Genomic DNA, 72,089 nt, shown 5'->3' with positions numbered 1-72,089 from the left:
TCGGGTCAAAGGGCTATAAAGGAAATTCTCATTTCTTCCAAGCTAAGCAAACTTAGATTTCTCTCTCTCTCTCTCTCTCTCTCTCTCTCTCTCTCTCTCTCTCTCTCTCTCTAAACCTCTCCCTACTCCTTCTCTCTAGAATTCTTCGCCAATCGTTGACGGAATCGGAAAATGGAAGCTACCACGAGGATCATGGAAGGATTCTCTACAACTTCTACGAATTGAAATCTCATTTCGAAGATTTTTGGGTTTCGGCCTAAAATCGAGGTAAGGCTCAGTTTTCAATTCTGATCGGTAGATTTGTAGGTAACTATCTTGTGAACATATTTTGTACTGTGATTTGTAGGTTTTGGAACTCGGTTCGCTGTTTAGGGACCTTGGAGTTCGAGATTTGCTTACGGGGTTAAGGTAAAGGGAACTATGTTTATATTAGTTATTTTTGAAATCGGACTCGGTGGAACTGTGGTCCACAGTCTTGTGTGTGTTTCGACTACTCATTTGGGGGGATCTAACGGGGAAAACTATGGGTTTTTCATTATTGCAGTTTTGGGAAAAAGAGGGCAACAGGCTGAATCCCGGGTTTTGTTGAAAACCGAGTATATGTGTGATTTATACTGTAATATTGAGATGGTCGTGCCTTGACTTTGTTTAAACTATATTTTTTTGGAAAACCATGATTTAGATTACCAAATGAGTGTGGTTTGTTTGGTTATATGAGCATGCATGTGTGTGTGATATGTTGAAATGCTAGTAGGAATGCGGTTCCGAAATTGTCCTAGGTACTAAGACTGTCCGGATCTATATCCGAGGGCGTGTTATCACCAACCATGTAGGCAAGAGTGTCCGACTCTATATCCGAGGGCGTGAGCCTATTCCGTTAGATCAGGCCAAAGGGTGTGGATCCACCAATTTAGCACCGGTACGATGCCATAGGAGTCGGGGACTAGTCATGTGCCGGTGGCGCCGTGTTCGCGGGTTGGCTACGGGCCAATGTCGTATGTCGCTGGCTGGCTTCAGGCCGAAGAGTGTGGCGACACTGAGGATTACTGATCATGTGTATGTAGTGTGACGGAGCTGCGTATAAATGGCCGCCGTATGTGTGCGTGTATGCACTTTGTAAATTAGTACTGGAATGCATTTAACTTGCGTGTATGTTGTATCATGATAACACTCAAATTCCACACACCGATATAACCTGTGTTCTTCCTTATTGAGAGGTGTCTCACCCCTACTGTACGTACATTTTTATAGGTCCTTTGGGTAACCGGAACTAGCATCCTGGTGTAGGGAGCGTAGTGGCCGGTGTACTGCGTTAGCGCTTGGGTAAGTGCTAGGATTGTAGTTTTGTTGGGTTGCCACTTTTAGTTTTATTTGGGCACCCAGTTTGTACGTTTAGTTAGAGCCATATCTGTTCTTGTATAGACTCTGGTATGGTACTGCATATGTTGATATAGAATGACTTTTTTCGTTGTGTATATGATTATGATTGGATGTGTTTAGGGTGCCTGGGAACCCCACGGGGTCGGACCCTCATCCTTTGTACTAGATCTGTGATGATTTGTATGATACATGGATAGATTAGATTATATTTTCACCCTCGGGTCCCATTTCCGGGTTCGGGGTGTGATAACTTGGTATCAGAGCTAACTAGGTTACTAGATCTTGTAGACTTGGTTAGGCTTAGTTATGAGTACATACCAGAGTATAGGATGTGGATCTGGGTAGAGTTAGTTAAGGGTTGTTCGGTTGCTAGACCGGGAATTGTCGACGGTATTTTATGTTTTTCCTGGGATGACGATTCCAGTAAAAGCAGGGCAGATCTTTGATGACTTTCGTGTCGGTGCTATAGGACAAACCTAGACCTGGCAGGAAGTAGTTAACATGATTAGTGTAGATCATTGTGTTAACTGTATGTGTTATAGGGATACTGATAGATTCCTATTGTGTTGCATAATGGAGCCCAAGGATAATAATCTGTGAAGTGGCTCCGAGGAGACTGCGAGTGATGAGTCTTCTTCTGTGCCTCGGGGTTTGACGAGGCAGGTATTGCGGGAGATCGGGCGGAGTGTGAGGAGACGCGAGCGTTGTCCTACTGATGCGGGGTGCACCATTGAGAGGTTCACACGCATACATCCTCTGACGTTCTCTGGAGGACCAGACCCGACGACAGCAGAGGACTGGATGAAGAAGACTAAGAGGATTATGGGAGCCTTGCATGGAACGGATAGGCAGCGAGTCCTCTATGCTACTTTCCAACTGTCTGGGGAGGCGAGTCGATGGTGGACTGCGGTGAGTCTACTGGAAAAGCAGAGAGCCGGTCTAGAGGAGATGACGTGGAGCCAATTCAAGGAGGTGTTCTTTGACAGATACTTCCCGGCTTCCGTACGAGATGCGAAGGCATATGAGTTTTCTGCGCTGACTCAAGAGAGTTTGACGGTGTAGGGGTATGCGGCTCGATACATAAATCTGTCCCGCTTTGCACCATGTATGATCTCGAGCGAGTATGAGAAGACTCAGAGGTTCGAGAAGGGTTTGAGGAAGGATATCCGTAAACTAATGGGTATGCTTCAGATCCTCGAGTTCTTGGTGTTGGTGGATAAAGCCATGGTGATCGAGACTGGTATCTGAGAGGACGAGGTGGATTAGGAATCGAGGAAGAGGAAGGTACCTTCTGGTTCTCAGACAGGATCTCATCAGGGATCGTGGAAGAAGAAGAGCAAGGGCTCGGGTTACCGTTAGAATACCGAGCGCTAGGACTTTCAGATGAGCCAGACCAGTGGTCGTTGTACCAGATGTCACAGGTGGCACGAGGGAGAGTGCCGGTCATTTGGGGGTAGTTACTACAATTGTGGCCAGCCAGGCCACATGTCTCGCAATTGTCGAGCATCGAGGCAAGACGTGCCTGCAGTTAGTAGGGACCGAGGGAGTAATCAAATACCTCGGGGAACCGCTCAGACGATTACAGCTCTATTCAGAGTATATTCTCTTACTCCAGTGGACGCTGAGCATGCAAGTAACGTGGTGACAAGTACCTTATTATTGCTTTCGAAAAAGCTTCTGTTTTGTTTGATTCGGATGCAACCCATTCCTTTGTGTCTATGAATTTTATGGGACGGTGTGGGGTTGAGACCTGAGACATGAATGAGGTGTTATCTGTTACTACGCCATCTGGGAGTGTATCTTTCTATAGGAAGATGTTGATAGACTGCCCAATGAAAATTCAGGGAAAGCTATTACCGGTGAATCTTGTGGTATACGACATGTTAGGGTTCGACATCATTCTGGGAATGAACTGGTTGTTCTCCAATTATGCCGTGATCGACTGTCGTAGAAAAGTGGTAGTTTTCAGACCTCCTGGGGAGCTGGAGTACGAGTTCATGGGATCGTGTGTGTGTTCAGCGCCACAGATTCTATCGGCACTACAGGCGAGGAGGCTACTCTTGGACTGATGTCAGGGGTATCTAGCTTGTATGAAGGAACCGCCGCGGGATGAGTTGAAACTCGAGGATATTCGGGTAGTCAGCGAATTCCCGGATGTGTTTCCAGATGATTTACCCGGTTTACCTCTAAATCGTGAGGCGGAGTTTACGACAGAGTTGCTACCCGGTAAGGCACCAATCTCTAAAGCTCCGTACCGGATGGCTCCAGGAGAACTTTCGGGAGTTGAAGGAGCAGTTCCAGGAATTACTGGACAGGGGATTCATTCGACCTAGTGTTTCGCCCTAGGGAGCTCCGGTACTGTTTGTGAAGAAGAAGGACGGGTCGATGCGAATGTGCATTGATTACCGAAATTAATAAGGTAACTGTGAAGAATCGTTATTCTTTACCTCGTATAGATGATCTCTTTGACCAGTTCTAGGGGACACGGGTCTTTTTGAAGATCGATTTACGGTCAGGATATCATCAGGTGAGGGTTAAAGTAGAGGATGTAGCGAAAACTGCTTTCCGAACTAGATATGGCCACTACGAGTTCTTAGTCATGCCTTTTGGGTTGACAAATGCACCAGCGGTGTTCATGGATCTGATGAATAGGATTTTCCATGGGTACCTAGATCAATTCGTAGTGGTATTCATTTATGACATTCTGGTATACTTGAGGAGTACGGAAGAGCACGTTGAACATTTGAGGTTAGTATTACAGATTTTGCGGGAGAAGAGGTTGTATGCTAAATTGAAGAAGTGTGAATTCTGGTTGAGTCAGATTGCATTCCTAGGCCATGTGGTTACTAGGGATGGTATATCAGTTGATCCTAGCAAGATTGAAGCAGTGGTTGACTGGGTAAGGCCGAAGAATGTACAGGAGGTTTGGAGTTTTCTAGGACTAACGGGTTACTATCGTCAGTTCGTAGAGGGTTTCTCTAAACTGTTTGGACCTCTAACACGTTTGACCAGGAAAGGAGTACAGTTTGAGTGGATTAGTGATTGCGAGCAGTGCTTTCAGGAGTTGAAGCACTGACTAGTTACTGCTCCAGTGTTGACCATTCCTTCAAGGGATGGTGGGTTTATGATTTATAGCAACGCGTCTTTAAAAGGCCTGGAATGTGTGCTTATGCAGCAGGGTAAGGTAGTGGCGTATGCTTCTCAGCAATTGAAAGAATATGAGAAGAACTACCCTACGCATGATTTGGAGTTGGCTGCTGTTGTGTATGCGCTGAAGATCTGGCGATACTATTTGTACAGGGTGCAGTGTGAGATCTTCACTGACCATAAGAACCTTAGGTATTTCTTCACGCAGAATGAGTTCGGGGCGTGACAAGTCACCAGTTTCTTGCTGGTAGTTCGTATATGGGTTCAATTGTATGAATGAGTTTGTGAATGAGAGATGGCAAATTTCGAGTACGAAATTTTTGTAAGGAGGGGAGATTGTAAGAACCCGAACCGTGATAACTGGGTTAAATATTTAAAAAGAGGGACATTTTAGTAAACGAGCAGATTTCGTCGACGAAGCTAGAATTCATTGACGAAGCCTTTTTTCTTCTCATTGATGAAATTCAGATACTCGTCGACGAGGAGAAGCCGAGGAGTCTCGGAAAAATCAGCGATCTCGGATTCGTCGACGAGGCCATAGATTCGTTGACAAAGTTTGTGATAGATTCATCAACGAGAACACCATTTCGTCGATGAATTCGCCCGGGTCAAAGGGCCATAAAAGGAAATTTACATTACTTCTTCATTAAGTAACTTAGAAAATCTCTCTCTCTCTCTCTCTCTAAACCTCTCCTTACTCTCTCTCTCTCTCTCTCTCTCTCTCTAGATTTCTTCACCGATCGTTTACGGAATCGGAAATATGAAGTTACCATGAGGATCGTGGAAGGATTCTCTACAATTTCTGCGGATCGAAATCTCGTTTTGGATTTTTCAAGTTTAGGCGAAAAATCAAGGTAAGGCTCGGTTTTCAATTCTGATTCGGTAGTTTTGTAGGTAACGGTCTTTTGAACATATTTTGTGCTGTGATTTGCAGGTTTTGGAACTCGGTTCGCTGTTTAGGGGCCTTGGAGTTTGGGATTTGGTTTAAGGTAAGAGGAAACTGTGTTATATTAGTTATTTTTGAAATCGGACTCGGTGAAACTGTGGTTCACGGTCCTGTGTGTGTTTTGGTTACTCATTTGGGGGGATCTAACAGGGAAAATTATGGGTTATTCATTATTATAGTTTTGGGAAAAGGGGGTGACGGGCTGCATCCCGGGTTTTGTTGAAAACTGTGGGTATATGTTGATTTATACTGTGATATTGGGATGACCATGCCTTGACTTTGTTTAAACTGTATTTGTTTGGAAAACCATGATTTAGATTACCAAATGGGTGTGGTTTGTTTGGTTATATGAGCATGCATATGTTGTATCTTTTTGAAATAGGAACAGGGTTCCAAATTGTTCCAGGTTTGAAAATCTGGCTTTTGCCGAAGAGTGCGCAACACCACTAGATGGGCCGGCTTTCGAGCCGAAGGGTGTGCGAACACTATATCTGCACCGGTTCAATGCTGATGCTATGCCAGGTTACCGGGGGCACCGGCGTTTTTCGAAGGGTGTGAAATACCTCAGATCACCTGTGTTTGCCGAAGGGTGTGAAATATCACCAGACAGTTCGGCTTCGAGCCGAAGGGTGTGAAATACCACCAGATCACCAGTTTTTACCAAAGGGTGTGAAATACCACCAGACAATCCGACTTCGAGCCGAAGGGTGTGACGACACCAGATTATATTGCTTGGTTTGTGAAAATACTGGAACTTTTTTTATTGTTTTAACTATTGATCAATGCATGTAGTTTATCATGATAACACTCAAATGCCACACACCGATATAACCTGTGTTCTTCCTTACTGAGAGGTGTCTCACCCCTGCTGTACTTACATTTCTACAGGTCCTCTGGGTAACCGGAACTAGTGTATTGGAGTAGGGAGCGTAGTGGCCGGTGTATGGCATTTAACGCTAGGTAAGTGCTAGGACTGTAATTTTGGTGGGTTGCCATTTTGGGATGTGTTGGGCACCCGTTTGTACATTTTGATAGAGCATTGTGTCTGCTCTTGTTAGACTCTGGTATGGTACTGTATATGTTTATTTAGAATGATTTTTTCGCTGCATATATGATTGTGTTTGGATGTGTTTAGGGTGTTTGGGAACCCCATGGGGTCAGACCCTCATCCTTTGTATTGTATCTGTGATGATTTGTATGATATAGGGACATGTTAGGTTACATTTTCACCCTTGGGTCCCATTTCGGGGTTCGGGGCATGACAGGCATTCTTGCCAAGCAACTCTACATTGGCATTCTTTCCGAACTACTCTACATGGGCATTCTTGCCTAGCAGCTCTACATAGGCATTCTTGCCGAGCTACCGAGCTGCTTTTCATGGCCATTCTTGCTGAGCTACTCTTCATGGGCATTCTTGTCGAGTTGCCGAGCATCTCCTTATGGGCATTATTGCTGAGATGTTGAGCTGCTCTTTATGGGCATTCTTCCTGAGCTACTCTTCATGAGCCTTCTTATTGAGCTGATCTATATTGGAATTCTTGCCAAGCTGCTCTACATGGGCATTCTTGCTGAGCTGCTCTAAATAGGCAGTATTCTAGCCTCACAAGCTTTGCTCGTTAGTTGGGCCGATTTTGCCTAATGAGTTGTGCTCATTTGTTGGGCAGCCTTTTGGCCTCAGAAGTTTTGCTCGTTAGTTGGGTTGATTTTATCTAATGAGTTGTGCTCATTTGTTGAGTAGCCTTCTGGCCTCACGAACTTTGCTTGTTAGTTGGGCCGATTTTGCTTAATGAGTTGTGCTCATTTGTTGGGCAGCCTTCTTGCCTCACGAGCTTTGCTTTTCAGTTGGGCCGTTGTTGTAGATTTTCGAGGTCCTCCTTGACTACATCTGCAAGGAATAAAAATCTCTTATTACTTGTGCCATACCTGGGGAATTTGAGATTTCTTGGGATTCATGGTGTAGAGACCCCGAAAAATATTAGCCATTAAATAATAAGAGAGAGGAAAATAGGTGGAAGGAAAAGGAATTTCGAAAATGGAATTAAGCTGGATTCGTTGATGAACCCACTGGTCTCGTCGATGAACTCGTCGAGCACCACGTGTCTCGTCGATGAAAAAATAACGAGAGGGGTTATAGCAGAGCCTGAAGTTCATCGACAAGGGTTACTCGTTTGTCGACAAACTCCCTTCTTGGACTCGTCGACGAGGTGACGTATCTTGTCGATAAGGCCACACTTTATAAATATGTCAAACTCGGGTTTTCAGCGAGAAACTGCATGCAAAACTGTCTCTCTCTCACTCTCTTTTTCTCTTTCTTTCTCTCTCTCTCTCTCTCTCTATAGAATTTGTCCCTCTCTCATTCTCTTTAGAATTCAGGCTCTGATTCTAGTCGGTTTGACAATCGGAAGCCGCCACGTTACTCTTGGGAGGATTCTATACAATACTATTGGATCAGAATTTTGATTTGGAGTATTTAGGCACCATCCCAAAATTTGGGTAAGTTGGTTATTTTAAGTTTTATAAGTTATTGGGTATTTCTGGACCGAGGGGAATGTGTTGGAAGGTGTTATACTAGTATATGTTGATTTGTTGGGAAATGTGAATTTCAGGGTGTTGAGCTGGGAACACACAGGAGTAGATTTGGTAAGGTTTGTTGGCTTCTCAGTAAGCCAAGTAAAGGGATAAATTAAGTCAACATTTTCATGAAATTATCTATAGATATACAACATTTATTTTCAGAAATTATATATGTATAGTACAATACTTGAAAGTAGTGTTGTTGAATAGGAAAATAGATTCACTATACTTTACCAAGAAATATGATTTTCAAATTAGATTTTATGTTTAGATCATTATTCATATTTGTGTGGCATGAGTATAAATTTCCATGAAAATTATGTTATTTTAGAATATTATGATTTTCCAGAATAAACATGTTATGACAGTTTTCAGAAAAACTATAAAAACTGTACAGAAACTATGGTTTTGAATAATATGTTAAACAGTGTAGAAAATTTATGTTTAGTATGATATGATATGGCCGACGTAGATGTCGTGATTTATATGTTATGATATGGTTGGCATAGATGCCGTGATTTATATGCAATGTTATGGCCGACGTAGATGCTGTGATCTATATCTTATGATATGGCCAGTGTAGATGTTGTGATTTTCAATCAGCGTAGATGCCGTAATTATATACGCTATGTTAGATCCATGAAAATATGATCATGTTAGATATTACTCAGAAATACGAAACAACTATGTATCAGTAATATGAAATGTACTATATGTTATCAAAACTAGGATGGTTTAGTTTAGTCTTTCAGAGCACGGTACCGTAGCTATATATATAAGTTCAAGATTATGTTAGCGCTACCACACATCTTAGATAGAGTGTGGGAGATGGTATTCGATGTGGTTTTAGTGTAGTGCAGGTGTTCCCCTAGCAGTCCGGACCAGGTGGGACACGCCCATCGTACTTACAGACTTATGTTTGACTTAGCGTGGTCGGCCAACCATTGCTAGGTTCTGCGAACTACGAAGGATCAAGAGAGAGAAAGAATTCGTTGGTCCTAAAGAGAGAGAGAGAGAGAAAGCTTCTGGGTTTTCTTAGCCCTTAAGCAACTAAGAAGGATATTTATAGGACCTTTGACCGAGTCAAACTCGTCGATGAGGTGGTGCCTTCGTCGACAAGCTAGCCACGCAGTTTGTCGACGAAGCCATACCTTCGTTGACGAGCCCGCCTGGATATTTTCTTTGGCTCGCTTGGTATTCCCTCGTCGATGACGCTCTGAATTTCATCGATAAGGTACTGAAGGAACTTCGTCGACGAACCTTCTGCCTTCGTCGATGAACCCTACTGCAATACCCCTTTTTCTTATTTATTTTCCTTATTTACGGGTTCAGGTCTCTACAATCTCCCTTCCATATAAAAATTTCGTCCTTGAAATTTATTAACTGTTACTAAGCACCATTTTATCTTATAACTCCACTCTACTGAAGAGTCGGCAGCCACTCATAAAGCGGCTCTGACCCAAGTTTATTACATAACCTCACATATGACGGAGGAATACCATAGTTACAAAATAACGCTTTGAGAACATACAATATACATACAACACACACCAACATATATACACCCTCTTACCTGACTAACTTAACCATCACTAAACAACTGAGGATACTTTTGATGTATCTTAGTTTCTAATTCCCATGAAGCTTCTTCCACTGCATGGTTATGTCATAATACCGTTACTAACAATATCTCCTTAGTCCGTAATTGTTGGACCTTTCAATCTAATACTTGCACTGGTACCTCCTCATACGATAAAGTATCACTGATCTCTATAGGTTCGTAACTCAGTACGTGTGATGGATCTGACACATACTTCCTCAACACTGACATGTGAAACACGTCATGGACTCTAGATAGTGCTGGGGGTAAAGCCACTCGATAAGCAAGGAACCTATCCTTTCCAGGATCTCGAAAGGCCCGATATACCAAGGACTTAGCTTCCCCTTCTTTCCGAACCTCATCACCCCTTTCATTGGAGCGATCCTTATAAACATCCTATCTCGTACCTCAAATTCCAACATAACTCTTCTGTCGACTATAAGCTGTCTTGATTCTTTCCCTGATCAACTCGACCTTTGCAGAGGCCTGCTGAATCAGTTCTAGACCCAATATCTGTCGCTCGCCTACCTAATCTCAGAACAACGGAGATCAACACAGACGACCATAAAGTGCTTCGTAAGGTGTCATCTCTATGCTAGCCTGGTGACGGTTGTTATATGCAAACTCAACAAGTGGTAGATATCGTATCCAACTATCACCAAAGTCCAGTATTGTAAGAACCCGAATCGTAATATATGAATTTAAATAATTAAGAGAATGGTAAAATTGGAATTTGAGCAGGCTTCTTTGACAAAGCTAGATTTCATCAACGAAGGCCTTGTGCTGCTCGTCAATGAAGTACAGAGGCTCGTTGACGAGGAGAAGCTGAGGGGTTTTGGGGAAATGCAGAATCTCACGCTCGTCGACGAGGTCACCGTCTCGTCGATGAGGTGTATTTAGTGCCTCATCAATGAGGATGCCATTTTGTCGACGAGGACGGCCAAGTCAAAGGTGCTATAAAATATATTTTGGGGTTGCCTAGTTGCTAAGTTAGCAACTTTTTTTTTTCCTCTCTCTCTCTCTAGAACTCAAAGGGCACTCTCTCTCTCTCTCTTTAGGTTTCTTCGCTGTTCATCATAATTCGATAATTTAACATTACCACGAGGATCAGGGAAGGATTCTCTACAAAACCTACGGATCGAAAACTCGTTCCAGGTATTTTTGGGTTTTGGTGTAAAATCGAGGTAAGGCTCGGTTTTCTTTTCTAATCCGGTAGTTTGGTAGAGAATGGAGTAGTAAGTATTTTTTGTACTGTGTTTCGCGGGTTTTGAGAACTCAGTTCACTGTTTAGGAGCCGTAGAGTTCGGGATTGGTCTTTTGGGGAAAAGCTAAGGGGATTCAGTTTATATCGGTTATTTTTGAAATCGAACTCGGTAAAACTACTGTTAGTGGTCCTGTGTGCATTTTGATTACTCATTTGGGGGGATCTGAGGGGTAAAATTATGGGTTTTTCATGTTACAGTTTTAGGAAAAAAGGGGTACTGGGTTACATCCCTGGTTTTGTTGGAAAACCGTATGTATATGGTGATTTATACTGTGTAATAGGGATGACCGTGCCTTGACTTTATTTAAACTGTATATGTTTAGAAAATCATGATTTTTGGATTACCAAATGGGTGTGGTATGTTTGGTTATATGAACATGTATGGTTGTGTTTTGTTGAAATGCAATAGGAATTGGGTTCCGAGTTGTTCTAGGTACTGAAAGAGTGTCCGGCTCTATATCTGTGGGCGTATGAAATCGTTAGGCCATGTTTGGTAAAAGTGTTCGGCTCTATATCCGAGGGTATGAGCCTTATCGGCTGATCACCGAAGGGTGTGGATCCACCAGTTTGCGCTAGTATGATGCCATGGAAGCCTGGGGCTACGCCATGCACCGGTGGCGCCGTGTATTGCGAGTTGGCTACGGGCCGACGCCGGATATCACCAGCCGACTACGGACTAAGGGTTGTGATGACGCCGGGTAGATCATGGGCGTGCGTATGCGTGTGTGTGCATGTATGCACTGTATTGGAACTGTATTGTGAAAATACTAGAATTGCATTTTTATTGTGTATGTTTTGCTGTCATGATAACACTCAAATGCCACACACCGATAACCTATTTCTGCCTTACTGAGATGTGTCTCACCACTGCTGTATGTACATTTTTTACAGGTCCTTTGAGTAACCGAAACTAGCCTCCTGGTGTTGGGAGCGTAGTGGCCGGTGTACTACGGGTAGCACTTGGGTAAGTGTTAGGAATTTTGTTTCGCGGGTTGTCGTTTTGGGGTATGTTTGGCACCTGGATGTACGTTTTGTATGTATGGAGCCTGGACTCCATTTTTGTATAGACTCTGGTATGGTACTGTATATGTATAGAAAGACCTTTTTTCCGTTGTGTACCTGGTTGTATGTGGATGCGTATAGGGTGCCTGGGAACCCCACGAGGTTGGACCCTCATTCATTGTACTGTATCGTTGATATTTGTATGATACAGGGACATGTTAGATTACTATTTTCCCCCCTGGGTCCCATTTTCAGGTTCGGGGCGTGATAAGTATACAAGCCCGCAACATATCCTCTAACGTCTGAATAGTCCTCTCCGACTGTCCATTCGTCTACGGGTGAAAAGACGTACTGAACATCAGTTGTGATCCCAAGGCATCCTGTAAACTCTTCCGGAAATGAGATTTAAAATGTGGATCTCAATCAGAAACAACAAAAATAGGAACACGCTGGAGTCGTACGATCTCCTGCACATATAACTCTACCAGCGTATTTAGAGAATAGTTGACTCTGATCGGAATAGAATATGCAGTCTTCGTCAGCCGTTCTACTACAACCCATATAGCATTATGCCCATGCACCGCCACAGGAAATCCCGTCACAAAATCCATAGAGATGTGCTCCCATTTCCACTTGGGGATACTAGGTGGCTGAAGTGGTCCTGCTGGCCTCTGGTGCTCTGCTTTGACCCGTTGACATGTCAGACACTGCTCCACAAAATGGGCGATCTCTCTTTTCATCTTGGACCGCCAGAAAGATTCCCTCAAATTTTGGTACATCTTCGTACTACCAAGATGTACGGTGTAGAGTGACCGGTGTTCCTATTCCAAAATGACCTGTTTAATCTCGGCATCATTCGGTACACAAACCCTGCTGTGAAATCTCAATATCCCATCTCCAGAGATATTGAAATCCAACTTCAAACCATTCTAAACTCCTTCCATAACCTCAACCAGCTCCGAATCCTCTTTCTGCGTTGCTCGGATCCTTTCTTGCAAAGTCGGCTGCATCACCAAGCTGGCAAGAACAACCTGATGATTTCCTTCCACTACCTCTAAACCCAACGTTTCCAGGTCCATACAGATCTCGTGCTGAACTCCCACTACTAAGACGGACGCATCAATTGACTTCCGACTCAGAGCATCAGCTACCATGTTGGCCTTTCCGGGGTGATAACTAATAATACAGTCGTTGTCTTTTATCAACTCAAGCCACCTGCACTGTCTCATGTTCAACTCTTTATGGGTAAAAAAGTATTTAAAACTTTTATGATCAGTAAAAATCTCACACCTTTCACCATATAGGTAGTGCCTCCAAATTTTCAGTGCAAACACTACCACTGCTAATTCCATATCATGGGTCATGTAATTCTTCTTGTACTCTTTGAGTTGACCAAAGCGTAAGAAAATACTCTGCCTTGCTGCATTAGAACACAGCCAAGACCCTTTTTAGAGGCGTCACTATAGATAACAAAGCCGCCATCCCCGGATGGAATAGTCAGAACCAGAGCAGTAACCAGTCGTCGTTTCAGCCCCTGGAAACTCAGTTCGCACTCATCAATCCAATCATACCTCACATTCTTCCTCATGAGTCACGTTAAAGGACCTACTAAACTAGAGTACCCTTTTACAAAACGACAGTAGTAACCTGCAAGACTCAGAAAACTTCTGACCTCCTGAACATTCTTCGGTCTTGCCCAGTACAGTACTACTTCTATCTTACTTGGGTCCACCGATACACCTTCTTTAGACACCACGTAACCTAGAAATGCAATCTGTCACGGCCAGAACTCGCGCTTCCTTAATTTAGCATATAACCTTTTATCCCTAAACATTTGCAGTACTAGCCTCAGATGAACTTCATGTTCTGCAAAGCTCCTAGAATACACTAGGATGTCATCAATAAATACCACGACGAACTGGTCTAAATATTCATGAAAGACCGTGTTCATCAGATACATAAATACTGCTGGTGCATTAGTTAAACCAAAAGGCATAACCATAAATTCGTAATGGTCATATCGAGTTCGAAATGCTATCTTTGGAACGTCCCCTGCTTTCACCTTCAGCTGGTGATGTAACAACCTGCTTAATTTCCATACATTATTATTTTTTTCCTTTTATGATAATATAAAACCACTATAATAAATCCAACATGACAAGCTCAGTAGATCATAATCAACCTGAACCTGTGGGTACAAGGATACATCAGAAGTATAGTACGGAAGTGTAATGACCTGAATAATAATAATGTAATTTAAATAGAGAGGAAGAGAAATGGAAACAGTAACAGAAGGAGGCTGTCGACTTCGTCGATGAACGCGACATTGCACTTTGGGAGTATTAACCGAGGGAAATCATCAGGTCCTCGTCGACGAACACAGGGGATTCGTTGACGAGGGTATAAGTGGGCCTCGTTGATGAAGCCAAGTTTCGTTGACGAGAAGATATCGATAGAGGATTTTGGGAAGTCTAAAATTCATCGACGAGGGTGTGAGTTCATCGATGAACTTTCCACAGGACTCGTCGACGAGGTGACGTGTCTCGTCTATGAATCCGGCCCTATAAATAGCAAAACTCGGATTTTTAATGTAGAAATTTAGAAAAAATCACTCTCTCTCTCTTTCTCTCCCTACGATTTCTCTTTCCTCTCTCTTTGATTTCGGCTCCGTCGTTCACCGGATCGATGATCTGAGCCCACCACAACGCTCCTAGGGAAGTTCTCTCCAAATCTACCGTAGCAGATCGTTGGTGGAAGTAAGTTGGAATTCATCCCTGAGTTAAGGTAAGACTTTTTATTCAAATTTTGATCTTTCCATAGTTGAAGGAAATGATGTACTCGAATAAATACTGAAGTTTAGTACCGAGAGTTTTCATTTTCAGGGTATTGATCGGGAAATCCTACGGGTGTGAGTCCAGGAATTCATAGGGGCTTTTCAGTTGCCAAGTAAGGGGATAAATTAAAATAGTTATTTTTCATTGAAATTATTATTATTTAATAATAGAATAATTTTCAAAAATCATGTGATTATGTATGAGCATAATTGAGAAAAAGTAAGTTTGGGAAAATACTGCAATTGCACAGGAAATGTGTTCTTAGAACGGAATATACGGTTTTCTTCAATTCGTGTGACATGAATATTATTATATATATATATTATACCATGTTAAGTTAGATTTACAAGATAAAGCATGTTAATTAGTATTTTTCAGGAATAACATGGTAACACAGTAAATTATGTTTTCGAAATATATGATATGTTTAGCGCAAGGCCGTATTTATTCATGTTTTCGACGTGAGGCCGTAATTATTATGTTAATGTAAGATTCATAAAATGCTATTAGTTGATTTATGATAAACAATATATGTTCATGTACTATATGTTATCAGAACCCGGATGTTAGTTTAGTTCTGTTTCAGGAGCACGGTACCGTAGCTTATAAATCAGATATCTATGATCATATTGGTGCTAACCACCCCACGAGGGGGTCGGAGATAGATAGTCGATGTGGCTTTCAGTGTAGAGTGTAGATGTCCACCTGGCAATCCGGACTAAGGTGTGGCAAGTCCATCGTACTGGAGTCAGCCTGAAAGCCCTAAGGTGCAGGTCCCTTCCACTGACTCTGAGCTGCTACAGCCCTCTGTATACAACTTTCAATGATTGCAGCTCTATCTATAACCTCTATGAATGTCTGAGCCCTGAAACCAATCGCCTGCTCAAACAAGTTTTGCCTCAGTCCCTCTTCAAACTTCCTTGCCTTTTTCTCTTTATCAAGTGCTAGATGCGGAGCAAAATGCGACAAATCGATAAACCGAGCCACGTACTGGGATACAATCATCTGCCCCTGTACCAAATGCATAAACTCTGCTACTTTCGCACTCCGAACGATAGCAGGGAAATACCGTTTGAAGAACAGCTCCTTGAATCGGTCCCACGTCACTGGCACTGGAACTGGCCTCTGTTCCTCTATCAGTCGCGCTGATCTCCACCAACGCTTTGCCTCCCCTATTATCTTAAATGCTACAAGTACTACCTTCTGCTCATCCGTACAAGGAAACACAGCCAGTGTCTCTTCGATATCTTGAACCCAATTTTCAGCTATGATCGGGTCATCTCCTCCAGCAAAGGATGGGGGCTTCATCCGTGTAAACTGCTTAATCAAAAAACCACGCTCCCCAGAACTCCTGGCCATCTTAGCCATCACCTGCTGAGTGACACTACGCAGTACAACATATGTATCTCCTCCACCTATGCTAGAAGGTCCTGGCCTATCCTCCCCAGCATTCGTACCACTGCTTCCTGGGTCCATCCTAAAAGCAAGAAACACACTTAAACACTTCATCTCCTATACGGACCTATCCTGTACTAATTCAGAATTAAGTACCTTCCATAATCTTAACTCAATATCCAGTTCTGTCACCTAGACACACGACCTGACAATAGTTTACTATGGTTTTCCTGAATCGTCACCCCAGGAAAAACACAGAAACCACCACGATAATCCTGTACCCAGACCACAGATCAGACCTCAAGTCCTTTTCCTATACTCTGGTATTGCTTCTGTTACACTCTAAAGTCTATAGAACCTAGCAACCTAGGCTCTAATACCAAATTGTAACAACCTGCTTAATTTCCATGTTTTATTTTATTTTATACTATAACATTTAAAATGCTCTTATACCAAATTGAATCATCAACCTAAGTAGCGAGAAGCAGAAATCAAATAAATATAACCATATGTAATTATATACAATACCAGAGTGCTAGAATGTATCCTCAAAATATATACATATATATATATATATATATATATGTTTCCCCAAAATACCCTCAACTGGCTAGGGCTATACAAAAATACTCCCACAATACTCACATCACTGTCAGGGCAATACTGAAGCCCCTCTATCTGTGAGCCTAGTCTGCTCGCCTACCTGGATCACTTGAAAAATGATTCAACACTAGGATGAGTCAACGCTCAGTAAGACGAAATATGCTATTACTAGTGTGTGGCAAATGAGCTACAATATTATGAAAATCTGTTTCTATATAATCATGTAAATACAGTACAAGTAATAAAAACCACCACCAACTGTGTTGCTTAACAAGTCAGTATTGTAGGTTACTATTCAAAATACTTCTAATGTTCATAGGTATATTCTCTGTCTCTATAAATCTGTATATACATAATAGTAACTGAAAACTTTCCCTGTGGATAACTGTGTGTCATAATTTAACCCCTCATGATAGGGTTGTGTGGCCCGTAGGCGGGATCTACCCTGGCTGGACGACCAGGGTAAACCACTGTACTCTCTCGATCTGATCTGCCCTCCTCAACCCATATCTGATAGGGAGCCTGTCCACATCTAGGGCACTATACGATCGACCTACTACCATGTATTATCTAAATAGGTGGTTGCACTCTGTAAACTATATGTAGCTACGGTACCATGCTCTGTAACTATATGGTCCAACAAGGTCTGATACTATATAATACATCTCTATATACTACTATCTAATTTATCATGATTCTTAAATAACTGTATTTACCATGACAATGAAATACACTGTAACTATGTTAACTGTATCTTTGAACTAAACTATATAATTATGGTACTGAATACTGTATAATCATGGTACTATAAACTGTATTATCATAGTACTGGAAACTATATAATCATGATGTTGAAATTCATATAATCATGGTATTCTATAATTATTATAAAACATATCCACTGGCTGTATATTCCGTAAAACATACCCTGAAAATACTGTAAAACATACTTCCGTACTATTTTCATATTCTCAAGCCACACAATAATTTAATACATATTATACATAATTGATAAATTGTATAAATTTCTATCGTAAATAATCATCTGATAAAATCATGTAGTTAATACTGAAACATAGTATAATTGCCTAACATAACATATTTCCCTTACCTGATTACTGAAAAGCCCCTATGGTATTCTGGCCTAACACCCGCAGGGCTTCCTACACAACACCCTGAAAATAATATTTTTCAGAACAGAATATCAATATTTCTTTACCTACATCATTTTCTATAACTGTCACAAGGCCAAAAATTGACTTAAAGGCCTTACCCTGAATTTAGGATTAATTCCAACTTCATTTCACCAACAATCCACTCCGGCAGAATTGAAGAGAACTCCGCCAAGAACGTCGTGGTGGCTTTAGATCGTCGATCTAGTGACTAACGGGGCCGAAATCGAAGAGAGAAGAGGGAGGGGCCATAGGAGAGAGAGAGAGAGAGAGAGAGAGAGAGAGAGAGAGAGAGAGAGAGAGAGAGAGAGAGAGAGAGAAGAGAGTGGCGTTGATTTTTGGTGATTAAAATGAGTTTAGGGTTATTTATATTGTGAGCTTCGTCGACGAGCCACGTCATCTCGTCAACGAGTCCTTAAGTAAATTCGTCGACGAACCTTATCCTTCGTCGGCGAAATTCAGAGTAGCCCAAATTCTTCTCTCAGTATTTTCTCGTTGACGAGGTCCTGTGAAAAATCTTTTGGGTTGTTTCCTCCAAAATGCAATGTCGTCGACGAACGCGAAGCATTCTTCGACAAAGCCTACTGTCGCCTTCTATCTATGTTTCCATTTCTCTCCCTCATTATTATTTAAATACTATTATTCTTTGGGTCACTACATCACACATTTCCCAACCCCAAGTGGATATATCACTTACTGTTTTTCTCTAAGGCTATATTTTAAGGGAGGAAGCTAGAGTCAGATATGTGTTGTTCAAGCAGCTCTATTCTCTCTCAACAATAGGTTTCCAATATGTTCCCTATCCTTACCCAATGGGCTTGGACAAAGTATAGATTGAGCGGAGTGGTTCATGCACCCCCAAAGACCTTGGCTCATGGAAGGTAATGGTACTACGCCCCTATCTATTCCTAAAAGGGTAAAGCTCGAGTATAAGGCTCGTGATAGTGTGTGTACTCATATAGATTTAAAATTCTATCCCCTAATCCCAACACATCATCACATCCAATACATAATTATCCATTCACTCACAACATACATATAAAAGTTATATATACAGGTAAAATATTTACAAGCACAAACCAATTATTCATATTTACAGGTAAAATATCATGGAGTAATAAAAAATACCATTAAATCTATATTTGGGATAATTCATAATAAATTAATGACTCGACTCTCTAAGTCCCTAGTGGAGTAGCCATGCTATTGCAATATCCCAGAAAAGGGTTTGCAATGGTAAGGAATAATAATATTATAAGTTTGATGGAGTTGTCACTAACCTATTACTAACCTAGGTGCAGTTTGTTTACCTAATTACTACTCGTTGATTGGTCTCTAGACTGATCATAGGCCAAGGAACCAATAGTCTCAGTTTACTTTTACCGATTTGGGATCAAGAATTCAATTATGTGAAGAGAAAGTACTAGCACCCTCTACACAACCGTTCTACAAATGGTACGTAATTAACCATGAATTACCCTTAAACTGAATCTTATGCTCTTTAATTAACTTATTTTAAAAAAAAAAATAAATTTAAAATTTTAAAATAAAATATAAAATATGGTGTGATTTAGGAATGTCTAATAAAACCTCTAAAGGAGGGATCTTATATATAGACCCCTCCTCAAAACTAATATAGGTGAGGTCTAAAATACCTCTTTACCCTTTGTTTAATCATTAGGTACCCTTTTTTTAATCATTAGGATGCACACACAAAAAAATAGAATATATATATATATAGACACACACATATAATACAAATATTAATCAAGCAAATTCATCAAATTTGATAAATTTTAAAAAAAGTCTTCAAAACATTCCCAAATTTTTTCATTTTTTTTTTATAATTTTCTAAACATTTTCTAACATTTTTTTGCAATTTTCTAGGATTTTTAAAGACATTTTCCTTCATTTTTGATATTTTTATTTTCTTTTTTTATTTATTTGAGTAAAAAATAACTCAAATAATTTTTATTTTATTTTTATGATTTTTTTACTATTTTTTACAATTTTTAAACATTAAAATCAATTAAAAATTAATTTTAAGTTTAAATAAATGAATTGGCAGCTCAGAAAAGTTAAACCCGTTCAATCGATTTGAATTAAGTCTGACCCGATTGGGATGAGTGGGCCACATGTTAGCTAGACATGGTGACACATGTCGCTGTTTTTTATTTTTCATATTTTTTTTTGAATTTACTGTAGTGGGGGGTCGTCATCATAATGTCACCTCACATGTGGCAAAACATGACTTTCCCAGAGAGTTTGACATGGAACACTGGTGTGGCAACGATCCAGCCATCTGGAGAAAATATAGATTGAACGACTTGGATCGCGCCATGCCACTCCCTAAATACGTGATCCTGAACTGCCACGTGTCACCGTTCTCTTTTTTCCTCTTCTCTCCGATTGTTCCTATCTTTTTCTTTCTTATTGCCCTTTCGCTTCCCCGTTTTCTCTCTCTCAGAACTCTCTCCCTCTACTCTCTTCATTATCTCTCACATATCTCTTTCCTTCCTTTCTCTTCATCATTCTCTCTCTCTCTCTCTCTCTCTCTCTCTCTCTCTCTATCTCTCTATATATATATATATATATATATCATAGCTCTCCCCTTTGCTCTCTTCATTTTCTCTCTTTTAGATCTCTTTCTCTCTTTCATTTTCTCTCTCAAACCTCTCTCTTTGCTCTATTTCTTTCTTTCTCTACTTTCTTTCTTCTCTATTCTCTCTTCTTTCTCCATCTCTTTCTCTATTCTCCTTTTATTTTTTTGTGTGAATTTTCTAATTATTTTCTTGCACTTTCCTAGGAGCCAAATAAGGTTTGGGGTGTTAATTGTCCTAGGTTGTAACCGAGGTTAGGTTAAGGAGCTTGAGTTAGGGTTTAGGCTGTTGGGTTAAGTTTAAGTTAGGCCTAATTAGGCCCCTTGCATTTTGGGTTTGGACCTCATTAAATGGGGCTAGGCTCAATTTGGGAAATAGGTTTGAAACATTAGACCTAGGTCTTGGCTCTTCGGATCAATTGATTAAGATTTGGGTCAAGTTGATTTGGATTTGGGTCAGATCTTGGGTAATCGAGTATAGGTATTTTAAATTCTAGTCAAATCTCAAATAGTTAAATATGGGTATTCAAATTCAAATCTTGAATCTAGATGGGTGACCAAACTGCCTTCGAATTCCTACTTACATTCAAATTACAAAATCTAAAATTTTAAAATTTTGCAATTTTAATTATCTAAAAAGTTAGAGTGAGATAAATAGAATTAAAAAGAAACCAACTTTTGTTTTCTAACTCCTCCAATCTTTAAGCTTGCTGTCAATTCCCCAATGTTTCTATCCCTTGCCTTTTGCTTCTCAAATTTTGAACTTCAAGCTTTGTAACTCTTCTTTTTAATCCTTACAATTCTTTCTCAAAATTCTCAAAAATTTTAGTCTCTATCTATATCTATATCTCAATCTCAGTGTCAATCTCTGCCCTTCTTACCCTTAGAGTCATCTATTCATAGGCTTGGGGATTCATTCAGTTTAATACTGATTAGGTCAATCAACACTAAATTTAATTAATCAAATTTATTTCAATTTTTTCACATTTCGCACATGTCAATTGTTGGATTTTCTTTTGCAGGTTTGAGTTTGAAGTCGAAGATGTTGGCCCACTTTTTTTTTATTTCATTTTTTCCTTTTCTATTTTTTTTTATTTTCAATGAAAAAATTCAAGTTTTTTCTATATTTTTTTTAATGTATTTTCTTATTTTATAGAATTAATGAATTTTGCCCAATTTATTATATATGCCCCAGAGAAAATGGGGTGTCTACCCACATTATTAGTAACAATTGAAATAATTTGTTAAATGATTTATTATTATTTTTCAAAATTTTGAAAACTTTGCACATTTTTTATTTTAATTATATTTTAAGTATTTACGGTAATTTTATTTCAATTTCAATTAAAAGTTTTCACACATAATGAATTATTCAATTTCTAGAAAGTCTATTTTACATATTAAAATATTATAAATATGTAACAACATGCTACAAACGACAAAATTATAATTATATTTTTTTATAGAAAACAATAATAAGAGTAAAAAAAGATAAAAGTAATAGATAACGCTACCTGTTTTTCCCTCGTCACAAAAATAGAAACACTGCCAAGAATTCCTTTAAAAAATTATTCCAGTTGGACGGCCAGAAACCGTAGATATGGCGGGCGGATGACGTCACTTGAACTCATCTAACGGTAAGAGATTTCTCATGGATCTTTCCACGCCACGTGTCTTTGAAATACGCACATACACATTTCGGTCTGGCCTTCTGACAACGAACGCCACCGTCCCCAATCAAAAGGAGCCAATACCAATGCCTCTCTATTTCCCTCTCTCAAACTCTGAAAAAGATCGAGAAGTCTCTCCATCTCGACACCATGTTCCGTTTCGAAACGACGCTGATTATCAGAGCCATGAGATATTTGTCATAGCGCCATCACAGCCGTCCATCCTAGTTTCATTCTCTCTACCCCCCATCGCATGGGCGTACCTGCTTCGACCTCTCGCATCGCCGCTGCATCTCCGTACCCTCCTTCCTTCGCCCTCCCTGCCGACGAGACATCTCTGGAGTTCCCGAGAGCGTATGGTATTTTCCGGCAGTTCGGCGACCGAGTTCGCCTGCTCCTGAGCCGTCATGACCCTGTGCGACTCGGATCGGCGAGTCGGTCCCCGAGTCGAAGCCACCGCGGTGATGAGAGGGACCTCCTGTAACCGTCGTGCGATTCAGATTCAGAGGCTCCCGCAGGCAGCGATCTCCGCCGTTGGATCCATCAAGATCAAGCTGCTGCTCCTCTGCTGCATCATCTTCACGCTCATTCTACTCGCGAGCCGCGGTGCTTCTTTCATGGGATGGACGCATCACGCTGCTGCTTCGGATCGATTCTCTGCTATGAGGTGCGTACGTGTTCTGTGTTTGGTTATTCAATTATTCAATTGATTGTTTTGTCAGATCTAATGCATTACTAGATTCCTCTACATTACTATTTATCGAATTGAATTTCCCCCCTTTTGGGGTATTCTATGAAAATAATAGTGTTTGAGCTTTACTTGCTTGTTGATTATTTTCTTTGGGGATTAGTTACTACCAAATGAAGAAATGATTAAAAAAATTTGTCAGAAGTTCATTTGGGGAAGCCATTGCTTTTATTATTAAAACCAGAAAATGTTAACTCGAACTGTTAAATTTTAAACTAAAACTGGTAAATTTTGAAAGAAAATTGAAAAAAAAAAATGAATTAAATTCTTTTAAGTTGAAATTAGTTTATGAAAGTGATAAGTGAATCAGCTGGTGTAACCTTTTTCCTTTATTGCCATTGATATGAAAGTAATGAGTGAATCAGCTGCCTTAATCTTTTTCTTAATTAATAGTTGATCATTTAGTGTTTATTACTTAAAGGAGCGCCCATCTTTAAGTTGGATTTCACATTCTGTGCTCAGGAATGGGTATGCAATTTTGATTAACACGTGGAAGAGAAATGATCTCTTGAAGCAGTCCATCTCTCACTACGCATCATGCGCTGGCCTTGATTCTATTCATATTGTGTGGAGTGAGCCAGATCCTCCATCAGATTCTCTTACTAAATTTCTACACCATGTTATTCAATCAAATGCTAGAGACGGTAGACAAGTTGTATTGAAATTTGATTTCAGTAAGGAAGACAGTCTGAACAATAGATTCAAGGAAATTAAGGATTTGAAGACAGATGCCGTCTTTTCTGTCGACGATGATGTCATATTTCCTTGTTCTACAGTAGAGTTTGCATTCAGTGTTTGGGAAAGTGCACCAGATACGATGGTTGGATTTGTGCCCCGTGCCCATTGGGTTGATCAATCGGTATGCTTGTATTCTTCATTTTTCTTTTTGCTAGTCAGATTTTTCCTCAGTGTTGTGGTTCCTTCTTTCCAGTAATTGGTCACCATGAATGACTAGTATTACTTGAGGTCTTGCAGTCTCATTGCTTATGCTTATTATATTTTATCATCTGAAAATTTTTCATGTATTGTTTTGAACATGAAATTTGGAATATTAATTTTAAATTAGGTGAATTTGGACAAAGTTCATATAAATAGAATTTTGTCCAACAGAATATGATTTCTAATTCACAACCCTGGATTTTTGTCCCCAAATGCAGTGGTGACAGTATTTCAGTGGCAATAAGCATGCCAGTTTCTGTTCGAGCATTTGTTCATTATCTCTTTGCTTGAAGTAGAAATTCATGGTTTTATGTCGAGCCTTTTGAAGCTTTAACATTCTCTGATTTCATTTTGGCTAGAGTCATTTCTTATGCTTGAGTTAGCTAATTATGATGATACTGTTACTCCCCAATGATGTTAGCATTTTTTTCCCTCTAGTGCCACTATTGCCCTTTGCTTTCGAAAATGTGAAATAATTATACACTAGTTCATTCTTTTAGTTATAGCTGTACTGTGAAATTTCCTCTCCCTGTAGTACCTAGATTATTCTTCATAGGATGCATATGCTCTTATAAGCTTATAAAAAATTAGAGGCATAATGCTAACTATCCTTGTGATGCTTGCTTTATACACACACACATAGAGACATGCACCATGCACTGCTTCATACACAGAGAAGTCCACAACATGCACCGATGCAGTGTCGTGTTCCTCATGAATGGACATATGAGGGAAGGAAGTTTAATGACACATCAGTCATCTATGTTATGTATGTTGTGCGCAGCATATTGGTCATGTTTTAAAAAGTTTCTGAGATTGAGCACTCTCTCTCTCTCAATGGTTATAAACTTATAATAGTTGCAGTAAAATTCTGCACATCTATGCTATGACTGCAAAAAGGGCACCACTTTTTGATTTCCCTTAACAATTATCCATCTCTTTCCTGGAAAAACCTGTAAGATCCTAGTCAGGTTAGTTATCTTAATTCTCAAGTCATTTCCTTAATTTCTAACTTCTCTTTATTAGACCACTAACTGCTGCTTTCCCTTCACCATAACTAGTAATTACTTTAACTATTAGCTACCTTATATAGATCTAAAAAATTTAATTAATACCTAGTCTTGGTTAATTCTTATTTACAACCCATTGTTGCTTTTTTAGTTCCACATTATATGTCTATGTAGGGGTCAACTGCAAAAAGATATTGACATTGGCTGCAATCCACTGAAATATAGAATATCAAACAAGAGGATCCCCATATTGTGCTTCTGTAGGAGTCATTTGCTATCTAAGAGTTTCTTCTCTGATTTTGGTGAGATTTTTGTTGAGAACTACCTTCATTTCTAGTTGTCCTTTGCTTCCCTTGGTTTCTCTGTTTTCTTTCCCCTTTAGAAATGGTGACAGTTTTGAGGCGTTGGTGGGCCTAATAAGACTTCAGAAATAGTGCTGTGCAGTCTGAATCTGTGTTGGCTAGTTCAGTTGGTACACAAAAAGTAATGTTCACTAAAAATTTTCCATGATCAAGAAGTTATTCTATGTGCAACTATATTGGTCCGCTCAGATACCTAGAATATCAAACAAGAGGATCCTTATATTGTGCTTCTGTAGGGATCAATTGCTATCTGAGAGGTTTTTCTTTGACTTTGGTGAGTTTTTATTGAGAACTACCTTCTTTTTAAGTTATCCTTGGGGTATTTTTGGTGTCTTTCTCCCCTTTAGATATGGTGACGGTTTGAACGAGGCATTGGTGAGCCTAATATGACTTTGGAAATGGTCCTATGAATCTATGAATCTGTGTTGGCTGGTCTAGTTGGTACCAAAAAAAAAAAATGTTTACTAAAGTTGTTCCATGATAAACAAGTTACTCTTATTTGTGCAACTATATTGGTGTATTGTACTTGTACCACTATTCCATAAGAGTTCATTTAGAATTAGTATTAAATTTCAGCATGATTAATATATATTTAACAAGCTTAAGAAACTACGTTTGATTTTCATATGCCTCTGAAAAAGCTTCTTTATTCAATCCATGAACTTGTATGGCAAGTCAGATTAGAAGGAATCATTTGGAAAATATAGCTTTTATTTTAATTTTTAAATAATCCTACCATCAGTTCTACCTTTTCACATTAGTAAGACCTACCCTGCTGTTGGGTACTTAAAGTCAGGGGTATATGTTTTTTACTAGTCTGTGACACACTCTATCGAGTTACATGTAAACGAATAAATATGTGTATGTTTCATAACATTTGTTGAGAGCATGCCTGCTGTTGTCTTTAATTTCTATGATTCTGACTGAGCCATTAGGGACCTTAGTAAGGTTTGAAAAACAAGCTTGATTTGTCCAAATTTAAATAAATTTCATACATGCATTCTCAATTGACGTTTGGTAATATTGGAGATCCAGTTCAAATAGTTAATTATTTGCTGCAAGTTAACCAAGTGTAACTTTACAATTGAATCGTAATCTAGTTTTAATGTTTTACCTGGGCATGGAACATGGAGCTGAAACAGCGCGTGAAGATCCAAAAACTGCAATTTTTGTCACATTGCATGTTGACAAATGTTATGCCATATTAATTAAATTCACAGATTCATCCAGTGACTTCTTATTGATTTATCTTTATCCTTTGCATTTGCACTAGATCGATCAACTGTAGGTCTTTTTGGCGCATCCAATATATTATATTTCAATATAGTCAATATGATATATATAAATATATATTAGATTTCACATTAATCAATATGCACATCATAGTGCATCTTGTTAAGTTTAGGAGCCATTGGAAGCAAGTGAATTTTTGCAGGAATCCATTGCCAATATTGCATTAATATTTATAAACTTGACTATCTGCGACTGGGTAGAAAAACAAGCTGAATTTATGATTAACCAGGTCAACAGCATAAGATAATTCAATCTGCATGAGTGCATGAGCTGTAATTCCAGATGATGAAACATCTATCATATGTGCTTTGTTAAGTCATAGTTTCGTTCGCAGAAAGGCCATAAGCATTACTACATCTATGGGGGATGGTGGTCTGTTTGGTGGACTGGTACATACAGCATGGTACTCTCAAAGGCAGCATTTTTTCACAAAAATTATCTCAGGCTGTACACAAACGAGATGCCTGCATCAATCAGAGAATATGTTACAAAGAACAGGTTTGTCTTTTGCTTGATTAGTTTTTTTTTTTGTTTTTTCATGAACTAAATTGCCCATTCTCTTTTTTTTTTTTTTTTCTTAATACTAAATCTTGGAATTAATCTCCCAGAAACTGCGAAGATATTGCAATGTCTTTCCTTGTTGCCAATGCAACTGGTGCTCCACCTATTTGGGTGAAAGGTAATATATCTGAATGATACCATCAACTCTAGATTTTTTTTTTTTTCAAGTATGCTTGATATTGTCAGTAAGCCTACTATATGTCTGGTCCTGTGTCAATGGTCTTGGCCTAATTCCTATGAGATACTATTCGCTTTGGGCTGGACCTCCCAGTTTTGTCATATCAAAGGCGCCTCACATAGTTGAAGCCTGAACCATCCTTACAAGCCCAAGATCATCCTACACACCTGATGTGAGATCGTGACTAGTTGTTCCGTTTTTCACAGGATCTATCATCCAATCCCTGACGCCCTCATCAAAGTAGCCTATTTTCCTGTGGGAACTATGCTTCTATGTAGGATCCACCCACATTAAAGTGCCCCTAGGGTGGCTCTAATATGGTCTCAGCCCAACTCTAGTCAGGTATTGTCTGCCTTAGTCCACCCGACCTCACGGTTTTGTCTTATAAAAGATTTCTCGCATAGTTGTAGCTTGAGCGAACTTATTAACCTAAGATCTCTTTAGTGCACGCCCGATGTAAGATCATGACACCTTGCACTCCTGCTTTTGTGGATTTCGTGATGCGCTTTTATTACTGATGGCAGTTTATGGAATGTCTTTACCTTCACTTGTGGCGCTACTTTGCGAATTTCCTTTTATGTTTGTCCATGGGGCACTGTAAACTTATGCTGGGACTTGGGGGACAATGGGTAATGAAATTGTATGACTAATGTGCCCAATATTCCAATGTTCTGCTGTGTAGTTGCCAAATTTGGAATTTACAGGACACTTGGATGTTGTTTCGATGTCCATGTTTTCATAAAATCTTTTGCATATATCGCGATTGATCAAGTGTATATCCATTGTTCTATAATTCTCCTAAAGGATGGTTGTAAAATTGTATTTGTACTTGAAACTGCATTCTCCATTATTGTAATGGTTATTCAATGTTGAATGTAATTTAGTTCACATGTCTTGTATTGTAGGTAAGATATTCGAAATTGGCTCCACTGGAATCAGCAGCCTGGGAGGTCACAGCGAGCGAAGATCCCAATGTGTAAACAAGTTTGTTGCAGTGTATGGGCGGATGCCCTTGGTTTCAACCTCTGTGAAGGCCGTTGATAGCCGCAGCACATGGTTGTGGTGATGCTGGAGATTTCCTTCAAATGCTGATTTATCACACATTCTGTGTAGTTAGGTGTACCAATTTTGCTAAAATTTGTATAATATTTGTGCAGTTGAACTGCACAACTTGTGATGTGCATGCACCCACCAGGTAGAAGCTAATACCGCTTAGTAGATTGATTTTTCCTGTATTTTCCCTGGATGTTTTCTTGTATTCTTATCATGTAACTTGATTAGTTCTAGAATTACGCAATGCGCTTCTAAACAAAACTGGTGCAAGACGAGCCTTTTCCCCTCTCTCTCTCTCTCTCTCTCTCTCTCTCTCTCTCTCTCACACACACACTCACTGTTACAGTGAAGTGTTTGCCTAAGAAGCATCGATTTTATATCCTGGACTTAAATGTGTATAAATTTATATTTAGTTTTATGTAAAATGATAAGAGATTTAAATTAAAAGTTTTGGAATGTGAACACTTTTTTTTATTTTATAAAATAATGTTTTTCGTTTCCTATTTCTGGGGAAGGGGGGATTGGTGTTGTGGCCTTTTGGGATTGTGGGGAGGTTACGACAAATGATACTAATCTCTCAAGAAATCTATAAAAGGATAAAAAACTTTTTCTAATATTTTATTTATCTTTTTTTAATGTTTAGCCGTGAATTTCTAATATTTTATGTTTCTTAAATATTTTATTATACTTGTATCTTTATTTGAGGTTGTTTTCTTATCAAACATTAAAAAAGTTTGATCCTTTTATATATCTCTTGCAATGTTAAAATAGATTTTTTTTAATATGAAAAATATTTGCCATTTATTTTATTTAATGGTATATCAAAAAAGGAAGGAAAGTATAAGTTGAGGACATATTTTTTCCACCTGAATTAAAATGGTCACAAAATTCAGGAGGTCTGGTGAAACCCTACCGCCGTCGCGACAAGGGACGACGACGACGACGTTGAGGATTTCAGCAAGGTGCGGTGGTTCCTCTCCGATTTTCTCTTACTCGCGCCCTAGTCGACGTCGTGATCTGCTGGTTGGAAATCTTGCCCCGCGAGGTTGAGCTCTTCCTCTGGTTTGGCTGGTCTGTGTTGGTAGTGGCCAGTGGTAACGGAGACTTGAGCGACAAAGTTTTTAATGTGAAACCTTACCACCGTCGTGATGAGGGACGACGACGAGCGCCCTTTTTGCTGGTTGGAAATCCTGCCCGCGAGGTTGCTCTGCCTCTGGTTGGCTGGTCTGTGCTGGTTGCGGCCAGTGGTGGCCAGTGCGGTAGCGGCCATCAGTGCTCGGCCTCCTTGTCGCTATTCGACTTGTGGCAACACTGAGTTACTGCCATTGGCAGAAGCTACAGAGGGATCTAGTAATCTTACCATTGGTAGAAGCAAAATGAAGCATTGTGCGGTGGTCGTGCTAAGAGCTCTGTTGCTAGACTCGACATTGAAGTATCTTGTGCTTGGTTCGAGTCTACGAATCTGTGCGAGCCGCCTCTGTTGCCGGTCCTAACTGTGAGAGGAACAATGACCTTGAGAAAGACGAAGTGTAATGGCGAAGAGCGACATACGGTGACGGCAGACGCAGGTCTACGGAACTGCAGGTTTGGTTTTTTATTTATTATTTTTATTTGCTTTTTGGTGGTCAATATGGAAAACAGGTAATTTTTTAGACATGTCTGAGCCATCTTCGGTAGCTGTTACCGGAGGGTTGAGGGGAGGTGTCGATGCTAGTATACGGGAGACAGGGAGTGATTCGGGGGATGTTAAGGTCGAAAAGAAGGAAGGTGCTGGGGGAAAATCGTTTGCGGAAGCTTTGAAGAGACCAATTCCATCTTCAAAATTCAAAATCCCATTGAGGAAACCGGAACTAATTAATTGGGAGTTAGGTTTTGTTTTCTCGGATGTGGAGATGGAAAAAGTTACGGAGGATCTGAAGTTTGCATTGGTGCTAAAGTTTCTTTCTGCAAGACCATCTATTGATGCCCTTCGGAGGCATATTATCCAATCATGGGGCCTCTTTGAAGTTCCTAGGATAAGTTTTATGGATAACTACCATGCTTTGTTGCATTTAGTAAACGAAAAGAACTACATTCATGCATGGGCACGAGAAGGAAGATGGGTGGCAGGGTGCCAATTTCGGATTTTTAATTGGTTCGTGAATTTTGATGTCAACAAGGAGCCATCAATTGCACCTCAGTGGATTTTCTTACCAGGTCTGCCTTTACATTTATATAGAATGAATTGTTTACAAAGTTTGGCCACTAGATTTGATAGATTCTTAGGAACGAATAATGCCACGTTATATAGAACACGAGCCACAAGTGCGAGATTATGTGTTGAAGTGGATTTGCAGAAGGATCCCGTGGAGGGTTTTCCATTGGTGGTAGGAAAAAAACAGAATTGACAAAGAGTAATATATGAGAAAAGGGGTTTCTATTGTAACAAATGTTGTAGGCAAGGTCACACTGAAGTTGTATGCCGGTTTTGAGTTAAGCCTAAGGATAAAAGAAAGGCTGGTATGAGGAAGGAGATAGATGAGATGGTTTGGAAAGAAGTGGGTAGAAAAGAGAATATGATAGTTGAAGAGGAAGGTCCTATTTTGAAGAGTCAGGAACAACGAGTGGAAGAGAAGATGGATGGAAACGTGAATGGTCCGTCAAAGGTGATAGAGAAAAATAAAGAAACTGTGAATAAGGTTAATAATGTGGGGACTAAAAGAGTGGAGGAAGTTAATTTGGTAGAGAAGAATAGTGGAGAGAAAGCAGATCGTTGTAAAGGCCAGAAGTCAGGGATGGTAGGGGTGCAGGTAGAACTGAGAGATTGTTCTAGGTCTGTTCAGGAAATCAGAGTTGTTTATGAAGGGGGGAGGGGAGAAGTTGAAATGGATAAGGATGGAAAGTTGATTTTAATGGAGGAGGTGGATGAGAGAGAGGGGGAAGTGGAGGGTGAAATGTTGAGGGGTAATTATGATATGTTATCTAAGGGAGATTTGGAGGTTTGGATTGATACTCAAAAAGAATATTATTCTGATCTAGATAATGTGACAGTGGGTGAGTCAGAAGGAAAAAAGAATGATGATGGACAAGTGAGAAAGTCTAATAGGTCTAAAGTAGTACCTCAAAAGTTGAACCTATGATTGACAAAATTATGTTTTGGAATTTAAGGGAGTTGGGCACGTCGAAGAGAAGATTAAAACAAATTGTGAAGGATCAAAAAATTTCAATTTTGGTAGTCTCGGAACCTTTTCAAGATATAGAAAAGATTTGAAGGTGGGCGATGTATTTGCAATTTATGAACTTTTGCTCTAATATAGAGGAAGGTGAGAAGATTTGGTTGTTCTGGAATGATGATGTTCAAGTGGATTGGGTGGGTACCTTAAATCAATGTGTGACAGTTTTGTTAACTAAGGATAGAGGTTCCCTGCTTCTTACTTTTGTTTATGCTAAATGTTATCATATTAAGAGAAGAGATTTATGGGAACAGCTTCAGGGGATGTCGAGTGTGGATGTGGCTTGGGTTGTTATGGGAGATTTTAATGTAATTCGGTCAGATGAGGAAAGGGTAGGAGGTAGACCTCGCTTGGGTCCATCTATGGCTGAATTCAATGGTTGTATTAATAGCTGTGGGTTATTGGACCTCAAATTCGAAGGAAGTCAATTTTCATGGTGTAAAGACCAACAAGGCTTGAGAAGAAGTTGGGCGAAACTAGACAGGATGCTGATTAATAATGTTTTTTTCTATAAAATATGGTGAAGCTAAGACTTCTTTGTTGAAAAGAAATACTTCAGATCATTCTCCTATCTTATTACAGCTGTGTGCGAGTAAGGAGAGGTATGGGCCAGCGCCTTTTAGGTTTCAGAACATGTGGACGTCTCATGGGGATTTTTTGGAAATGGTTGAATCATCTTGGAGAGAACACATTGTGGCGAAGTCAGGATTGTGTAAATTGGCGGGTAAATTAAAAAGACTAAAACAAAGGCTGGGGGTGTGGAATAAACAGACTTTCGGGCGTGTTGGTAGTTTTATTCGAGAGTTGGAGGAAAGGGTGGATAATTATAAGAATTTACTGCAGACAGAATACTCAGAATCAGTTGAGGAAGAGTTCCTTGTTTCTAAGGCTGAATTGGAGGTTTGGTATAAAAGGGAAGAGACTAGATTGGCGCAACAAGTAAAGATGAAATGGTTGATAGATGGGGATTAGAATTCAAAATTTTTTCATGCTGTGATTACGCAAAAAAGGCGAAATTCTTGTGTAAATTCAATGACGCTTCCTAATGGTTCGATATTAGAAAATATGCAGATGGTCCATGATGAGGCTGTGAAGTATTTTGAGCAATTCTTGGGGCAAAATAGTTCAGTGCAAAGGTCAAACTTGGAAGATATCATCCATTCGGTAGTTTCTGAGGAGTCTATAGGTCGGCTGAGGGAAGAACCGACTGAGGAGGAGGTTTATGAAGCTGTTTCGTCTATTTCTGTGAATAGTAGACCGGGCCCGGATGGGTTTGGGTCTTCTTTTTATATAACCTGTTGGAAGATTTTTAAAAATGATGTGATGGATGCGGTAAGAGAATTCTTTAGAGGTGATATGTTTGCTCAGTATTTTTGTTCCTCTTACATTGTGCTTATCCCTAAGGTAAAGGACCCTCAATCTTTTGATAAATTTCAGCCGATAAGCTTTTGTAACGTAATCTATAAAATTTTCTCCAAAATCCTTGTTGGTAAGCTTTCATTGTAATGAGTGATTTAATATCTTTAGAACAATGTGCTTTTGTAAAAGGGAGGAATATTTTTGAAAATATAACGCTTACTCAAGAGATGACAAAATTATTACATAGGCGGGTGAGAGAAGGTAATATAATGCTAAAGCTTGATATGAGCAAAGCATATGATCGAATGGAGTGGCAGGTGGTAGATCAGATTTTTCAAGCTCTTGGTTTTCCAGATTGCTTTTGTAAGTTGATTCAGAATTGTATTTCCACTTCATGGTTTTCTATCATGATGCATGACACTTATAGAGGTTTTTTCAAGTCTAAAAGGGGCTTGAGGCAAGGGAATCCATTGTCGCCGTATATTTTCATCATTATGGAAGAAATTCTTTCTAAATTAATTCAAAAAAAGTTGTCTGAGAAGTGGATTTTACCTTTTGCACACCCGTGTGGTGCACTGATTATATCACATTTAATATATGCGGATGATGTTGTTATTTTTGCTAATGCTGGAAACAAATCTGTTAGTCAGTTAATGGGGGTGATTAAAGAGTATGAAAATTGGACTGGTCAAAGGGTGAATAAAGATAAATCAGTTATTTTTTTCTACAACAAGTTAGGTGTTCAGAGGAAAGGAGCAATTCTTCAAGAGACTGGTTTTATTGAGGGTAAATTTCCTTTTACGTATTTGGGAGTACCAATAGTGGATGATAAATTGAAAGACTATCATTTTGACCCTTTAATCCAAAAAATTAGTAAGAGAGTTGAAGGCTGGAAAAGTAAACTGTTGTTTCAAGGAGGCCGTCTTGTTTTATTGAGACATATGCTTTCAAGTATGTCATTGCATCTGTTAGCTGTTCTAAATGTACCGAAACTGGTGATTAAAAAGATTCAAGGTATGTTTGCTTCTTTTTTCTAGGGATTTAAGGATGGAAAAGAAAAAATGAAATGGAGAGCTTGGAAGAAATTGTGTGTTCCTGTGGAGGAGGGGGGCATAGGAGTAAGGGACATTTCGGAAGTGCAACGGTCTTTATTCATGAAGTTTGGTTGGAATTTATTAATGCAAAATTCTTTATGGACTTGATTTTTTAAAGTTAAATATGTGAAAGGAGGTCATATTACTCTTGGTAGATCGCATGGATCAGATTCTTCCTTTTGGAGGAAAGTTCTGCAGGGTATGCCTGAACTGTTAAGCAAATATAAGTGGAAGGTTAGAGAAGGAGATGTAAATCTGTGGTATGATAAGTTTCTAAATTCAGGACCTTTGTTTGCAGATTGTCTAAATGGTGCTCAATCTCATATCAAATTAAAAGATTTGGTTATTAATAATGCGTGGGATGTGGAAAATTTGCAGAGGATTCTAGGGTTTAGTAAAGCGGATGACGTGATGGAAAAGGTGGGAAATCTTACAAATTCTTCGGATATTCTATTATGGCTCCTGGAAAAGGATGGTTGTTTTAATACAAAATCCGCATGGGATGTTATCAGAGTTAGAGTTCCAAAATTTGATTGGGCTAAGTGGGTTTGGAACAAATGGTTACCAAAGAAAATTTCTATCTGTATGTAGAAGGCTGCTTTTAAGTGCCTAAGTGTTGATGAAAATGTGAGAAGGGTGGGGGTTTCACTTGTTTCGGCGTGTAATTGTTGTGAGATGAGGCAATCAGAAGATTTTGAGCATGTGTTAAATAAGGGAGACCTTGCTTCTAAGGTTTGGAGAAATGTTTTGGTGGAGGTAGGTGTTCCTTTCCTTAGGCAACAAAGTTAGAAAGAAAGAGTCCAAATGTGGTTTAATAGGGCTTCCAGGTTGTCTCAACTGGGTTCTTTGATGGGTTTGATTCCTTGTTTAGTAGTTTGGAGGCTGTGGAGAAGAAGATGTGTGGTTAGAATGAGAATAAAATTAGAGAGTAGTAGTTATGTGTGACTCTCCATTAAGTATTGGGTAGGGGTTTTGAGTAAAACATGACAGAAATGGTTCAGTTAAAGGATGCGGATTTTCAGATATTGCAGAATTTGGAAGTGCAAATTGTGAATAAAAGAATTAAAACTATGCAAAGTGTGAGATGGCTAAAACCGAGGCAAAGGAGGTTGAAACTAAATTTGGATGGGAGCAACTTGGGGAACCCAGGGGCGGCGGGTGGTGGTGGCATCCTTAGAGACCATACAGGTTCTTTTATGATTGGTTTTTCAAAATATTTTGGTACTTGTTCAAATAATGAAGCTGAATTGAGAGCTGTATTACAGGGGATAAAAATTTGCAAAAATTTGGGACATACCTGTATTGATATTAAATGTGATTCGAATATTGTAGTTAATGGGAGCAACTTATTGGTTTATTGGAGGGAATAGATTTTTCGATAAATCATTGGTATAGAGAATGGAACAAAGTGGCAGATGCCTTGATTTGACAAAGTGCTATGGGGAGATATAGTTTGTTTGCAAATAATAGTCAACTCCCTAGAGTTAGTAATTGTTTGTATAAATTGGAGAAGATGGGTACGGTTTATATGAGGTACGTTTAGCTGTTTTTCTTTTGGTTTTATCTTATGCCCTATGTTGTTTATATTTTGTTTTGTTTTGTTGCGTGAAGTTTGTTTTATAGGTCCTATTTTGTTTGGTCTTGTATTTTGATTTTTGACTGGATGTTGATGTTGTTTTTTGAGAGATTTTTAACGTATTTGTCTTTTATTATCTTCCATTGATTGTCTTGTAATCACGGTATTTTTCCGCCAAAAGTAAGGAATTATCAATAAATAAATAGAGGTATCGCCCTTCTTAAAAAAAAAAAAATATTATTATAAAAGTTCTACTTTAATTATTCAAAATATCGGATTGGCAGGGCGTGCGTATTTAGATCTGGATGAAGACTTGAATTTGTAGCCTCACATGAGGTCGAGGAATAAGGTGGACTGCAGCATTAGGAAAAGTTTGGCCTGATAACATTGACAACTCATCCACTGTATTTAGCCACTGTCCCACCAGCTCTGCCTCTGCACTGCTGCTCATTGGGATTAAATGAGTCCACACTTGCTAGTGTTAATTGTCAAAAATATGAATTGGGGGGTTGGCGACAAATGATACCCTGCCTCACTTTACACCACAGCGCACTCTGCTTTTTACTACCTTGAGAGTTGCAAAAGCATACAAAGACGCTGCGCGAAATTCCTTTTTCTTCTCTCTCTTTTTTTTATTTTTCTCCTCTCTTCCCATTATTTTGGTTGAGATGCTCTGCACAACCCGCAAAGGCACATTTTGCTCACTTTTAAAGTTTTTTTTTAAAAAAGGGCTCCCATATCATTACTGAATATCTAAGCCGGGAAAAGAAAATACAAGAGTGAGAAAGCACAAAAGGGATTGTTGTAGATTGTAAAGGTCACTAACTTTAAAACTTCGAAACTATGCTGAGATTATTGGGTAGTATCAAGAAGAAAGCAAGTGTCTTCGCCACCAGTGCTCCACAAGAAACTGGCATACTTGGATACATGGCTCGGGTTGTCTGGCTCGGCTGCCATGGCTTGCTGGTACCTCTCCTCAGCTCCCCATAAGTCCTTCCTTCCAATCCACAGGAAGTTTGCGTACTGAACCAGCGCCTCTGCGTCCGGTGGCTCTGCCTGCACCGCCCGTTTGAAGCACTCCTCCGCCCTGATCAATTCAGCCAAACAACAGGAAATTGAAGCAAAACCATGATTACCCATTTGATCAACAAGAGAATGTTGCAGTAGGTTGGAAACCTAGCGCCAGTAAAACTTGGCTGAACCAGAATCAAGGCTGGTTATGATAACTCAAGAGTAAAAATACCAATGTCAACTCTTGCATAAAAGATTAGATATAGTCCTACTCCTAGCCTACTAAATGATTTCTATTGTTAGCAGATTAAGGCTAGTCATGATTATTCAAAGTAGCAATGTCAACATGAAAGATTAGACCTAGATTGTGGAGTAGTTAATCAATGATCACCGAAATATAAAGGGGGATTAACAGTGGGTGGGAAATTGGATTGACACAAAAAGTGTTAAGTATTGCTCACTTAAAATCAATGCAAATTTCGCTGTAAAGAACAAGTTACTTCCAAATGATAATTAAACAATGATTAACGCAAAACTATTCTCGATTATAAGACTTAAATTCAATGGCATTTTGGCTGCGAAAAATAAGTAAGTTGCTAAACCAAAATGATAAAATTTACCTGTCATGATCATGAGCAACCAGGAAGAGAAACTGGGCATAGTTGGAGAGCAGCAGCGGGTTGTTGGGATCCTTAGATAAACCCCTCTGGTACAGAAGTTCTGTTCTGAAATACTCCAGGTACTTATCTGGTTCGAGCTCCACGCTCACCGGCGACACGAATTGTTGAACCGTCTCGTGATCAAGAGCCTCACCCCTCCACTCCACCTGCATCCTTGAAGCTTCCTCCACCATTGAGTCCCACAGCCTCACCTCTTCTTCTCTACCCAATTCATAAGAAACATGAGTTCTCAGATCATCAGGAACAGAACTGGGGTTTTGATCCCCTCCATTGTTGCCTCCAATTAAGGTTTTCCTCAAAACTCCGCCAGAAGAATTGACTACAAGAGTGTTTACTGCAGAAAAAGATTCAAGCTTTGATTGCTGTTGGTTTTTGACAGGTAAGCAGAGTCTTGGGGGAGAAGAAGCTGCAATGGCAGTATGATTATTGTCCATTGAGTAAACTGTGAAATTGGCCAAAAGGATCATCACATAAACCATGAGGGTCGGTGTCCCTGCAAACACTTTCTGGAACAACCAAACAAAGGATGCGTTCACGTCTCTCTGAACCCCTGTTAGAATTTCCTGCAAATCTTCATACAACAGAGTCTCCCGCATCTGTAACGCATAGCTCTGAAGCTCTCGAATGATGAACACAAGCGAGGAGAAAGCCTTTTTCACAGAACAGTAACTGAAGTCCCCTGCTTCCCTAAAACCCTCTCGCAATTTTTGCTTTTTCTTTATGATCCGAATGGACAGAGGGATATCAACCCTGCTCGCCTTCCGCTCTATACTCCCCGGCGCAACCTCGTCTCTCTCCGGCCAGTCCGCCGGCGATGAAGAAAAGGAGTTACGGAATGCCACGTTGGCGATATTTTCATCTCCTCCGAATCGGAAGGTTTCAGGTATTGTCCAATTGGGGTTGTTACATTCAGTACCATCGTCGAATCTCTGTACCAATTCTTCAATCTGTTTGGACAACTCACCGTCGGAGAACTCGTTCAGACTTGCACTGCAAGATCGCCTGACTTTGCAGCTTCTTGACATCATATTATGGGAGGATGGAAACCTCAGAACGATTGATGACGAACAAGAACCAAAAAGATTTGAACGGTAAGCCAATGGAAGAACAAATAATTGGTTCTTTTTTCCATTATTATGATGATGATCGCGATGATGTGCTGTAAATAAAGAAGAAGAAGATGAAGAAGAAGAAGAAGAAGAGGAGGAGGAGGAGGAGGAAAATGCAGAGGGTAGTTTAAAACAAGACGCAACCTTTACTCCCATATCTGTGCGATCAAAACTCAGCTGCGACTGAACAACAGAGATTGACGAAAAAAAACCCCCAAAAGAGAAATAGAGCGAAAGAAGCAGAAGAATCCTATAAAAGATTGTATATTTATAGGAAGAAAAAATTTAAAAACAGAGCAGGCGAAGAAAAAACTAGTCAACAGCGCCGGATATCCCGTGAAAAGTGACTGGATTCCTAGCTTCTTTTATTTTCTTCCAAGACGTTGAAATCTTTGGTTCTCACAAAGTCACAATCAACCTCAATCAGATTAGGGAGAGACCCACAATATCAAGCTCCTTCATTTCTTAAACATCATCGACACAACCTGTGATCGATAAAGCCAAATACCCAATTAGTCAACACCATACATGAATTTTTTTTCCTTCAAACTTTCTTTCCTCTCCTTCCCTTTCCACACAAATCAAACCATTCCCTACAAAACCAAAAACACCCTTTTTCACACCCAACACATTATCTCAAACGCCCATATCCCAAAAGCATCAGCATTATGACGTCTCAGAAAACACGATACAGTTACAGTGTTTGTTCTACAGTTTCACTATTATTTATTACGACTACTACATTAATTGGAAGCTTACCAGATCGAATGCGAAGAGTCTTCCAAGAGAGAACTGCATTCACAAGAAAACTTCATTCAATTCCCACTGGAACCAAGCCCAGAGGACCCAGAAGCAAAACCAAAAAACTTATTTAAATTGCACTTTTGAATCTCAAGATGTCCGTACACCGTACAAAAAATGTTGTTTCTCCTTTTTCATTTTTTTTTTTAGGTTATGGCAGTGTCCCGTTTGATATTTGATATTTGTGATTTTCAGGTTCTTGTTCTTGACAATTTGTAGTTTGGGTTGGGGTCTGCACTCTGGCTTTGATTGCGTGTTTGATGAAGAGCGTGTGACAGGTGTGTGACGCAAATGTTCTCACGGGAATACGTGTCGCTGGCACATGCAAAGTAGCAGTTTAGTTAGTGGGCTCATGTGGAGGAAGTGGCGGACCTCTGGAGGAACCGCCCATTGCTCCGATTCCAAAGGACACTTGTCCCCTTCCATGAGGCCCAATAGACTGGGCTTCACGGGCGTTGACTATATGTCGCGCGGTTAAGTAGGTTCAATGCGGTGGACTGGATGGGCCGGAAAATGGGCCCTATGAAATGCTATGCTGCTGAGCCGGTAGGTTGCCCAATTAAAACGCTAAGCTGTTGAAAGTTCATCACTTTTATGGGCCGAAGCCGTCGTTCTTTGCTGGCCCGCGTCCAACCATAACAAACTACGACAACACAGTTATTCAACCAAATATATGCCGGGGTGTGTTGAATTTAAATTTGTATTGAAAATTAAAATCCTTTCAAATTTTAAGGGTGCCTTTTTTTTTTTTTTTTCTTTTTTTTCTTTTTTTTGGGTTACATCATCAAAGGACATTGTATGGTCATCATTCAATCTTGTTTTGCCCTATCAGTTGCCTTCAGATTAATTTGCTAGGTTCAATTCATTAATCAATGACTTTTAATTTAAGTTCTCTTGAGAAACATAAAGATTAATTCAACTAGACATGAATTACAAGGTTTTCTAGTCAGTAATAAGAATTGGCAAGTTCAATTTTGTATAGAGATCCTAATTTTTTTATTTATCATGAGATATATGTGGGATCGGTCACATCCTGTCTCCATTTAATGCCATATGAGAGATTCATAGAACTCATTCAAGTTGAAATCCCGAATATTAGCAAAAAAAAAAAAAAAACATAATAATGGTAAAACTTGAGTTTTTATTGTGGACATTAAGGGCTCAAATGTTATGGCTAAGAAGGATGGAAAGAGGCATGAATGAGAATGGGATATGTGCTGTAGTTTTTGTGCCAGACGTAATTTGAACCTTCAACAGAAGAAAAAGGTCAATTAGAGTTTGTCGCTTTTGGATTGAATGTGAAATTTCAACACGCGGTGAAAAGTGGAGTTGTTAATTTTATGCATACGTACATAATAATGGGTGAGGATGAATGGCCCAGTCAACCCCGCCGATCCATGCACCAGCCAAGCAGAAAAGAAAAGAGAAGAGAGAAAGGACTTCATCCAATAAGCCATGACCATCGACGCAATGTAATAGAAAATTAATTTGTTATGATGATTGACGATATACGTGATTCACATGTTCAGTGCAGACCATTTGGTGCGAGACAACCAGATGGAATTGCCAATTGGCAATTCACACACCCCCGCATCAATCACTCTCATTCCCACACGTCATCGCACTTCCCCACTTCCCCTCCCCCATTTTTAAGAAATAAAAATTAAAAAATTAAAGAATCTTATTTTACAAATTTTTGATATAATTATTGAATAAAAATAAAAATAAAAATAAAATACTAATTTATAATTCTTTGGGAAAATATTGTTAATCGATTAAGGTTGTGTTTGTTTTTCACAACTAAGTAGTCATATGTAGATGCATGGCTCATTTATCTTGTAGGGGAAGGATTTGGTAAAATCGAATCGGATTGAATTGAAAATAATTATACAAAGAGAGTGTTACAATAGTTATCACGTCTTCTATTTGAAGGGTCAATTATAAGAATCATGCCATGGGTATTTTTTTTTTTTTTTTAATTAAGGATTTTTCATTTTTTTTAAGAAAGGAAAGAAAAATACAACTTAAAAAAAAATAATTTTTTCATTATGTTTTCTCTATATATAAATATTATTGAAAATATAATTTTGTTCTAATATGACTAAAATTTTTTTAAAAAATTTAAATGTTAATCATGACTAAAATCAAATTTTATTCATTGATTTACTACATATTTTATTTTCCTTCTCACTTTTCTCTATAACCAATTATGAAAATTAGATTCTTTCATATTTTCCTTTCGTTTCGTTTATATTTTTTAAGCTTTGTGGAGTCTTAAGTTTTTTTAAACTTTTTTTACTAGGAAAAATACTCGGCAGCACAGGTCACATGGGCCAATAATAAATAGCATTACATTATAAGTTTAGAAATTATTAAATTAGGTCATTTAATCTGTAGGAGTGTCAAGCTTGATCTAGGATAGATCTGAGCCATCCACGCTGCTTCAGATCAAATGGCTGTTGTGATTTTTTATTTGTTAGGGGGGCATTGTTGTAATTTACTTTATCCTTCCTTTAGTTGTAAAATTGAACAGTAGAGCGCGAGGGGGCTAAATCTGGGGAGGCGTCTTCGCAGCTTCAAGAAAAACAACAGCACAAGGGGTTCTTGAAAATTCTGTTTGCAGGTTCAGAGGGCAGCCGCACCTGAGCGCAAGAGAGGGTTTTTTCAGCGGCCGTGAGCGAGAGCACCTGCAGCCGAGGGTTCTTCAGCCGCGTGAGAGAGTGAGGCCGCACCAGAGAAGGATCCGGCAGGAGGTGGGTGCGGCTTCCCTTGCAGAGCTGTGAGGCTTCTTCCTCCACCAGCCGCAGGAGAGACACCTGCGACCCGAGGAGGCCATCACCACCGAGAGAGAGCACCTGCAGCCATGATAGATCCTTCGCCTGCGCACGGGAGAGAAGGAGACGGCAGGAGGGTGGTCGGCGCTGGGTATCTCCAACGGATGTGTACGCAAGAGTAAGTGAAGTTAAAGACACAGATTTGATTTCTTGGGAGGGGTTTCTTGTAGGGAAATTAGGGAGAACAATAGGAAGAAACCTAGGGTTATTCGCAGGTGCGAAGGTAGATTTCTTGGGTTGTTCTTGGGCTAATTTCCAGAAGAAATTGATAAGACAAGAAAGGGTAAATCTGTGTGTACTTGTATTTATTTTCGCCGGTTTAATATAGTGTCTTAGGAGGTGAGTTTTTGCAGTGGATGTAAGCCAATTTTTGGGCCAAACCACGTAAATGTGTTCTTGTAGATTGTGCTTGTGACATGTTTATGTTTTGCTGAATATTATTTGGTGAACGTACATTTTTCTTGATCAGGCTTAGCACACACGCGTCAAAATAAATAGGTTTATGTTTAGGTGTTATTGGGGCTAATTTGGAATTAATTAAAATCTAAAAATAGAATTAGCAATTAGCTGGAATTACACACAACATAATCAAATAAAATTTTAAACAACAAATTGCAAGAATGTTGAACCATTTCGAACTAAAAATTATTTATTTAACCCTACCCTTTTTAAAATTTGTCAAAATCATTCAAAATTTAAAGATATGATTAGTTATTTAAGACGTAAAATAATAATTTCTCATGAGTCCATTAAAAACGAAAGTAGCATACATATATCTCATTCCACATCCTTTGTTAACTCTGTCAAGTCGATAATCGAAGATCCATCACATGAAAAACTCCGATCCCATATTTAGAGAGCGCTTGAATTTGGGATTGTACTAGATTTGGATAAGATATAATATAAAATTATATTAAAATTTGTCCAAACTCATCCAAATTCAAGGTCCGAAATGCATGCTTCAAAATGCGGCAAAAATGGTGCATTTGGATGCATGGATTTTGGACCTTATATTTGCATTTGGTTGGATTTGAACAAATTTTAACATAATTTTATATTTTATGTCGCGTTTTGGAGCGTGAATTTCGAACTTTAAATTTATATTTGGATGAATTTAAATAAAATTTAATATAATTTTATATTACATATTATCCAAATTCAATACAAATTCAAACATAAAGCATGTCCAACTAAAGTGCTAAGAGTTGGCCATTAAAATGTCTTAAAAGAATAAGAGCAAAATTTTCTAAGTCAAGCCTTACCATTAATCTTACCGCTTGAAACAAAGTCCTTCAGCAGATCCAAAACTACGTTCCTAGTTTCCAAGAGGGTAGAACCAGGAATCATCACCTCAGCTGGCATATTGACTCTTGATTTCTCCGTAAACCCTTTTGCTATGGATGGAGTTGCGGATCACTCACAATTCGCAATGCACACCTCATTCATTGTCTGGCTTTATTGGACACGTTAGTTTCCCATTTAATAAGTAGGTCTGACCCGAATGGAAAAGAAATCTTCCAAGGTATTGTCCCTGGATATTGATATGTGTGTGTATATGAACCATCACACTCGGTGGTCATCCCACACTCGGCTTACCCTCAACAAGCAATAAAGATCCGTAAGAAACTAGAGAAGTTTGGATAATGTTGCAAAAGCCAATGGCCAATTGGCAATTCCATCTGCTCGTCTCGCTCACCGAATGGTTTGCAAATAACACTTTGGCATCCACCATTAGTGCTTTACATGTTCTTTTCACAAATGTGTAAGTTATCTACGCACATAAATGTATAAGTTACTTTTTTTTTTTCGTGGTTCTTTTCTCTTTTTTAATCTGTGATAATTCTCTTTATTAAAAATTTTTAATAGAAATTCTGATTGATTGCTCATAAATTTAATAGCTACAAACTATGTTTGATAGTTTGGATTTTTGATTTATCTCAGTTATTCATTTATATTTTCTATTTTTTATGCTTATTACATTCACTGCCTTTAAAAGTATAGATTTTGAACCTTAAATTTACATTTGGATAAATTTGTAGAAGTTGTAATACAATTGTATATTATATTTTATCCAAATCCAATACAAATTAAAATCTAAAATCTTTCCAAATATAGAATTTGTATTTTTACTTTGATAAAGTTTACTCTTGTTGACAACTTTGTCACTACTCAATAATTGTGACAACCCAAATAAAAATGGAATTTAGATAATAAAGAGGAAGGGAAATGAAACCAATAACTGAAGGAGGAAGTCAACTTCGTCGATGAGGGCTTAAGAGAATTTGTCAACGAAGATTGAATTTCGTCGACGAAGAAATACCGAGAGGCGTTTTGAGCCGACTGAATTTCGTCGACGAGAATTGAATTTCGTAGACGAAATTAATGAAGGATTCGTCGATGAATGACGTGACTCGTCGACAAATCAAGTTCTATAAATAGAAAAATTCGGATTTTTAACTTCACAACTAAGTAAACTCTCTTCTCTCTCTCTCCCCTTCGGTCCTCTCTCTCTCTCTCATCGATTTTGGGCTAGATTTACGCCGGATCGACAATCCGAAATCACCACAACACTCCTGGAGACGTTCTCTCCAAATCTGTCAGAGTGGATCGTTGGTGAAAGTAAGTTGGAAATCATCCCTAAGTTGAGGTAAGGCTTTCAAAGCCAAATTTGACTTTACGGTAGTTATAAGAAATGATGTACACATACAAATATTGAAGTTTAGTACTATGAGTTTTCGGTTTCAGGGTATTGATTAGGAAATTCCATGAGTGTGAGACCAGAGTTTATAGAGGTTTTTCTCAGTAGTCAAGTAAGGGAATAAACTAAAGCAATTACTTTTTATGCAAAATTAGTATTATTATTAACGAATTGATTTCCTGAAAATACTTACGATATTTGAATATTATGGAATAAATGCACGTTTGGGAAAAATACTGTTATTATGTTGAAACGTGTATAAATGTATGAGATATAAGAAAATTATGATTTTAGAATTGGAAGTATGATTTTATATAGCACATGTGTGACATGAATTATTTTATGTGAAATGTAATATGATATGAAAGATTTTACGAGCAAAGCATGTTTTCAGGTATTATGAAAAATGTGTTATGTTACGATGATTTTGACGAATATATGATAATGGATTTATTTTCATAATGTATATACCTGAAATGACTCTGGCGCGAGACCGTATTTATTTATGTTTTCGGCACGAGGCCGTACTTATTTATGTTTTCGGCACGAGACCGTATTTATGATTTCGATGCGAGGTCGTATTTATGTATGACTTTGACACGAGGCCGTATTTATGATTTCGGCGTAAGGCCGTATTTATGTATGATTTCGACGCGAGGTCGTATTTATGATTTCGGCACGAGGCCATATTTATGAAATCATCAAAGATGTTATAATATCATGTACTATATGTTATCAGAACTCGGATGTTACTTTAGTTCAGTGCAGGAGCACGGTACCGTAGCTTATAGATCAGATGTTTATGATCAGATTAGTTCTAACCATCCCACAAGGAATTGGGAGATGGATAGTCGATGTGGCTTTAGTAGAGTGTGCACATCCACCTGGTAGTCCGGACCAGGGTGTGGTGGGTCTATCGTACTTATAGACATATTTGATTCGGCAATGGTCGGCCAGCCATTGTAGGGTCCAACCTTCGGGCTGCACAACCCGTTATAGGGGGTAATACATGACATTAGCAAGCTATTCATCCTGAGTATGCTTTCAATATTATCAGTTATAACAGATATTTTATGTACGTTATGATTTATTAATAAATATGAAAGTATATGAGAATTTAGTATGTTATGATGAATGATTACCGATATATGAAATGTACTATATATGTATAATTGCATTAAATGTTCATGTTACCACACAGCTGTATTTAGTTTATTTTTCCTTACTGAGAAGTGTCTCACCCCCGAACTTAATATATTTTTCAGGAAACCCTGAATGACCGGCGAGTCGTGACCGCCGTTAAGTTTACTAAGTTACCCCGTTATGAGAGTAAGCAATGCACTAGGATCAGAATTGTTTTTGATTATAGGATCCTAGATGTATTTTAAAATATTTTGGAAGAATGTAAATAGATACAGTATTTTGGGAATGTAGATAACTCTGGTATTATGTTTTATGGATAGATGATTGAAATTTAATGTTTGCTGCTGTTTAGATTTCCCCTGTGATTGATAGGTGTTCTCGTTATCCATGGGTTCAGGTTGACCATTTTATTCATTATGTTACATTTTATGTAATGACCCAGATTTTAAGTGAAATTTAAATAATAAAAGAAAGGGAAATTAGGAAAAAGAAATGGAAGGAAGCTGCCAAGCTTCGTTGACGAATATAGGGTTTCGTCGACGAAGGCTTAAGAGAATTCGTTGACGAACACAGGAGCTCGTCGACGAGAAAATACCGAGAGGGGTTCTGAGGCAACCTGAATTTCGTCGACGAATACGGGGTATTGTCGACAAAATTTGTGAAGGACTCGTCGACGAAGAACGGGCTCGTCAACGAAATCCCCTGTTTTATATATATGAAATCCGTATTTTTTAAGGCTTCTTCAAGCAGCCAACTCTCCCTCTCTCCCCCCTTCGGCTCACTCACTCACTCACTCTCTCTCTCTCTCTCTCTCTCTCTCTCTCTCTCTCTCTCTCTCTCTCTCTCTCTTCGTTTTTGGACTATTTTTACTCCAGATCGACAATCCAAAGTTACCACGACGCTCCTAGCGGAGTTCTCTCCAAATCTGTTGGAGCGGATCGTGGGAGAAAGCTAGTTGGAAATCATCCCAAAGTTGAGATAAGACTTTTTAAGCCATATTTGGTCTTACGCTAGTTATAAGAAATGTTGTGCGCATGAAAATATTAAAGTTTAATACTGAGAGTTTTCGTTTCCTAGGGTGTTGATTGGGAACGTTGGGAATCCTCCCTAACTTGAGGTAAGGCTTTTAAGCCTAATTTGACTTAGTGATAGTTATAGAAAATGTTGTACGTACGAAAATACTGAACTTTAATTCTGGTGAATTTTATTTTCAGGGCATTGAGTTGAAAATTTTGCGGGTGCAGGGAAGACTTTCTTAAGGGCTGTTCAGGAACCAGGTAAGGGGATAAACTAAGCTAGTACTGTTTTGGAAAATGCTTATATACATATAGTTATCATTTGATTTATGGAAAATGTATATGTTTATATATATGTTTTATATTTGCAAAATATTGCGAAAATGATCGTAAGTTGAATATGTGGAAAATCTACTGTGTGGCATGAGTAAAAAAGTTGTGAAATGCTGTTTTTCTGGGAATGTGAATGATATGGATTTTTATGATGAAAAACCGGCGTACGGGCCAAGATGTTTTTATATAAATATATGTGGATGTGTTTGCCAACGTACGGGCTGTGCTATGTGATTTGCCGACGTACGGGCCGTGCTATGTGATTTGCCAACGTACGAGCTGTGCTATGTGATTTGCTGGCGTACGGGCCGTGCTATGTGATTTGCCATCGTACGGGCCGTGCTATGATAAAATGTGTAATACTGGCGTACGGGCCAATGATTTTCATGATACACGTATATACGTGAAATGATATGATTGATGTGAAAATGAATGATATGAGATATCTATGTATCACAATTTTACTATATGTATATGATATTAGAAACTGGTTGGCTTGGTTTAGGCTAGCACTTGCACGGTACCGTTGCTATGTGTCCATGGTCCTTGTGATCATGATATCTGTGTTAACGTCATTGTACGGAGTGGTGTGAGATTGGATGGTCGATGTGGTTATGTTCAAGAAGTGTGCTATTATCGCCCCTGGTGTACGGACCAGTCTGGGTAGGCCCATTGGACCTACAGACTAGACTATTGACTTGGCAGTGATCGGTCAACCATTGTCAGGTCCCGCCTTTGGGCCACACAACCCAATCATGTGGGGGTAATACATGACAACAGCCAGCTAACCTACTAGGATTGTTTTTATGATATTATTATTATGATATGAGATGAGATATTATGTGATGAAAATGCAGTATGTTCTACCATGTTTTGATATACTTATGTTTTCCCATATTTGATAAACAGTATTAAATATGTTATGAATGTTATATATATAGAACACGGATTACTCATGTTGCCACATACTAGTATTAGTTTATTTCCCTTACCGAGAGGTGTCTCACCCCTAAATTTCATTAACTTTTCAGGAGCCCCAAATAGGAAAGCGATAAAAGCCCCGCTGATATAGAGCAGTTATCTGCCCTTGTTGGAAGGGTAAGTCTTGGATGGGATAGTTATATTTTTGGTGGGAATTGTCCCTTGATTTATTTTTGGGATGTATATGCTGAGAGATCATGTTTGTAGTACTTTGGTATGTGTTATGCACATTATGATGAGATGTATATAATTTTATACTTTCTGTTGTGTAGGCTTTTGCTGTATGTTATGTTATATCCCTGGTACCCACGAGTCCATGTGGATGATGACCTGCTGAGCTGGATTGTGGGATATGTAGTATTGACTGTATGATGTTGATTTAATATATATATATATATATATATGTGTGTGTGTGTGTGTGTGTGTGTGTGTGTGTGTGTGAAATTGAGCAAGTCATGACAACTTGGTATCAGAGCCTAGGTTGCTAGGTTTTGTAGACTTTAGAGTGCAGCAGAAACAATACTAGAGTTTAGGAAAAGATTTGAAGTTCTGTTCTACATTCTAGAGGCAGGACTTCCATGGTAGTTTCTATGTTTTTCTTGGGGTGACGATTTCAGGAAAACCATAGTAAGCTATTGTCGGGTTGTGTTCCTAGAATTTAGGACTAGGGATTAGAAATGAGTTGGAAATGTTGAGATAGGTGGTGAGGATAGGTTGGTAAAATAGAAGGATAGGATTTCTAAGTTGTGTCTATTATTTGTAGGATGGATCCGGGAGGAAATAGTGCCCATGCCAATGGCAGTGATGGAGCAGGATCATCAGGTGCAGCTGGGACCGACTCTGACGCGGTATTACGTAGCGTGGCTCAGCAGGTTATGGCTGAGATCGCTGGGAGTTTGAGGGAGCAAAGTGGCCCATCTGCAGGCCATGGGTGCACCATAAAGAAGTTTACGAAGATGAATCCTCCAGCATTCTCAGGTGGAGTTGATCCTATAGCCGCTGAGAACTAAATGCAGGAGATTGAGAAAATTTTGGCGGTGTTATAGTGTACCGAGGAGCAGAAGATCCTCTTCGCCACCTATAGACTGACTAGAGAGGCTGAGAGGTGGTGGACTGCGGTAAGACTATTGGAGCAGTAAAGGATGACTCCGATAGCTATGACATGGGACCAGTTTAAAGAGCTGTTTTTTGAAAGTTATTTTCCAGCTACTGTGAGGGAGGCTAAAGTAGAAGAGTTCCTGAGTCTGAAGTAGGGATAGCTATCTGTCTAGTAGTACACAACACGTTTCATTGAGCTCTCTCGTTTCGTCCCGTATATTGTTCCTGATGAGATGAGGAAGGCGAGACAGTTTGAGAGGGGCTTGAGGCGGAGTATATTTAAGCAGGTGGTGGTGCTGCGAACCAGGACTTTACTGAGTTAGTCGACAGGGTGGCTTTGGCAGAGGTTGGTGAGCGTCTTGATGCAAAGGAGCAAGGACAGAAGAATAGATCTGTATCTACGGGCTACCAGCAGGGTCATAGACCAGGCTAGTGGAGGAGAGGAAATCATGGCAGAGGATGGAGACAGGAGACGGGAAGACGTGAGGTGCAGACAGGGCAGGGTCCTCTAGTCTGTCAGACTTGTGGTAGGAGGCACTGGGGGGAGTGTCGAGCTGGTGGTATAGTGTGCTATTGCTGTGGTAGATTGGGGCACATGGTGCAAGACTGTCCTACCCCATCAGATGCAGTTCTCGTGTGTTATCGCTGTGGTAAATCGAGGCATATGGTACGAGACTGCCCTACCCCACTAGATACAGTTCTAGCTCCTAGACCATATCGAGGAGGTTATCAGGCGCCACGTGGGGGCCAACAGAGGAATACGGTTCCAGTCAGGGCGTTTACTTTGACGCCATGCGAGGCTGAGACGGCAGGTGACGTGGTGATAGGTATGGTGATTATCCTTTCCTTTAAAGTTATAAGATTATTTGATTCAGGAGCTACACACTCGTTCGTGTCTTCGGGGTGTGTTAAATTATGTGGGGTTGAAACACAGTCATTAGATGTTAAATTGTTGGTATCTACGCCGATTGGATCAGTAGTAAGGTGTAGTAGGGTACTGCGCGACTACCCAGTAGAGATTCAGGGGAAAATATTGTCTGCTAATTTGATAGTATTAGACATGCACGGGTTTGACGTTATATTTGGCATGGATTGGCTAGCGGCTAATTTTGCCAGCATAGATTGCCGTGCACGAGAGGTGATATTCAGATCTCCGGGGGAAGTAGAATTCAAGTTTGTAGGTTCGAGAGTGCAGTCCCCGCCTCAGCTAGTTTCAGCTATTCAGGCCAGGAGATTACTACTGAGTGGTTGTCAGGGGTTTGTGATTTTTGTGAAGGAGATGTTAGAGAATGAATTGAAACTTGCTAGCACACCTGTAGTAAAGGAGTTTATAGATGTTTTCCCAGATGAGTTACCAGGCTTACCACCCAACCGTGAGGTAGATTTCTCTATTGATCTACCTTCCAGTACAGCGCCGATTTCTAAAGTACCCTATCGAATGGCGCTAGTGGAATTGGCAGAATTGAAGAATTAGTTGCAAGATTTGCTTGATAAGGGCTTCATACGACCCATTGTATCTTCGTGGGGAGCTCTGGTTTTATTTGTGAAGAAGAAAGATGGGACTATGAGGATGTGTCTAGACTACAGGGAGATTAATAAAGTGACAATTAAGAACAAATATCCTCTACCTCGTATTGATCATTTGTTTGATCAGCTCCAAGGTACACGAGTGTATTCGAAGATTGACCTCAGATCTGGCTACCACCAGGTGAAGGTGAAAGCAGAAGACGTCTCGAAGACAGCCTTCAGGACCAGGTACGAGCATTACGAGTTTCTTGTTATGCCGTTTGGTCTGACGAATGCTCCTGCAGTGTTCATGGACTTGATGAACAAAGTCTTTCACTGATACCTAGACCAGTTTGTTGTTGTGTTTATTGATGATGTACTGGTCTATTCTATGAGCTATGAGGAGCATGAGACACACCTGAGGCAAGTTTTACAGACACTTCGGGAAAAGAAGTGGTACGCCAAGTTCAGTAAATGTGAATTTTGGCTGGAGAAGGTCGTGTTCTTGGGGCATGTGATATCTAGAGACGGTATTTCTATGGATCCTAGTAAGATTGAGGCGGTAGTAACTTGGGCTAGACCGAGGAATTTCCAGGAGATTAGGAGTTTCTTGGGGTTAGCCGGTTATTACAGTCGTTTCGTTGAGGGATTCTCAGCTTTGTTAGGACCTTTGACACGACTGACGAGGAAGAATGTCAGATTTGAGTGGGATGACTGCTGTGAGCAGAGTTTCTAGGAGTTGAAGCAGAGATTAGTCATAGCAGCAGTATTGGTTATCCCATTAGGGGGCGAGGGGTATGTTATTTACAGTGATGCATCCTTGAAGGGACTTGACTGTGTATTGATGTAGCATGGCAGGGTAGTGGCATATGCGTCCAGATAGTTGAAAGAATATGAGAAGAACTACCCTACACATGATCTTGAATTGGCTACAGTGGTACATGCACTGAAAATTTGGAGGCATTACCTGTACGGCGAGCAGTGTGAGATCTTCTCTAACCACAAGAGTTTAAAGTATTTCTTCACGCAGAAGGAACTAAATATGAGGTAGAAAAGGTGGTTGGAACTGATTAAAGATTTTGACTGTACCATCAGCTATCATCTAGGGAAAGCAAATGTGGTAGTTGATGCGTTGAGCAGAAAATCCAGGGAACCCGTGTTAGCAGCTATGGAGATCCAGTATCCGATTATGATGGATCTAGAGAGACTCGGCATAGAGGTGGTGGAGAGTGATCTTCCAATGTGTATTGCCAGCCTAGTAGTACAGCCTACTCTGCAGGAAAGAATTAAAGCTGCCCAGAAGGAGGATCCAGAGTTGGTAGAGGTGATGGACAGAGTGCAGAGTGGACAGGGGAAGGAATTCAGTATTGTAGATGACGGAGCTTTGCGGTTCCATTCTAGATTATGCGTTCCTGTCGATACTAAGATCAGGAAGACCATTCTCGAGGAGGCTCACGTCATTATAGGAAATGATGTACGCATGAAAATACTGATGTTTAATACTGTGAGTTTTGAGTTTCAGGGTATTGATCAGGAAATCATACGGGGGTTAGCCTAGGATATTTTGGGGGCTTTCTCAGTAGTTAGGTAAGAGAATAATCTAAAGCAGTTATTTTCTATACAAATTATTATTAATTATGAGTAAATTTATTTTTAGAAAAGTATATGTTACAGTTGTATATCACATATGAAATGTATATTCGGAAAATACTGTCATTATGATTAAAATGTATATGTATGTATGAGATGCCATAAATGATGATTTTAGAACATGAGGTATGACTTTAACGACACATGTGTGGCATGAACATTATTATTTTTTATGTGAAGTGAATCATGATATGAATGATTTTACGAGTAAAGCATATTTTTAGGTATTTTGAAAAGACGTGTAATGTTATTTTGAGTTTGACGAATATATGATAAATGAGTTATTTTCAGAATGTAAATACTTGAAACGATTCTAGCGCAAGGCCATATTTATGTTATCGGCACGAGGTCGTATTTACTATGATTTCGACACGAGGCTGTATTTATGAAATTATGTACTATATGTTATCAGAAGCCGGATGTTAGTTTAGTTCAATTCAGGAGCTCGGTACCGTAGCTATATGTGTAGATCAGATATCTACGTTAGATTAGTGCTAACCATCCCACGAGGGGATGGGAGATGGATAGTCAATGTGACTTTCAGTAGAGTGTGGACGTTCACCTGGTAGTTCGGACCAGGGTGTGGCGGGCCCATCGAACTTACAGACATATTTGACTTGGCAGTGGTCGGCCAACCATTGTCAGGTCCCGCCCTCGGGCTGCATAACCCGTCATGGGGGGTAATACATGACACCAGCTAACTATTTATCCTAGGTATATTTTCAGTACTCTTCAGCTATAAAATATGTTTTATGTATGATATGACTTATTAGAAGATATGAAAGCATGTGAATATTCAGTATGATAAGGTGAATTTTTATGAAAATATGAAATGCACTATATATGTATAAATGTCTTAAATGTTCATGTTGCCACACAGCTGTATTTAGTTTATTTTCCCTTGAGAAGTGTTTCATCCCCAAACTTAATTAATTTTTTAGGAGCCCCTAAGAGATCGGCGGGTCAAGGTCGTCGTTGACCTAGTGAGATTACCCTGTGAGGAAGGTAAGATTTTGTAATAGGGTCAGTGTTATTTTGTGTTTGACCCTAGAGATATTATGATGTATAAGAGGATGTATAGAAGTACAGTTTTATAATGTTATAGAAAGCTCTGGTATTATGCTTTATGGATGAATGTTTGGATTTTATGTTTACTGCTGCGTAGATCTTTGCTGTGTTTGACAGGTATCCCCGCTACCCACGGGTTCGGGTTGACTTTTCCATTTATTATGTTATATTTCTTATTTAGGAAATTGAGGTCGCTATAGAAAACCCCCCTCGGTATTTTCTCGTTGACGAATCCCTGTATTTGTCGACAAATTTTCTACTGTCCTCGTCGACGAACCCCTGTATTCATTGACGAATCTAGGCAATCTCTTTAAAATTATTTTATCCCCCAAATGTAATGTCGTCGACGAAGCCTATGGCCTCCTTCTGTTTCTATTTCTATTTCTCTCCCTCTTAATTATTCAAATTCCATTTTTATTCGGGTCGTCACAATTCAAATATACAGTATTTCCAGTACAGAATTATAGTGTTATAGTTATTTTGGAAACATGATGAAAACAGTAAGGTAATTATAGTAATATATATATATATATACAGTATCAGATCCCAGAAAAAATATTACAGACAGATACAGTTATCAGAGCACGGTACTGTTGCTATTTACTAAACAGAGTGCAACCACATATCTCAGATAGTGTGTGGGTACCGTCAACCGCGCCGGGAGTGGATGCAGCTCCCCAGCTTCTAAGTTGAGGTGGCCCAGTTTGACGAGGTAGCAGTCCAGTTCCGTGCTTAGGAGAGGATGTAGTTTGGCCGAACTGAGGAAGAGTAGAGTACATTGACTTACCTGGTGGGCCAACTAGAGTTAAGTCACTCTAGGGATCAAATCATGACATACAAATTTTCAGGGAAAAAACACAGTTATTTATACTTATACAACTTTACAGCATTTGATAATATAGTATGATATTAGAAGTATGAAAAGTAGAAAAATTCAGATGATATAGTTATATTTTAAACCGTGACAAATGTAAGATATATTTTTATTGATTTATTGGCTTATACTGTTTTAGATGTTATTGTAATAGTTATACAACTTGGTCGCCATACACTAAAATAGCATATTTTCACTTACTGAGCGTCGACTCATCCCATTACTTTAACATTTTTCAGGTGGTAGAGTGACCCTTTGATTTTATAGGGTAAGTGTGTACAGGAGGTTGTGTTTTTGGGATGATGATACTATCGTGAGATGTGAAAATGTAACTGTGATTTGGAAAATACTGGATTCTGGTATTGTATGTATATATGGTTGTATAATTTTTATGTTGTCCGCTACTTAGGTATGTCCATTACACACAGAAATATCTAGTGTCATCTGGGGACTGAGATGCTATAGCAGGGGTATTAGGGTAAATTTTTTAAAAAAATGGTGAAATTTTTGGGTCGTTACAATTTGGTATCAGAGCTTAGGTTGTAAGGTTCTGTAAATTCTAGAGTACAGCGGAAAACAATACCAGAATTTAGAAATGGAACCTTACGAAGAGTGGCATAGGGTAGCAGTGGAAATAATGTTGGGAAAATTAGGATGAGAATTTAAGATTTTGTTCTGCGGTTTGAAGGTAGAGTTTCGAGGCAGTTTCTGTGATTTTCCTAAGATGCTAATTTTATTGAATTAATGAATATTTATACAATTATGCATAAATTTAAAAAATTGATTAAAAAAAAAACCCAAATGGGTACTAGAATTAAGCCAAAAAAATAAATTATGTTATATGAGCTCCGGACAAAATGTAGTGTCTACAAAAGTAATTAATTAGTTATATCATATACCAATAACAATAAGCATTTTGATTTGCATGTTTAAGTGTGCCTAATATTTTTTCAATAGGACTAACTTAGGTCTGCTAGTTCTTTAGCCCAATTTTGGTGCAGTGTGTCCATAATAACGACAAGATAACAATTCAACAAAAAGAAAAAAAAACTGCACACAAATAATTGTAGAACAAAAATATCAATTTTGAAGAATGATCTAAAAAGTTTAACCCAAAAAGAAAAGAAAAGAAAAGAAAAAACTTATTACACGAATTGCCTCTGTAAATTGTAATTAGTAAACACGAGACCTATATAAGTTACAAGGGTAAAAAGAATATTATAATTTTTAAATATCCCTTTATGAGCTGTGTCCTGTTTCCGCATCAAGGTAACTCGGCCGAGTTGAAAAGCCCACGAGCTGACCCTTCAGTCAATCCGAGTCGGAGACTGAGTCTGCTTTTACTCTGTCCTCCGAGTTTGTTTATCGGAACTGTAAGCCCCATGCTGGCGTTCCCAAAAATCTCCCAAGAACGTTTTCGCAGCGTCCAAACTCGGAAAATAGGTTGGTTCCAGAAAGATCTGAGACACCGCATCGTTCACCGGAGCTCGATTCCCCTTTGCCTCCAAACTCCCCATCAAGATCATCACTCCTTGCTTGTGCGCGTAGAAGAACCTCTTCATCGCTGATTCTATAGCCTGCAACGCCTGAAGCAGGTGAATCTTCTCGAACTCTTGCTTCTCGCGATACAGCTTCATCGCCGCTTCCTGAATCCTCGGCCCGCCCTTGGGATCCACCTCCACGCCCAGTATGTACGGCACTCGGTGCTTAAGGTCTTTCGAGAGCTTCGCGATCTCGACGAGCTCTTTCGATCGGAAGCAGAAGGCGTCGGAATCGGACGTCGCTTTGAACGAGAGCTGGTTCTTGAGGCGGAGAAAATCGTCCGGATCCATTAGGAGGTGGAGTTCTTCGATCTCCGCGAGAAATTTCCAGATTCTCTCGAGCAACCAGCAATCGCTCGAAGCTTTATCGAAGTCTTTGCGTTCGATTCTCTCTGCGATGCGCGCGAGAAGCTCTCGTGATGCGTGTATCCACGACGCCCTGATCTGCTGCGTCGTGTACAGGATTTGGTTCTCGCGGTTGTGGAGGTTGATTTGATCGGCGGGACATTTCTTCAGAGAATGAAGCTCCGACGGCTTGCAAACGGCGTCGTAATCGAGGTTCGGTTTGCCAGCGAGGTTCGGCTCTCCCAAACCTAGTGTGTAGGGACACCTCCTCATCTCGCGCTCGATCGAGGACAGGATTTTCTGCGCAATGTCTTCAGATTTCTGCCACGTGGCTAACAGCGGAAGCAAGCTCGCTTCGCTTGGTCGGCTAACCACCGTGGTCTCTCCCGAAAGCTTCCACACCTCGGCGGAGCTCCCTTCCCGGGCCACCACGCCGCCCGACGAGCTCAAATCGACGATCGGCGCTGTTCCACGTGTATCGCCGTCCTCTTCGTTGTCCTCGCACAGGACAGCGATGAGCTGGATCTGGTTTGCGGTCAGCGACTCCAGCCTCCGGTTCCACTCCCTCCGGTTCGCGTAGGGTCTCGGATCGGACACAACCGTGGAAATGAACCGGAACGTGATTTCCAAAGCCTGCAGCGACGGTTTCAAAATCGATTCATTCTTCCACTCAGGAAAGTCCTTCGAACTCCACAGCTTCCCGAGCTCCGGCAGGCGGATGTATTGTTCGTAGGCCAAACACTCCGACGCCGGTGCCGGAGAAAAGTCTCCGGTGGCGCGTAACGACGACGGGATCGAAACGTGCAGCTTGTTTGAGAGTCTCGGCGATTTGTTGGACATGTCAGGCGATACCATCTTCGTTTTCCAGTCCAAATCAACCATATTTGACGCGTAGAGAGGGACAGAGGGGGGGGAAGGGGGCGATGGAACCTATGAAACCTTCTGAAGATGGTTTGGATTTGATGAGGAGCAGAAAGACAGGAGCTCTATATTTATATTGGTGTTGGGGGGGGGGGGGGGGAAGGAACTGCGTGTGGAAGAAAGCAGATGAGATAAGGGGCGTGGAATTTCAAGGTCGCGGCGGTAATGATATTTTTATTAAATTCGTATTTTGAATTTAATTATTTTTTGCCAAATATACTTATAAGATTATTAAAAGTAAAACAGAAACGGATAAAACTAAACAGAGCGCACGAAGCTTATCCACTTACCTAACGCAGGAGGCATGTATTTTTCCGTATTACCAAACTGCCCCCCGTGGAACTAAAATTCAAAAGGCCGTATCTGGGGTCGCATGGTTGGACTTGGACCTCTGTCGCGGCAAGTTTTGGAGGGACAATCAGCTGTGTCTCGTAGCATTGAACGAATACAAACTCCACCATTGAGGCTTCGACAGTTGTCCCGCTGTTTAAAGTGGCGTGCCGTAATTGGGCGTATTGGTTGCCAGCGTGGGGAAGGTGCTGCAGGAGTTCTCTATAGTCCGGGGGCTAAAATTCTACTGCGTTCCTCGGATGCTCCTCCACTGTTCCACGCTTAGTCCATTCGTTGAAAGGGAACCGGCTGAGGTAAACGGAATATAATCCCCGAAATGGCTGAAATTACGAGAATGCCATTATTTTCCGTTCGGCTACAATAGGTGTGGGGGTTGCTCCTGTGGTTTCCGTGTTTTTTGGGAAAACGACTGCGGCCGACCGAAAAGTTGACATTTCATTGGCCTATCCTTAAACCGGTACCCTTCCACGATTCATCCAGAAGCCCGACAATATTTCGGATCAAAATTATCCTCTTAATTTTCTAAATTAATTATAAAAAAAATACCACTATATTTTTCCCAATATTTATATTGAATAAATTTTAAAACTAATCTAAAACTTTTTCATGCGAGAGTTGATAAAAGAAGTTAATATATTCATACTTTTTTTTGTTTTAGATATTAAAATGCATGTTGTGATATATATATATATATATATATATATATTACATGGTTTTGATTTATATATTATTTTGGTTAGATGTTTTAGCAGTCACAGCGTCATGTACTTCTGACAAGTGTGCCACAAAATTGCCATACTATGTACAGCCCATGTGCTAGAAATTTGTGAGTGTGTCCCATTCACATGTAATTGTAGCAATATAATTTGCAAATGTAAAACGTTCTCAAATGCACACTATTTTTTTTATTTCATCTATCAAATAAATTTATCAATTAATTAATTTATGTCTAGAGGAGAATAGTTAAAATGACTTAATACTGAAATTATTGTGTTATTCAAGATTTGGCTTCTTTTACTTTAAATAGTGTTTTATAAAAAAATTAAAAGTCTATTAAGGCCTAAGCTCGACTTTTATCCGGTTTCACTATCAATGAAGTCATGATAGTGTTTTGAGGTTAATTTGAAGACCTTTAAGCTCAAGATACATACTTTTCACAAAAAAAAAAAAACACACTACTAAAAATTAACTATTCATTTTTACGATATATATAATTAAGCATGCTTGCCGCTTACCCCCCCCCCCCCCCCCCCCCAAAAAAAAGTCATGATAATGTTTGGAATTGAATGTAACTATTGAAAAAATACTTATAAAAAACAGCGGTGGATACAAATGAAATGTAATGCGTCACAATTAGTTAACTTATTTCAAATGCAATGCAATTTAATTTGTCTTTATATTTTTATATACTTGTCATATTTTTTTTTCATTACATTCAATTTCAATTCATTTTATTCCAACATATTAAAAAATTAACTACAGCAAATTTTTTATTTAAATTACATGAATTTTTTTAATTATAAGACTTTTTTACATTTTAAAACAACAATGATATGCTATCATTGTTCATAATGTATAAAATTTCAAAAAATAACCTATCTTACATATTTCTAAATCGTATAAAATTATGTGTCATAATTTTATTTAAAAAATTATGATAGTCATAAAATTATGATAGTCAAATGTGACGAATTACATTATTTAAAAAAACGTAAATTTAATTGAATGTCTATGCAAAAATAATATGAATACCCAATGAAATAGAAAAGAGATCAAATAAAATCTTCAAAAAGGGTTGAAAGATAATGAGACTCTTAAAATAGCAACAATCACTACTTCGTAACTAAACAACATTGTCATTTTTCTTTACTTTTTTTTTTTATAATATATATAAGAATTTTTTTTTTCACAGAAATTTGAATACAACAACAAAAAATTGTTATATCCTATTATCACAAATTATTGACACATATTAAATCAAAAGACTAAATTAATATTCCAAAATTAGAACCATTAAATGCAGTGCCATTAATATGGATTTGCTTGGTTGTGGTCTTTGTGGGGATTTTCTTTTAGTTTTTTAATAATCATAAAAATGTCCCTTTATTATTTAATTTTTTATGATTTGTATTGAGAATCTATCAAACAGTAAAAAGGTATTTTTAAGTTCTTAAATATAAATTTGAAAGACTAAAAAGAAGGTACCATTTTTATAATTATTTTAAAATTAAAAACTAAAAACTAAAGAAGGGTATTTTTTTTACACATGGACAATGTATTAAGTTTTGTAAAAATTCAAACATATTTAAAATACGTTGATCAAAATTGTATTTTTGTGTTTATATTAAAATTTTAGGTAAAAGATATTTATCTCCCCTCCCTCTAAGGTTTAAAAGTTTCAAGAACCTTCCCAAAGATTTACAAAAAAATACATAAAATTTCTCTCAAAATATTTGTTTTTTAACAAAATATGAGAGAAAGTTTATATTTTTAACAAATTTTAGAGAAAATTTCTGAAAATTTTAAAATTTTATATTTTATGAGTGGTCATCGTGTTTTTTTTTTAAAAACCTCACAAAAGGTTATTGCCTTTTATCTTAAAATATTTATTTTTAAAAAAATTGAAAAAGGTCATTTTATTTTTAAATTTTTCTCTAATTTATTCATTTTTTTTTTATAAATGTTCAAAATAGAAAAAAATAAAATAAAAAATAATTTTAAAGTCCTCCACTTGGTCCACTATGAGCAATTTCCTTTGTCCATTCAAAGATTGCGGATTTTAAAGTTGGGATGCTGATGCATCATGCATGGCTGCGGCTTCATACAGATAAGCCTCAGGTCTCTTCCACCATCTCTTCTCTTCTCCGCGCTTGCCGCTTCAAATTTTTCCAGCATCACCACCTTTCCTTTCGCCACGTGTCGCACAATGATTAACGCAATTAGCCCCCGAAAGCCGAAGGGGGCGCGGTGCGGTCCAACTCGGCAACGCTTTTTCCCCAGCTCATCACGCGGCCTCGCATCTGACTTGCTCGCTCATAAATACCCAAACTCCGACGTGGCGTACTGCTCACGTGCCTCCACCCACGGTAAGCTACTCCCCCTCCCGAACGCATACGGTTCGGCTAGCGGTGCCGGGCAGGCCGATGAGATGACGCCACGCGGGAGGTGACAGGTGGACAGGCAGCGTTAGCTGGCTTGCACGTCTGGCTCCGGACACGCGTCAGCATATCCAACTCCAAAAAGTTGTCAGTGGTTCGCGTGGATAGGCCGCTGAAATATTAAAACATTATAGTTTGCTGGTGTGTTAAATTTTGAGTTTGAATTTTAGAAAGATGGCTGGTTAAAAGAGATTTAAAAATTTTAGTATTTTAGTAGAGAGAAAAAAAAAAAAAAAAGTTGGCCAACTATTGACTAAATTGAGTGTTTAAATAATTTATGTAGTTATTATATTAAATTAATAAACAAGAAAATAAATAATACAATAGCTACTAATTTTTCTTGAGATTTTCTTAAAAAAAAAAAAACTAACTAACTTTCTCTGAATATTCAAAAATGTTCAGAAATTTTTTCGTTAAGTCTATTAATAATGTAACGTCCCGATCCGCCACGTGAGACCTGAGATGCTACTTTAGAAATATCTGCATTTTTGATACCATAATCATCATATAAAAGTAGCGAAAATAATTTAAGTACATTACCAGATTTTAAACTAATATCATATATAAAGGTCTCCAAATACCCATATTAGAAACTAGAAAATGAAAAAAAAAAAAAAAAACTATCTCAGTCCATACAAACTACTTTCTACTACTACTTGATAATCAAAACTCAGCCCCCTTAGCCTGCTAAGCCCGATCCCTGACACCTTCTGAAAAGTCAAATAATCATTAGGGTAACTCAGTAAGACATATTAAGTTAATATAAGGGTGTTACCAACATGAGTTTTAGTAGAAGTAGAAAATATTCAATTTGCCATTTAATAAAAAATAACATTTGTAGAATTGTACTCACACCTCTACAGTTGGAAATACGCATTCATTCCCACATTAATAACCAGTTTGATTAATAGATAACACTAGTTACATAAATTCACATATATACGTAGAAACACCCCCTTGGACAAATGGCATGATTAACCCCCATGACGGGTTGTGCGACCCGAAGGTTGGACTTAGTTTGGGTGGTCAACCCAAACAAAGTCAAAGTAATCATCTGCAAGTACGTTTGCAGGCATCTGCAAGCTCAACTGCAAGTCCGATTGCATTACCACTTCCTGATCCGGACTCCAAGGAAGGTACAACAACACTTCGCAATCCAACCGGTTGAAACCACCAACACTTCCACTACAGTGTGGTTGCACTTGGCCAAATAACTCACTAGCAACGGTACCATGCTCACAATACAACCGGTTCTCAGGGTTCTTAAACCATATCATGCAATTTAAGTAATAAAAACTGTAATATGAATCTCATTTTCATCACTAAATACAAAATATGTCATATCACAACCCGACATTCAGCCATCATATGAAACCCGGCTCTCGGCCATCATACAAAACCCCGACTCTTAGCTGTCATATCAAAACCCGGCATAAAGCCGTCATATCAACCACATATTTTCCACAAACCAGTATGGTTCACAATTTCACGATATATTCTCACAACCATATTTAGGCTCAATTATGAAATAAATCATATAGATCATTCTCATGTCACACGCTTTTAGTATTAAAACATAATCAGAAAAATAGCTAGGAAAATACCTCACAGTATATCTAGTTTGCACGATGACAACTAGGGTATGATCACCTCCACGTTCTAGTTATTCAAAACATGCTTATATGCATATATGCATAAAGGTTTTTCCATTAAAATATGAAGATGATCATCCCACACCCTTTGATTATTTCCCAAAACATGGATACAACTATAAAACCAAACTTTCCATTGTTCATCTCATTCAAAATACCGTATGATATACCTATATTTATAAAGTCTATTTTTGAACGGTTGGATTTCGAAACACCAATTGAAATCATGAATATGCATACATATAACGTAGTTTAATCGGTTCAATTTCAACAAAAAACTGACATAACTTAATCCCCTTACCTGTTCCTAAAAATAAGTCGATTATGTTTAGAAAACGGGAAACCCTAACTTTCGAACCTGCCGCTGAAAGTGAGTCGACAAGCTGAGAGAGGAGAGAAAATGTTGGGGACCGATGATGGACTCCAGGTGATCTTAGAGAGAGAGAGAGCCACGTGAGAGAGAGAGAGAGAGAGAGAGAGAGAGAGACAGAGAGTCTTAAAAACCTAATTTGGAGCTTATTACTTAAGTAAGTTTGCCTAGAGAAAACCGTCGATGATTTTCTTGAGATTCCTGAAACCGTCGCCGATTTTCTTGAGGTTCTTGAAACCGTCGATGGTTTGGAAGTTCAGTGTTCCCGATTGTTTGTAGCCGTCGACGGTTTTTTACTAGCTCAGTGAAACCGTCGACGGTTTAGGGTCCTGCCAAATCGATTTCCTCTTTTTCTATTATTTTTCATTATTTCTAATTTCTTTTATTTATTTTCTTTTCTTTTCCAGATTCGGGTCCTTACAAATAAAATGTGAGCCTCCTTTATGGTTTTGACTATTCCACAAATTATTCTAATATTTAATTCTTAGAATGCTTAATTCCTTACTCTCCTTATCAATGTTTGTTACCAAATATAAAAAGTTCATGTTTTTCCCTAATATAAAGATAAGCCTTTGTGATTTTTAAACCCAAGGAAAAATTTTATATTTTTGCCAATTTTTTTTAAAATATATTTTTATTTTACGACATCCTATGTTAAATATACTGTTTTGACTAAGGTCATAATTTAACTTTTAAAGCAATCAATGTGAGAAGTCTCTCATTTCCTAGCAAGGAAGTAAACACTGTTTGACAATAGTGGCGGTATCATTTTATCTGCTATTCACTACCAAGTGATTCATAGAGTCATAACTGCCTTTTCTTATTATTACTTCTAAAATAAATAAATAATTTAACACGAGATGATGATTTGTTGTTTTGTTTTTCTTTTAGTGGATAAGGATGAGATTTATATATCACCATGACTTTTAAAAACTTGTTTTTAAAAAAGAAAATTAAGATATTAGTATATATAATTTATTAAAATTTTATACTATATTTTACTTTAACGGAACATATTATAAATATCATAAAAATTAGTGTATATTTTCGTTACAAAAAATTATAGTTGTGCCATTAAAAATTATAGGTTTGTTATCGCATAATTGTTGCATCATAACAGTTAATTAATTAAAATTGTGAACAATATGAAGGATAATTATTTGTTTTATAAATTTATAAATACATTGTTTAAGCAATAGGATATCGTCATTTACAATTAATAGTAAGCGACAAAAGAATCGTCGTTATAAATGATATGTAGACCGTTAGACCGTTAATTATACTTAATGCTAATACTAAATGTCTGAATTACATAAAAATTTTATAATGATTTTAATTTTACTAGTAAGCAATTTTTTACAAAATTTAATTTAAACAATAAGATCATATTCATTGTTAAAATATATATTTTTTGTTATGGAAAATTCCAAAATAATTTTAATCACAAAAATTAAAGCATCCCCATAAAAAATTACAGTTTTATTTTTGAGTTATGGCAAGTGGAACCACAATAATCAATTAAATATTCTTTTTGAATTTTATGAAGGATAATTATATGCCATTTATTGACCATTAATAAATTTTTAGTATTCCCTTTAAATGGTTGATTATTGGATGAATAATAAACATCATCAATCATTTTGCTTGTTTGTGATACTTATATATTTCTTTGCAAAAAATTTAGGTCCTTAATATTGGAATCTCTCCTCTAGAAGCTGCTTTTAAAAAATAATGAAAAACCATTAACCAAATCAAAATTTTTAAAAATATTTTATCTATGCATTAAATTTAAATTAATTCAACTTATTAAAAAAATCAAATCCAACCAAACTACACAGTATTTGTGTACAAAATGCAATTTAATGTTAGAGTTTCTCCATGCATTTTATGGGTATTATTGAAGGTAGTGTTTGGAAATGTGAAATTATATATATATATATATATATATATATATATATATATATATATATATATATTGTTGTAGCCGAAAATTGAACAATCTTCATGAATCGATCTTTGATCACAACCACCTGAAAAGAGACAAATAAAAGTCGTTTGGAGGACTCGGGATGTACTCCAAGGGACCTCTCTGATGCCTAAGTAAGGGATGAGCTTGAGAGATTTTTATACAATAGTGAAGTGTGTTAGGATGAGATACCTTAACCTCTTCTCCAAATCCCTATTTATAGTGACGGAGGTTGACCCAAGGGCGTAATGTCATTTATTAGCAAGTTATGGTATGGGCGTGAATTGTTCCGGTTCTTATCTCGTTAGCGTGAATCGCTCTACTTATTATAAGGCGGGCATCAATTGCTCCGATCAAGCGGTTGACTTGGACGGTAACTGCCCTCGTAATGTTGCACTCTGGTCTCTTCTAGGTAGGTGATATATTTGGGGTATATCGGTTGCCCCCCGTTAGGTTCGAATTTTTGAAGCTGACTTCCAAGGTTCGAAAGTTGTTGTTGTTGTTATTGTTTTTTTTTTTTTTTTGTCGAACAACTCTTCTTAAGACATTTTAGACTGCTTGTGATTTAATGAGTCGTGCTCTTCTTTTTTGTCGTTTCTGGCCTAATGAGTTGTGCTCATATTTTGGCCCATTTTTTAGCCTCATGAGCGTTGCTCATCAGTTGGACCGATTGTTCTCTACCTAATGAGCCGTGCTCATTTTTTGGGCAGTCTTATGGCCTCACGAGCGTTGCTTGTCAATTGGGCCGATTCTTCCTTACCTAATGAGATGTGCTCATTTTTTGGGCAATCTTCTGACCTCACAAGCGTTGCTCATCAGTTGGAACAATGAGCTGTGCTCATTTTTTGGGTAGTTTTCTGGTCTTACGAGCATTGCTCATCAGTTGGGCCGATTCTTCTTTGCCTAATGACTTGTGCTCATTTTTTGGGCAATCTTCTGGCCTCATGAGCATTGCTCATCAGTTGGGCCGATTCTTCTTTGTCGAAAGAGTTGTGCTCATCTTTTGGCCTATATTTTTAGTAACATTTTGGTAATTTATGATGTCGGGATGGTTGTTCAATTCACAGGTTCTTGCAGTTTTGATTTCATTGGGGCTGTTGGCCTTACAAGGTTTAAAATCTTGTTATCTTATTTTGATGCTAACAAACAAGTGAAATTTAATGTATTTGTGTGAGTAATGATATTTGAAGGCTCATATATGAGAAAGTAAGGTCAAAGTGCTCACAAAGATCAAATGAAGCTTAAAAGAGTCAAAGTATGGATTTAAAGATGATATATTAAACCTTGAAGAATATGAGGATATGAATGAGTTGTCGAAAGCCAAGGAATATTAAAGTCAAAAGAGTCAAAGAAAGGCAAAGTGAGAAAGCTCAAAGAATATGAAAGCTTGAAGAAAAGATTGACTCAATCCAAGGACAAAGCATAAAGACTCAAGAACCTAGAATGTTATTGTCTTAGAAGTCTCATGTAAGTGCTTTAATGTTTAAAATATCATTTGAAATATTTTGAAACTCTTAGGTTAACTTCTTGGACCTAGATACCTTTTAAAATACCTGAAAAATATTTTTATAAGGTTAAAAATTATTTTAACAAGGTTAGAATCATTTTTGCTTGTTAAAATAATTTTTGGAATGAAAAGCATCAAAAAGAGTTCCTTATTTTAAAATGTATTCAACATGAAAGTTGTAAGATTTTCTCTTAGCAAGAAAACCTAATTTGGAGTTATACAGAAAAAGTTATGAGCACAACACTGAGGTGGGGTTACTACTGTCAGACATCTGAACACTGTTCACAGGAGGGACTTCAGCTGTCTGAACAGCACACAGAACCACCTCAGACGTCTGAACTCGAAACTTCAGACGTTTGAAGATTTTCTAAAAAAAAAAAATGAAGAGGCAGTAGCTGTTCAGACGTCTAAACCAGGCACTTCAGACATCTGAACTTGACACCTCAGACGTCTGAACCCTACTTCAGACATCTGACCCTGTGTCTAGTTCATTTTTTAAGGGGTTTTAGGAACTTCAGATGACCGAACTCGAATCTTCAAACATCTGAACACTGTTCAACGGAAAAATTTTTAAAATTCTAATATTTTAAAATATAGCCGTTTGAGCTCCAAACTTTCTAAAAACTTGGGAAACGCTCTAAGGAAACTTTTGCAACATGGAAACAAGTTTGAAAGCCTATAAATACATGGTTTTGCAAATCAAAATACATCCATGAATTGAAAAATCTATTTTAGAAAGCTGAAAGCACTCTTGTTCTTACAAGTTCTCTTGCTCACTCATTGCAAATCTCTTTTTCTGAGATATTCTGAAGTGTTAATCCTTCTTCCTCTGAATTCCTACTACTAATCCTCATCTAAGAAGGATATTGGTGAATTCTACACTTGAGTTTCATTCTATTTTGTATTAATATTTTACATTGAAGTATATAGTGCTGAACTTGTACTAACTTGTTCTTTTTAGAGAGTGTTTTTTGTACACAGCTATTCTTTTTATTTTTCTTGTAGATTGACGATTCCAAGAATTGTTTGGATCGTTGGCTAAGTAAGGGGATATTTCTTAGAAATATTTCTTAGAAAGGTGGGCTCTAGCCTAGTTAAGGAGTAACCGGACGAGGGGATATCGTTTGGAGAAGGCGAGCTTTAACCTTAACAAAGGAGTGTTGTAAAGGTTTTGTTCCACCCGTCAACGGAACAGGTTTAGTGAATCCTTTGGTGATTTTGCCAAAGGCGAGGACGTAGGCTGTGTTGAAACCGAACCTCGTAAAAATCTCCGTCTCACTCTCTCTTTCCCTATTCTTTATTTTTAGTGCATATTTAAATTGCGTGGATGGTTTAAATTTGGAAATCATATAAACTACGTATATTTGGAAATCAAACAAACTTAAGGTTTAATTTTGATTTGGGTTGCGGAATCCGAAAGGGAGTACGTTGGTTACGCCATATCTTGCAGAAACCTTTCGAATTCTGCAACCCTTACGCCATATATTGCGGAAACAATATGGGAGTACGTTACTTGATTAACATCCCAAAGATAAATTTACCAAAAGTTTATTTGAGTTCTAAACATTTGGAAAGAGTGATTTGATTCATCTGTATAGGGCTTTACATTAGTAAGCATAAATTCTCATTCACTATAGGGCTTGGTTCAAATTTGGCTAATATCAACAAACAACCATTTTGAGTTTTTATATTATATAAGTGCTATGTATTGACTTGTTTGTTTGCTTTCTAATTATAGTTGATTGGTTTGGTTGAATGATTGGATGTTTGTATGGTTAAGGATTAAATAAAGAAACTAGATGTTTGTATGGTTAAGGATTAAATAAAGAAACTAAGTTCTTGAGTGCTTAACAAATTAAACAAATAAGTCACAAATTAGTTAAAAAAAATAAAATAAGTTTAAGAAATCTAAAAAGGAATTAAAAGAAATTTTTAAAAGCCAATTCACCGCCCCTCTTGGGAAGCTATTCCTAATTTTAGGGGTTAAATATATGAGTTTTGGTATTTTCAGTATCAGTTAGGATTCGAAAGCGGTTTGAGATGGATTTGTTTCAAAGGGTTTGGACGTGTATACACCAAGTGTTTGATCATTTGCGGCAAAGGGAACTGCAGATGAGCATGCAGTATTATAGATTTCGCAGACTATTTTCATGTTGTCTGTGTCATCTGTGGAGTCTATAAACTTAGCTTATTCGATTATATCCCAGTTGATCCGTGAGTCCCATATTGGATTTTTTGGACATGGGGTTGTGAGTGCAATTGAAGTTTGAGATTGAGATCTGCGAGATGTCTACCATTAACGACGGTGATTTTGTTACAGTTTGTTTTGATTATGGTGTTGATTGTTCAGCTGATTGGGTTTCGAGTGCTCAACAAAATGTGACTAAAGAGCTTCGTTTTGCTATTTGGGGTTTTGCCTATTGCAGTTGCTACAATTGTGCACTTTCAATGTGCGTTGCAATTTCAATTTAAATTTCCAATTGCAATTTCAAATTCACTGTTCAGAGCACTATTTAGCGCACATGAATGTGGAAGAGTCATTATTGCCGACCCTATGGTGCATTCGGCCAACCCATTGAAATTTCAAAGCTTAACTTTGTTTATTTGACTGGCAGTGCAGTTGTCATGACCCCACTATGCATTTGGTGCATAGGTCATTGTTCAATCAATTAAATAACTTGAACATCCTATTAATTATTATTAGCTATTATGGAGAAACTCTTCAAGTGTTGAACTGTGGCATATGTTTGTTTGTTTGTTTTTTTTTAGAATTATTATTGTATGATGGAGAAAAAATCATACCTTAAGAATAGGCACGTTGGCTATATAAATCTTACGCATGGAAACATCAATTGTAGTTGGATTCGCATTAGATCCGGAATTTCCAATATCGCAAGCTGGGTCGCAGTTATTCATCCGTAAATTTTCTTACTTGGCTTCTTCAATGCGAGCAAAGCGCCATTGACGTGCTTGAACGTAATGAACCAGTACCCTTTACTTTTCTCGACGACTTCTTCGAGGTCACCGTAGGTGGACAAGAGATTGCGGAGGTTCTTGATGGTAGTGTCCCATCCAAGGCCGAGAATGAAGAGTTTGTGTTGGGTAGGGTCTCGATCGGCGATGGATTAGACGGCGTCGAGTACATATAGGTGTCGGACAGTGGCATTTCGGACGATCTTAATCGAGCCAATGCATCGACCTTCAATTATTTGATGTAGTCATGATCAATAATTGAAAGAGAAAAATTCTCAAGAAGTTCCCACAAACGGCGCCAACTGTTGCAACCGAAAATTGAACAATCTTCACGAATCGATCCTTTATCACGACCACCTGAAAAGAGACTAATAAAAGTGGTTTGGAGGACCAGGGTGTACTCCGAGGGACCTCTCCGATGCCTAAGTAAGGGATGGGTTTGAGAGGTTTTTATGCAACAGTAAAGTGTGTTAGGATGAGATACCTTAGCCTCTTCTTCATATCTCTATTTATAGTGACAGAGGTTCACTTAAGGGTATAATGTCATTTATTGGCAAGTTATGGTGGGAACGTGAATCGCTCTGATTCTTACCTCGTTGGCGTGAATCACTTTACTTATTATAAGGCGGACGTCAATTGCTTCGGTCGGGTGGTTGACTTGGGCGACAACTGCCCTCATAATGCTGCACTCTGGTCTCTTCTAGGTAAGTGATATATTTGGGGTATATATATATATATAATCCATGGAAACCAAAAATAACTATATATACAAATAATGCTTGACTAGACTAGGAATTGTTGTTTTTAGTCTTAAAAAGTCTAATATAGAGTTTGAAAAATTAAATTTATAGAATTGCATTAGTTTATGGAATATTTCTAAGTTCTTTTCTTTTTAAGCATTAGGAAAATAAAAAAACTAAAAAAAAACAAAACGTAATGAGAAACAAAAGTAGTAAAATTGAAAAGAAATTGTTAATTCAATAAATATGTTCAACAAGAAAGTGCTTCAAGGTCATTTATATTGACTAGTTTAAATTTAATTATACACTAAAACTAGAATAATAAGAGAGTTTATCTAAACTATATAATATATTAAAAATTAAAATTAAGTGAACTTCAAATTAAATATTTTTTAAAAAATAATTATAGCGAACTCTAATAGTATATGATAAGTTTAATTAAATGGATAAAGAAATTAACTTTTAAACTATGTTGTTAAAAGATAATTTTGTTACTTTATTGACATGTAAACGATATTTTTTATAATATAGTATTCTTATAAAAGTTGTCTTCTTAATGATTGTAATGAATTTATATAAATTACATACAAAATGCATGTTTGATATAAAGTTCATTACCATTTTTCAAATACATTGAATTCAAAATCTTAAGCTAATATATATTTTTTAGCAACAAATTAACTATTATTAAATTAACTTTGTAATGGTTGGTTAATTTAAAACAAATTAAACTAAGGATTATTAGATACAAGAACTATTTCTCTAAATATACAAGTAATATCAACTAATATTTCTAGACTTTTTTGTAAAATATTAAAACACCAAATAAGGGAAATAAAAAAAATTATTTTAAAATTCTCAACAAGCGAAAATAAAATAAAATATTTAGTGGTTGTTTTCATGGATACTATTAAATCTAACTCCCTAAAAATTTTATCAAATTCATTGTACCTAAATTCTTATTATATATATATAAAATAAAAATTTAATGTTAAATTTATTAACATTTTTGGATCCACTTGCTATATTTATACAAGTATAATTAATGGAAAATACTACTCAAATGGAGATTGAGCATTGCATTAATAGTTATTAAGTGGGGAGTATATGAAAAATTAAATGTTAAGAAAAAATTGATTTTTTAATTATTAACTTAGTGACAAAATAGTCAAAGGTTAACAATTTATTCACCCAAATATATAAATTTAGTAATAAAGTAATGAATTTTTTTTTTTATATTTAAGGGTAGATACATATTGAATTTGAAATTAATTTTAATAATTTTTAAATAAATTTATTTTTATACTAGAAATTAATGATATTTGGTGCATTCAATGCCTCTACTAGCATATTCATTGAATCTTTTTTATACCTTGACAAAATGACAAAATAATCGAAAGTTTAACTATTTAATTGATGCAAGTACTTAAATTAAGAAATTTACAATAATTTTTTATATATTTAGAGATAAATGATTAGTAATTTGAAATTAATATTAATACAATTTTAAATAATTTTATTATATGTTACAATTAATAATATCATGTACACTGATGAGGAGTTTTAGCATCATTAAAATCCAAAGTCACAACTAATTTTTCTTCACTTCAAATGAAAATTGAAATTTTCAACCACTAATCAAAGCTTTCCTATACAATTAAGTAAATAAATATTATATTTAATGTAAGAGTAAAAGATACTGACTTCTCTTGAAGTTTGACAAAAAGATAATGACATTCCCTTAAATTTCAAAAAATTCAAAGACCTCCCAAAGATTTGACAAAATTCACAAATTTCTTCTCATATTGTGAATTTTTTTTTTCCTGCTAATTAGAAGTTCATATTGGACTTAGGCTATACAACGGAGGAATAGCCCATTTTTCATTTGATATCCCATTCCACTCCTCCTAGGATTCAAACTTGAGATCTCCAACAAGGATGTCTCGAGTTTTGACCACTCGGATGTTCCTAAGAGACGCTTATTGTGAATTACGATAAGCAAGAAATATGTAGGAAAATTAAAATGTTAATGTTTTTATTCTTATCTCATTAATAATAGCGGAATTAAGAATTGATTCATTGAAAGTAGGAAAAGATTAAACCATTTTTAATAATTCACCCGGATAAAAGAGTACATATATGAGTTTAAAATTTGTCATATGAAGTCTTTTACATTTACTTTACAAAATAAA

At 38.1% G+C, this 72,089-nt stretch overlaps 3 protein-coding genes across 4 annotated transcripts; 1 reads left to right on the top strand and 2 right to left on the bottom strand.

Moving 5' to 3' along the window:
- Positions 1 to 22,229: 22,229 nt before the first annotated feature.
- On the top strand, positions 22,230 to 28,591 carry LOC131167002 (glycosylinositol phosphorylceramide mannosyl transferase 1). The gene is made up of 5 exons (XM_058125720.1): positions 22,230 to 22,853; positions 23,397 to 23,793; positions 26,873 to 27,036; positions 27,147 to 27,217; positions 28,183 to 28,591. The coding sequence occupies exons 1-5, from the start codon at positions 22,594 to 22,596 to the stop codon at positions 28,341 to 28,343; spliced, it is 1,053 nt and encodes a 350-aa protein (XP_057981703.1). The 5' UTR covers positions 22,230 to 22,593; the 3' UTR covers positions 28,344 to 28,591.
- A 7,760-nt stretch (positions 28,592 to 36,351) lies between these two features.
- On the bottom strand, positions 36,352 to 39,365 carry LOC131167001 (uncharacterized). Of its 2 annotated transcripts, XM_058125718.1 has the most exons (3): positions 39,131 to 39,365; positions 37,203 to 38,856; positions 36,352 to 36,658 (listed from the first exon to the last, which is right to left on the bottom strand). In XM_058125718.1, the coding sequence occupies exons 2-3, from the start codon at positions 38,525 to 38,527 to the stop codon at positions 36,424 to 36,426; spliced, it is 1,560 nt and encodes a 519-aa protein (XP_057981701.1). In that variant the 5' UTR covers positions 38,528 to 38,856; positions 39,131 to 39,365; the 3' UTR covers positions 36,352 to 36,423. The 2 variants fall into 2 exon arrangements, with proteins under 2 accessions (XP_057981701.1, XP_057981700.1); XM_058125717.1 differs by having other exon boundaries at positions 37,203 to 39,365.
- A 16,072-nt stretch (positions 39,366 to 55,437) lies between these two features.
- LOC131167000 (nematode resistance protein-like HSPRO2) lies at positions 55,438 to 57,428 on the bottom strand. Its single transcript, XM_058125716.1, has one exon. It carries the CDS (start codon positions 57,139 to 57,141, stop codon positions 55,714 to 55,716), a length of 1,428 nt encoding a protein of 475 aa, XP_057981699.1. The 5' UTR covers positions 57,142 to 57,428; the 3' UTR covers positions 55,438 to 55,713.
- Positions 57,429 to 72,089: the final 14,661 nt, after the last annotated feature.

Source organism: Malania oleifera, chromosome 10 (assembly GCF_029873635.1).
Source record: "Malania oleifera isolate guangnan ecotype guangnan chromosome 10, ASM2987363v1, whole genome shotgun sequence".
Lineage (NCBI taxonomy): Eukaryota > Viridiplantae > Streptophyta > Magnoliopsida > Santalales > Ximeniaceae > Malania > Malania oleifera.
This window is presented reverse-complemented; position numbering and strand designations above follow the sequence as displayed.

Excerpts from the sequence above, each read along its gene's own strand:
- LOC131167002 (XM_058125720.1), top strand. The coding sequence starts at position 22,594 with ATGACCCTGTGCGACTCGGATCGGCGAGTCGGTCCCCGAGTCGAAGCC. Across the intron at positions 23,794-26,872 it reads CCCATTGGGTTGATCAATCG|AAAGGCCATAAGCATTACTA; the intron begins GTATGCTTGTAT and ends TTTCGTTCGCAG. Across the intron at positions 27,037-27,146 it reads GAATATGTTACAAAGAACAG|AAACTGCGAAGATATTGCAA; the intron begins GTTTGTCTTTTG and ends TTAATCTCCCAG.
- LOC131167000 (XM_058125716.1), bottom strand. The coding sequence starts at position 57,141 with ATGGTTGATTTGGACTGGAAAACGAAGATGGTATCGCCTGACATGTCC.
- LOC131167001 (XM_058125717.1), bottom strand. The coding sequence starts at position 38,527 with ATGGGAGTAAAGGTTGCGTCTTGTTTTAAACTACCCTCTGCATTTTCC. Across the intron at positions 36,659-37,202 it reads GTTGCTCATGATCATGACAG|GGCGGAGGAGTGCTTCAAAC; the intron begins GTAAATTTTATC and ends TGAATTGATCAG.